Below are 60,948 nucleotides of genomic sequence, written 5' to 3'. Positions count from 1 at the left end.
TCAAAATTTAGTGTCTAGCATGATAGAACACATGACTGTTCCCATCGAACCACCGCGAAGCATGATGGTACTGATAGAAATGATCATATTCTAGTGATTTGTTTTTTATTGCAAAAATGTTTTGCAACTCGTTGCAAAACTCGATTTTTAAAGCGCACATTCGAGAAGGTGAATTCTCCGTTTCTGCAAGGAAATCGTGCAAAAAGCGTGGGTATTATGGTTCTTTGCCTGGTGCTGTTTGAGCAAAACTTTAGAAAACTGTGTTGTTGTTTTGGCTATTTTTTGTCCCTTAATCAGTACAGTTTTCCAAAGTTATGCTCAAACAGCATCAAATTAGGCAGGAATCATAATACCCACGCTTTTTGCACGATTTCCTTCCAAAACGGAGAATTAAACTTCTTACGTTCTTACCATACAACAATTTAGCTCATTACTACAAATCTAGTGCTACACCGATCGTGTCCTATTGCCTTTTTCGAAGATATTCGATGACATTGAATCTAGATAGGTCGAAATTACATTTTAGTAATTACGTTTCGAAAATGCTTACTTTTCAATCGGTGAAAAGGCAGCGAATTGGCCTACTTTTCCAACCAAACTTTAACAAATGTGCCGAAAAGTAATACTTTTTGGCACTCTTAAGTGTGCCGAAAAGTAGTACTTTTCGGCACTGTTGTTTGATTGGACAATTTGCTCCTAGTTGTCGGGGCCCGTGGCGTAGTGGTCCACACGTTCGCTTCATAAGCGGATGGTCATGGGTTCGAACCCAGCCCCGGCACTTGCAATTTTTCGTCAGTTGCTCTTCCCCCCGAGAGCAGCTGACACCTGACCCTCTTCGGAGCATATGCTCTAACGGACCCGGAAACTTGGATATCGGCGAACCGCAACTCATAATGGACGACCCTCAATTGGACTGGAAAAGGAACAGCAGCCACACACCAGCATCATTGTGCTCATCATTCTACTGTGGACAGGGTAGAAAAGTGAAAGCAGCACAAGGCACCAGTTCGATATAGTTGAATTATAATAGTATACATTTAGGCGCTGTACAATGTGTAAGTGCAGCGTCCAATTGGAATCGCTCACGTAGTGCCCTAGTGGACAAAAGAGCTGTAAATTAGGTTAAGTGATTAAGAATTAAAAAAAAAAATTGCTCCTAGTATGGCTTAATTTATCATAGTTAACAAAGTTAATATTCCGGAAATCTATAAATTTTATGACCGCGCACGTCCTTTTGGTCACTTCATGTATTATTTCTTTCAAAAACTTCTCCTCTTAGAAGAAAAAGTGCCAGACTGAACTGGACGGAAGCTTGAAAATTTGTGACAGCCATCTCGGTCTGTCCTGGTCTGTAGGCCTAGTGAAACTCCTACTTGATCGGATAATAGGCAAGACGGCTAATACACGTGGAAGGCCGCCTGCATGTTTTCTCAGAATGCGCAGTTGGTTGTAATTGATGGGTGTTTTCCGTAATTACAAAAAACTTTGTATGCAACACGTTGCAAAACTCGATTTTTTCAGCACTCGTTGTATTTATCCAACTCGGCAAGCCTGGTTGGATAAATGTACAACTCGTGCTGAAGAAATCATCATTTTTGCAACTTGTGGCATAAATAACTATTTCAGCACTGCAAAAAACGTTCCGTTTCATATTTTAGTACAAGGCAGCGTGCATCGTATTAACGCATTTTTATATTAAAATCCTAATTTTTTTGCATGGTATTAACCATTATGTGGCCGGCAAACTTTTTGCTTTTTTCTACACCGTGTATTTTAAATGGGTGCTGGGTACCCGGGTACCCTGCCGGCCACATAAGGGTTAAAAACACCAACGAATGGAATAAAAGTAGAATAAACTGTTTCTATTAAGGGATTTCAGTTTCTAGTGTAACTTGAACTTGGCTGTGGCTTTCATGTACACACACAGACAAACAGACGTGTCACTTGGAAGAGAATGCGATAAAAATAATCGTCACGCAAACATAATCGCCCAATGCTAATTATGCTGTGGTACGCAAATCTACTGAGTAGATGGCGGTAGTGAGCAAACGTCAAATAGGAGCAAAAACGATGCGAGCGCCATGAGCGAGCGATTTGCGAACTACGGAATATTTGAATAATACGTTAAAAAGTGAAACAATGGGAAGTGAGTAGAGTGAGACGTCTGTTTGTCTGTGGTACACAGTTCATAATTTTAAACATATTCGAAAAATGGTCTGAACTCTGGAGCATCTAACGACAAACACATTTTCAAAAACTCACTATCGAAATGCAACTTTCTTCGAAGGCGATTATGGATATCAAAACATGAAATCAACATTGCAACGCCTTTTCTGCAATGTAACACTCCAACTTTGTGCAATGAGAGGCAAATTCGAACACCAAATGTTGTGAAACAATCATATGCAATAGGTACAAAATCGTAGATCTTCGATACTAGCGTTGGGTAAAACATCAACAGTCTAGGTAGATCATTATTGTTAATTTCCTTCTGTATCCGAAAAAAACCAAGCGATTCCGCTTTTCCTGCTAAAATTTCAGCGGGTGTTTTGTTGTTGTTACTCCATACTGCATATAACGGGCATTTCAAAATATCGGAGGCTTAAAATGACGTTTCCATTGGAAAGTCACTGGAATGATATGGGAAATTTCGTTAAGCTTGGCTTAGCGTAAGCCGTCGCCTTTATTTGCTAAACCGGTGTGAAGAAATGCAAATATTTAAACCTGGCTTAAGAATTTGGCTTAACTTTAAGTGTGGTTTAAGATAAACCAGGCTTACGTCGTTAAGCCGGGTAGGTGAAGAAATCGGCCCTTAGGGCCGATTTCTTCACCCGGGCTTAAAATTTAAACCAGGCTTAGCGAAATTTTAAGCCGGGTTTAACTTTTTTTCGATTTCTTCACCTCGGCTTAACCACTAAACCCGGTTTAATAAAGCTACGGTTTACGTTAAGTGTGGCTTATTTTAAGCGGTGCTCTGAGGTGGCTTAGCAGCGCTAAGCCAGGCTTAAGCCGCAAATTGCAGAGTTTGGGTTTCTTCACCTGCTTCATGGATAAATTTTTGAAACAGCAAAACATATTTTTAATAAAGCATGTACACTTAGGAACGAAACAATTGTAGAAAGTTTGTATACGGAACGGATGGAGGCGATGATAAAGAAAATGATAATCTACAGCCGGAGCGGCGTCAATATAAAATATTTAACATCGGATTTTGGGACAATCAAGTTTTTAAATTAGATTGAAAGTCTTCAAAAAGGCATCGTTTGATAGTTTTGGAGATTTGTCAAAACTTAGTTCAAAGTACGTTTAGCCCAACGAATATTCAACATTTTGACTCATAATTCTAAATATAAAAAGTATTATTCGTGGTGTACTTCTAAACATGACTTATTTTGAATATGTACCTAATACGGTGACGTTGGATATTATCGGCAGGTTTGTTGTCTTCGTCGGGGGGGGGGGTGTTTTGTCGGTCAAAATGCCTGAAACATGGCCATATCATTCAGCTTACCTTGGAAGGATTTGAGGCCAACTTTGAGTTCAATAGGTTTCAAAAAACCTCCCGTGACGAAGAAAACAAACCTGCCGATAATACGGCAGTTCCCCTATCTAAAAAGGACGCAAGTGGATTTTAAATATCTTTTTGCAACTCAGCACCATGAAATTTGATTTATACTTGCCGTATCACAACGGACTAGTTTTTCATACTATACCAAACTATTGCAATATGATTCATAATGCAACTGATTTTGGTTGCATTATGAATCATAATAAAATTGTTTGATCCACAATCAGAGTTGTCACGGCAAGAACTTGCCAAATTGTCACGGTTATAGTACAGCTTGCTTGATCAAAATTTAGTATCCCAACATGACCGTTCCCACCGAACCACAGCGAAGCAGGGTGGTACTGATGGAAATAATCATATTCTAGTGATGATGATTAACCTGGGCTTGTTAGGCTCGACTCGAGTCAAGTACAAGACACTGAAGACGACCTTACAGTTGAGGTCGAAATACGTATCTGTCAAAGGATGCAAATTCTTAGTGGAATTCAAAGGAACCGTACTTAACCCGATTTTCTTTTTATTTATATTCTAGTGATTTATTTTTCATTGCAAAAATGTTTTGCAACTCGTTGGAAATTCGATTTTTACAATGAGCATGTAGGGTAAGTGTACCAATTATGGCTATAGTACCAAATATTTGCCATAGTTGATTTTTACCTTTTTACGATGTAAATCACCAAGAAAAATTGTGTGAACAACAGATCACGTTCACAAAATATGGTTGCACTCATTTAAACTTCACATTTTGCTTAAATCATGATAGAAATAAATTATTTTCCCTAAAATTGCGGCTTCCTTGCACCCTTTTTCGCCATACTTTACAGGAAAAATATAGAAACGCAGCCAAAACTACTTTTAGTATTTATTACAGCGTGCTAATGATAGAAACCCTGTACCAGTTATGGCTAATTTCATAAGGAAGTTAAAAATTTTAACCATAACTGGTACAGGGTTTCTATCATTAGCACGCTGTAATAAATACTAAAAGTAGTTTTGGCTGCGTTTCTATATTTTTCCTGTAAAGTATGGAAACAAACTCTCTTTTAACATATTGATGACATTCGTTAGTCTTTTCGTTATTTTTGTACAAATAGTTTTCCTTAGATAGTGCCATAATTGGTACAGGCACCCTAATCCCATTTTTTCATGATGAATATTAATTGCCTTTTTCGAAGATATTCGATGACATTGAATCTAGATAGGTCGAAATTATATTTATGCAATTCAGTATTATAATTTCTATTTTATACTACTCATTTAAGTATCATAATGACCTACTTTTCCATACTGGATCATTATGCATCTAAAATAAGTTGTATTATGAAAATAAATTGCATAATGTTCATAATGCATCTCATAATGCATCATTGCATAAAATGTTGTATGGAACTCGTTGCAGCTGGAAAATCAAATTTTTGCAACTCGTTACATAAATAACTATTTCAGCACTGCAAACAACGTTCCGTTTTATATGTTAGTAAAAGGTAGCGTGCATCGCATTTTTCTATTAAAATTCTAAATCTTTTGTGTGGGCCGTAACGCACGATCATGATTTCCTTTCCTTTAGAGCGTTACGTAATTTTTGAACGGCACCTAAACATGTTTTAAATACAGTATTAAAAACACCAACGAATGGAATAAAAGTGAAATAGGCTGTTTCTATAAAGGGATTTCAGTTTCTAGTTGAACTTGAACTTTTAAACATATTCGAAAAATGGTCTGAACTCTGGAGCATTTCACGACCTACACATTTTCAAAAATTCACTATCGAAATGCAACTCTAACAGGGCGATAATGGAGATTATTTATTCGAAGGCGATTCTGGATATCAAAACATAAAATCAACATTGCAACGCCTTTTCTGCAATGTGGCACTCCAATTTTGTACAATGAAAGACAAATTCGAACACCAAATGTTGTGGTATTAATCGAACATCTTCGATACTAGCGTTGGGTAAAATATCAACAGTCTAGGTAGTTTATCATTATTAATTTCCTTCTGCATCCGAAAAATTTACCGAGCGATTCCACTTTTCCTGCAAAAATTTCAGCGGATGTTTTGTTGTTGTTACTCCATACTGCATATAACGGGCATTTCAAAATATCGGCGGCTTAAAATGACGTTTTCATTGGAAAGTCACTGGAATGATATGGGAAATTTCGTTAAGCTTGGCTTAGCGTAAGCCATCGCCTTCATTTGCTAAGCTGGTGTGAAGAAATGCAAATATTTAGACCTGGCTTAATAATTTGGCTTCACTTTAAGTGTGGTTTAATATAAACCACGCTTACGTCGTTAGGCCGGGTAGGTGAAGAAATCGGCCCTTAGGTCGAATTCACTTAAACACTACACAAATAAATTTGCGAAGACTTATCTATGGAGCTGTAGGTAGGTATGCTATAGGTACACGGAGAAAAAAAAATACCCAAAAAATAAGTATAAAAAACTCAAAATTAAGTATATTGATTATAGTGCCATTTTGGGTAAAAATAAAAATGTCAATTATGTCAATTTTACTTAATTTTTGAGTATATCGACCTTTACCCAAAATTAGGTTAAAATGGACTTTGGTCATATTGAACATGTTTGTAAGACATAATATATCTAAAAAGAAAAGTCAAATAAACATTTATGCATACATAATAGGAAGAACGATTTATTGTTAAAGCATATAAACAGCTCGTAGTTTTTCGATTTATTTTTGTTTAAAAAACTACTTAAATTGAACTAGGGTAAGTGTACCAATTATGGCTATAGTACCAATTATTCGCCATAGTTGATTTTCACTCTTTAACGATGTAAATCAACAAGAAAAATGTTGTGAACAACAGATCACGTTCATAAAAGATGGTCGCACTCATTCAAACTCCACATTTTGCTCAAATCATGGAAAAGATAAATCATTTTCCCTAAAAATTCGGCTTCCTTGCACCCTTTTTCGCCATAGTGTACCAGTTATGGTTAACCCCATAAGGAATGCATGCAAATAGTGCGAAAAGGAACCGATGTTAAAAAATGCAACCATAACTGGTACAGGGTTCCTATCATTGGCACACGCTGTAATAAATATTTAAAGTAGTTTTGGCTCCGTTTCTATATTTTTCCTGTAAAGTATGGAAACGATGCTGTCTTTTAACATATTGATGACATTCGTTGATCTTAACGTTATTTTTGTTCAAATAGCTTTCCTTAGGTAGTGCCATAATTGGTACACGCACCCTATATCGATTATTCTTCAAATTAGGTGAAAAATACTTAATTTTGGTTGAAAATTCTCAGTGTTTTCAGCTTGGTCACGACGCTGCCATTATAGTTTTTGTTTTCAAACCAAGTGGATCGCGAGTGTTTGCGCGGCGTTTTTCGGCAATAAATATAAAAAAAAACAACTTGGGAACCGGTTCGTATTTGATCGGTCCGGCGTTTCGGTTATAATTCTTCGGGAGTCGATTCCGATCTGGGACTAGCTAGGAGAACAGGACAGGAATCGCCAAGTCGCCGGTGTTTTCGGAGCTTCCATGAGCTACCGACGAGCAACCTCAGCCTGTCTCCGCTGAATTCGATTCTCCGTCAGCAACAACAATCCGCTGAAGTACGGATCCTTCGTCACCGTCACCGCCACGAAGCAAACAGGCCCAGCTTTGTTGTCTCCGGTGTTATCGGGGTGTATGTAACCTTGACAAAAGCCAATATCATCACGTCCAATAGCGCTGGTCATTCAGATTCGTCACGGCTTCCATCTACACCAAGCAACCCCAGGCTGGTCTCGGCGTGACTCATCAAACATATCTTATTTAGCAGGTAAGTCAAATCCCTCTAAGGCTAATTCAGGTCACAACTGATTTTTTATCCGTTAATCTGCCAGCAGCAACAACCAACGGCCAAATCTGCCTCGGCTCTTCCGTCCTCGTCACTACTGATTGAGCAGACGACACATTGTACTCTCCGGCGTGTCCTTGGCATCCAGCTGCTGTTGCTTCCGAATAAAAAGTCGTCCGCTCAGCCCTTTCCGGCATTGAGGGCCTCCATCAGCTGCCGGCGAGTAGCCTCATCCTGTATCCACCGAATTATACGAACCTCCATCAGGAACCATCAACGCTGATCAAGCGAAGCGAGCAGGTCCGGCTTTGAGGGGCCCGGTACCATCGGGGTCAGCCACTGCAGACAACCTCAACAGTAGTCAATATCAGCCGGCAAAAGAATCATCTCCACCATCGTGCTTCCGAAAAAAAGTCATCCGCTTAGCCCGGTTATTATCGGTCACTACAAGCAGCCGTAGAGTGGTACCAGCCTGACTCTGCAGGGTCTTCCCCTGTTTTACATTACCAGGTTAGTCATGTCATCATTGTGTTAATATTTACCTGTAATGCCATTTCTATGATCAAATACTGTTTTTTGTTTTCTTTTTTAGCTTCAGCTACACTGCGTGTCGATATTTGCGACCGGTGCACATCTGCTAGTGATTTTCCAATACCGGACTGAAAGTATCACCATACAAAATGGATCGACTTAAAAAAAAATTGGATGGTGGAACCTACGCAAAACTCACAGGTAACTGTTATTAATTACCTTATAATTTCTACTGTTACATGTGCCAGAAACCATTACTTTCTGTTATTCTATTTGTTGGGGTATTTTTCAAGATTGTTCTATTTTGATTTTTTTACCTATTTAAAACTTTTGAAAATTTTTCGCACGATTTACATGTACACGTACGGTATCTAGTTAGTGTACCAAAATTCATGTTAAACGGATATGGGAAGTTCTCAAAATAGGCCCCTCTGCCCACGTGGTCCCAAACTCTGTTTTATGTTCCATAGAATCATATACATATAGGGTATTGGTTCCCTTATGGCATTCATACCCTATTATGAATTCTTTTTTTCAAATTGATATTGTTATTGTTTATTATTTTTTTATTGAAGGTAAGAAGGATACAGATTTTCATGCTTTTTCTTTATGTTGTTTAAGTTTGTTTTGCGAATCTAACGAGTCGACAATGATTTTTCATTAGGGCTCAACCGACATTTTCGATTTGTCTTCGTCGATCCTCTTTTTATGTTATTACAGAATGTGTATTGAGTTTTCCAATGTTTTTTTTAGTTTAAATACGAAGGAAACTACTACTTCTAGCTACAGAAACAAGAAGAATGATGATTTAGGGGTAGGCGGGGCATAATGAACAGCCTAAGCATTTTGCCACCAAATCCAGTAAATTAAATGCAACCAATGTGTAATTTTAACGTTCAATCCCCATTTGAACCTTAACTGACAAAAGCTAATCGTTGAAATTCCGAATAAAGTTATAAATGTTGTAGAATATTATGTTTTTAAAAACGTATAAAATCGCGAGTTGCGTTTTAGGGGCGGGGCATAATGAGCACCCTAGGTGAGGCAGGATAATCAATATCAGTTTTGTACACAATCAAATGCTAATTGACTATTCTTGTCAATGATAAAGCATACCGGCAACAATCAATGAGAATTTGAAGGGATTACGGGGTTTAATTTGTAGGGAACTATGGGGTTTCAATGAGTCTTCTATTGAAGAATTTTTAAACGGTGATAATTTACAGATACTGAAATTTTCAAGTTATCAAATTGAAAGTTACAAACAAAACCTTACTATATGCATCAAAACAGAGAAAACTAAAATTAAAATTTGTTTGTTGAAGATGTTTACCATTTCCATTATTTTATCACTAGTTGCTCATTCTGCCCCACCCTACTACCAACTCTTTGAAGCATATTTTTTCAACAAAATAATTATACAAATAGTTGAAAAGTGTTACAAATACATTTCATTGGCCTAGGGAATATCAAGAAAATCGATAGATGCCCACTAAGTTGTGATTTCGATACCCAAAACCTTATTTTAGGTCACCTGATTCTTATAATATTTTCCCAGTACATGACCACTTTACGCATTTTTATATTTTTTTCAAGGTAAACGGATTTTTTTACTAATGTTTTGTCATCAACTCATTGGATTTTAGATAATAAGGCTAAAATCAAGCAGTTTGTTTTGTTAATTTGAAGATTTACAGTGAAAATACAAGGTACTCATTATGCCCCACCTGCTCATTATGCCCCGCCTACCCCTAGCTTGTTTTGACCAAGTTATTAGTGAAAGAGATTATCGATGAAACGAAATCGATTCAGTTTGGCCCAATGAAAAATCATCGCGAAGTTTATTATTTTACTTCGGCAATTCTTGTGAGGATTCCATGTGTTGAGAAATGCCATTGCCAGTTCCTGGGAGAATTTGTATTGCATTATAAATTTCATTTTGAATTTATTCATGTGCACTAGCGTGCGCAGGGTTCTTGCTTAAAGGGGGGGGGGGCACTACAATCATGGTGCAATATATGATTATGGTGCAAAATAGAATCATAGTGTTACATGCAATATGAATTGGCTTCTTTAATTGAAGCCTGGGAACCTATTTAAAACCCATTTTGAAGTTTGTATGGGAACGATTTGATGAATCACCCCTTGACGGATTTTGTACTGGGAGGTGCTGTCAAATATTTGCCCGTCTATCAAATGTTTGACAGCAAAATTTCTTCAAAATTGATTTTAGGTATCAAAATGAAGTTCTAAAAATCTGAAAAAAATCATAGTGGCTCGGAAAACGGTGCTCTTTCGTATAAAATTAAAAAATCAATAAGTTTTTCAAAATTTAAAAACTTAATTCAGAAGAACAAGGTTTCAACATGCTATGGTGCTAACACCGCCTAGTACTTCATATTGGGATTCTGGAGAAGGCTTCGGATGGTGACATTTCAAGGCAATGCGAAACTTTAATATCATTATCTCGACTCTTATTGATTGATTGATTTATCTTTATTTGAGAGACTTTCGACCCTTGGCTGGTTCATCTCTTTTCTCTCGACTCTTATAAAATTTTATAAACGTATCAAATACAATGGAAAAAAATCGAGAAAATTATCAATTATATATTATCTATTATACGTTGTGAAAGAACTTCAATCTTGGACAATTAGTGATGCTAGAGTTAGAGAAGACTGCTTAGATTGGGCAGAATTCCTAGATAGAAGATTTCGATCGGAATCCTTGTTGCAATCTACAGAGATTCCTTCAAGGATTTGTGCATGAATTCCTCCAAGACGCCAAAAATTCTTCGAAGAATTCCTCCAGAAATTTATCCAAGATGCCTCCAGGGGCTTCCAAAAACTCCTCTACGTATTCCTTCAGAAAATCCTAAAGAAATTTCTCCCGGAAACCTTCCTAGAATTCGTCGAAGAATTCCGCGAGGAATTCCTCTAGGGAATCCTCCAGGAATTTCTCCAGATTTTTTTCCAGGAATTTCTTCACGATTTCCTCCATGGATTCATTAACGCAGCGGTTTTCAGATCGTGCACCGCGGTGCACTTGGTGCACCGCGAAGCTTTGCTAAGTGCACCGCGTGTCTCCCAAATATGTTGCCTTCACAATAATGATTAGTGTGTGTTTTGTAATGAAACCACTCAAAATATATCTTTCACTTACACAGAATGTAGGAAGCCTGATTTAACCATCATAAAACCAAAATAAAATGATTTGGATTCTATCGTAGTATTCAGTATATCACAAAACCTTTTTTTTAACTGGAAATTTTTGCTTGTTCACTTCAATGTAAGATACTAAATATTTTTTTATAGAATTTAGAAAACTTCAAATAAATTCAGAACAAAGCGATCTTAGAAAAGTTTCTGATAAGACTATAGAAAAAATCACCGTTCTAGAGATCCTTGGATATCTCAAAAAACAACGAGGAAAATCTACAATAGGTCGCGTCGGAAATCAACCATAGTTTTTAAGTTGAAGTAAGGAATCTATCTTCAAAAACGCGAGATGGGATCTCTGTATCAATTCACATGGAATTTACCAAGTTAATCTCAGAGAACATGCTCATTATTTCCAAAGGAAATTTTATCAGATATTCTAATAAGTTTGGCTTGAATACTGAGGGAGATCTTCCAAAAATCTTACCAGTTCTTAAAAATATCTCCAGGATTTATGAATAATAGTCTTAGGAGCTATGTAACAAATCTGTTATGTGTAGAAGCAGAACTTTACCGAGTCTTTCATCAGGAGTCCTCCGAAGAATGTTATTGTTTTTTTTTTTTGAAAGAATGTCACTAGGGATCTGCAGTGGATTTCGCTAAGAATTCTCAAAGATTTAGACTGGAATTTCGAAAAAAAAACCCTCAGCAGAAAAGTAAAGGTCGGCAAGTAATAAAGAAATACAATCAAGTCATAGTCACGATCGGTGAAAGAAAAACTTTTCAACGACATCTAGTCTAGTGTATGTACCAGGAAGAGGCATCGAAAAAAACACTAGAATTTTGTAACAAACAAATAAAATCTAAATTTTGAAAGAGTGCACCGCGCGACGATTTATTTCTAAAAAGTGCACCACGAAGGAAAAGGTCTGAAAACCCCTGCATTAACGAATTTCATCAGAAATTCCTTTAAAAAATCCTCCAGAAATTCCTCAAGGAATACCTTCGAAGAGTTCCTTCAGATATTTATCCAGAAATTTCTCCAATAACTCCCCGAGGAATTTCTCCAGTAAATACTCCAGGAACTTCTCCAGAATTACCTCCAGAGATTCCTCCTCAAATTTCTTCTAAGAAAAAACCTCTAGGAATGTCTTCCAGAAGTTCCCCAAAATTTCATCCAGGGATTCCTCCAGGAATTGCTCCACGGGTTCCTCCAGAAAATACTAAAGGAATTTCTCCCGGAACTCTTCCAAGAATTCCTTATGAAAATCCTCTAAGAATTTCTGCCAGAATTGCTCTAGAGAATCCTGAAGGAATTTCTTCCGAAACTCTTCCAAGAAATCCTCCAAGGATACCTCCATGGATTCCTCCAGGATTTTTTCCAGGAATCTCTCAAGGAATTTCTCCAGGGATTCCTGCAGGAATTACTACACGGATTCCTCCAGAAAACCATAACTTTTCCTGGAATTCCTCGATGAATTCTTCCAGGGATTTCTCCATGGATTCGTCCAGGAATTTCTTCGAGAATTCCTCCAGGGGTTCATCCATGAGTTTCTTCAGAAATTCCTTTAAAAAAATACCTCAGAAATACCCCGAGGAGTTTTTCCAGACATTCCTCCAGGAAGCTTCAAATATTTGCCCAGAATTTCCTTAAAGAATTCCTCCAGGAATTCCTCTAGTTATTCCTCCAAGAATTCACCATTAAATTTCTCTATGAGTTCCTCCAAACATTTCTTCAGTATTTTTTCCAGAAATTCCTTCCGGAATGCAAACAGGGATTTCTCCAAGAATTTTTCTAAGGATTTCTTAAGGAATTCTTAAAGTATTCCTCCGCGGATTTCACCAGGAATTCCTTCTGGAAGCCTAAAATATTTCTCCAAAAATACTTCAAAGAATTCCTTCGGGAATACATCCAGGAATTCCTCCAAAAATCCTTCAAAATTTCTTTTTGAAATACCTTCTGGAATTTCTACAGGGATTCCTAAAGGAATTCCAAAGAAATTTCTAGGAATTCTAAAGAAATTTCTAGCGGCACTCTTCCAGGAATTACTCCAGGTACTCATCGAGAAATTCCTCCAGGAATTCCTCCATGGAATTCCACAGGTATTTTTTCAGGATGTTTTTTTTTTAATTTCACCAGCAATTTCTCCTGGGATAACTCCAGGAATTTCTATAGGTATTCCTCCAGAAAATCTTACCTTAATAATTTTTCTTAGCACTTCTGCCATTACTTAACAAAATATACGAACTTGTGTTTTGTTTCAATTTTATATCTTTTTAGACAACCTCGTCAATGATATCTCGTTGTGGGATTTAAGCGCAGAAGACCTCACGATGATGGATATAACAGAAGTTGGCCCACGCCGGGTCATCCTTAATTTTATTGATCGTAACCGTGAGTTTGCTGAAAGCCAGGACGAGAATGTTGCGAATAACGATCAAAACGAGTCTCTGCACGAGTTAAGAGCGGAATCAGTTCGATCTGTTCTTGAAAAAAATGGAAAATTCCTGAAGACTCTGACGAAAGAGCTGGGCTGTGGATCGGTTCCTAACTCTAAGAAGCTGCTTCAGATGAACCGCATACTAACCGATCATTTCTTTGGTGATATGATATTTCACAGAAAGAGGTAGGTTTGTGCGAGGGGCGATTCACTGATGTATTTTCGATGCAGGCCTGTGTATTGAAAATCGAATAGGTGTATTTTTTGTGCATTGGCATGTATTTTTTGTATTAGTGCATTGATTTACACTTTTGTGAATAAATTAGAATTGACATGTATTGATGAAATAATTGAGTATTTTTCAAATAAATGTATATTTTCGCATTGATTTTCACATTTTGCATTTGAGAATTGTATGTTTGTAAACAAACCGAAATTCACCCAGGTTTTTGAATACTGCAAACAGAAATTACAATATTAGAATTGTTTTGTGTTCCTGAACCACCATTTCCATCCAACCAAAATAGCTCCGAACAGCATAGCATGCGGCGCAGACATCCTGCAGGTTTTGAAAGAACAACGTCGGAATTAATAAAGGTTCCATCGCAGCCTAGTTTGTGAAGTTTGTTTTTCCAAGGAAACAAAAAACGAGGCAAAAAAGGTGGAATAGACGATTTTGTGATTCCTCCGGGACTTCTAAGATTAGTCGTGGCTTGCCACAGAAACTTGCACTGAAGTTCTTTCTAGGATTCCTCCAGAAATTTCTTCTACAATCTCGGATACCTTCTATAACTTTTACTAGGATCCCTCCAGCAATTAGTGGTGGTATTCTTCCGTCCGCTCCTTCTGGAATGTCTCCAGAAGTTCCTCCAATTGTTGATTTTGTGATTCGCACACGCAGTTCTATTTGAGATTCCTATACAAGAGTCTGTAGCTCCAGAGGGAACTCTTTGATGAATCCCACCAGGGATCTCTGCAACAACTTTTGGAAAAATTCCCAGAAGAAACCCCTACAGGAATCTGAAAATGAAGAACCTCGAAGAAGGAATTACTGGAGGAAACGACGAAGGAATTCATGGTGGAATTGAAAACGAAGTTTATGAAAAAATCTCGGGGACATATATGACAGAATTTTGATGGCACTGCCGGGAGGATTCTTGTTACGAATTCTTGAAGAAATGCTGATGTTGATCGTGACGAAAAGGTACTGGAAAGAATGCAAAGAATATTTTATAGTGGCGGAATTCCATTGGATGCACATGAATCCCGATGTAAATATCTCGATGAATTCCTGGAGCAATCTTCCAAGAAGATCCTCGTAGCGGAAAAGAAGAAGGAATTGCAGTCTTCGTAGAAATTGGCAAACTTCTTTCCGCATCATTATCAGCAACCTTTGAATAAGATCCACTCGATAATGTTTTGTTTTCAATTTTAAAACCGCTATAATTTTGCCATGAAATTGTACTGATCTGAAGAAGCCCCAATGGAGTTTGTTGACGGCTCGGATGACGGATTGTGCTCTGGGTAAGTTCCGGAAGCTTGGATCCTATCCAGCTTCAGGTGTCGCCAGGTGTCCAGTCACGATGTTTGTAAACATCAATGTTTTGGAAATTTTCTACGTAATTTCGCATAAGCGTCGCATTATTCTCAAATTCGTTTACTGCTGACTGAATTTTATCGTATTTATGCATTTAAATCGAATTTGAACTGTTTTTGTATTTCTCGTGCATTGGAACATTTTTGCATTTTTATTTTGAATTTATGTATTTTTTCGAATGTGGCGTATTTTTAATCGAATTTTGAATTTAGTGTGTATTTTTGTATTTCTGTGTATTTTTTTCGTATGTGTATTTTCAATTCAGTAACGTAGTACAGTGAATCGCCCCTCGGGTTTGTGATAAAAAATTAGAATTACCAAAGCACGGCACTTCAATGGTCATATGATTGCAAATTTGTGTCGAAATCTTTGAAAAACTAAGTAAAATCATGCGGAAACAGTTGTATTGTTTTCTAAGAATTAACTAAAAATATGAATTTAGGCTGGGGGTCGTTCCCCCCTTTCCAACCTGAAATATCCCTTAGCTATTGTGGGTTTTATCATGTTTTTTAGTCTTTTTGCGTTTTTTTTGATATTTTGGCTTGGTAAAACTAGTATCGCCACTCCTGAATTCAGTTTTTTTTTAATTTCATGTGGCCAAATTTTGAGATAAAAGTTGCCATTAAGCTTCAATAGCATTGTTTCGTAAACAAATAAATGGTTTGATTTAAGGTATCCCTCGCGCCAGGAAAAGCAGCAGCTGGCTGTACGAATCCTGGAAGAATTTCCCCATTTGAAAAGCACTCGTGTTTCGGAAAATGCACCGGCTGAGGTATTTTTTTTGTTTGTATATAATAATATAATGAACATATATAAATATATTATTATTTCAGTCATACTTCTTTTGGATTCACGGCGGATTGGTCACCGGCTGTCACACAGGACTGATCGAAACAAGGGTAGCAAATATGCGTAAAGACGTACCACCCGAGGACCGCAAGTTTCGACGCGGGAAGAAAAAGCACATAGTCGTTACTGATGACCACATCAATATTGCCGCCCATATTTCTGCTCTGAGTCCAACTCCTACAAATGCTAAGGCAATCGCTGATGGCATGGCTCAAGTCCACGATTTGCATGAGTCAATGCTGCAAAAAAAGGCTGAAAGCAAATTCCATAACATCATCAAGACGTTGCCACACTTTCTCTCTTATGAGGGTGAAATGGTAAGTATAATTTTCGCATATTATAGGCATCCCAATTAAATAATTCGTTTCTATAGATCCTTCAGGCCTACAATCGGCTCAACGAGGAACCAGCGGATGGACCTTCTTTAAACACGGTGCTTCGCATGGGGTTATTGTGCGACAAGACTAGCTGTTCCGAGGTCGAAGATGGTAAGCAATGTAAAAGCAATGAAGTATGTAGTATTATTGTTTACTTTTAATATTTCTCCTATGTAGATGTTATCAGAGGAGCATTGAGGCTTCTGAAGGTGTTGTCGAACAAGGGCGTGAAACGATCTTCGTCTTTACAAAATGCTACCCTCGGAGAACTGGCTGCAGAACCCCTAATTAGGTGGATCACCTTTACTGAGACGCAACCAGGATTCGACGAGCTGCTGGCGGTTAAGCAATCGCAAACAGTATCTGAAGAACCGCATATGATCTGCGTTGCCGAACGCTTCAAGAAGGGAAATTACTATTTCGTTATTGACAGAACTGTTGTGCCCTGCGGAAACTCGTCCGTTAGAGCAGTTGAAATCTTTTTCAAATCATTTCATGTCTTCGGAGTGAAAGTACCAGTTTTGTTGCGAAAACTTGATTCAATCATCGCAACAAATGTATGGCGAACCGCAAACAGCAGCAAATACAAAGCTGTTACAGATTTGACCCAGCGGTTTGAGGAATTTCTCAATAATCCAGAAACTTGAATTTAAACATGAGGGACATTTTCATTGTTATAATGAATTTTTTGTTTTGTTACTATTTTCAACTGACTGATCAAAACTTATGTTGTTAATGCATTTGTACTCAATGGTATTGAAACTGTAAAATAAACATAAAAACAAAAACATTAATCCGTCTACCTAGTATGAGCCTCTGTACGAATTTGCCCTGGCCTGCTCACTCCCACAGAAAATATTAAAACACCGCACACAGTAAAAGTCACATTTGACTTTTACTGTGCGAACTGTTTTCAAATTTTCTGTGGGAGTGAGCAGTACGCCAGATTTGTGCAGTGGCTCATGTAAGATATTTCAAATTACAGTAAAACGGTAAAACCTCCATAAGTCGATATTGAAGGGACCATCGACTCAAGGAAGTGGAGTAGTGGAGCAAAAATCCTTTGGGAAGCTTTTTGGGGGGACCATCATAGTAACCCAGATTTTTTTTTTTCAGTATGGAAAAATTTACCTCCATGAGTCGATATCGAGTCAAGGAACATCGACTCATGGAGGTTCGACTGTATGCCTTTTATTTTCAATAAGGAAACCTGTATGAAACTGTGATGGCTATAGCTAATAATGCTGTTGATTGATTTACGAAGTCGTTTGCCTTAGAAATGGATGTACACAAAATTAGGTCAATTTGTAGAAAATTATATGAGTTATAGTGAAAAAGTGCCACCAAAAATAAATGCTGCCCAACTGGTCGTATACCAGTTGAGCCATTTTTTTTTCATTAAAGATTCAATGCCAACTCAAAATTCCCGAGAAGAGGGGCTACACAACTTTCTAATCTACAATAAACACCGTATCCCACTTCCAAAACCTGCTCGAGTTTTATAAAGCTCTTCCGAATTCACTCTTTGTGAAGCTTGTTAAACTACACGCAACACTTTACTAAACGATAAATCATTTATTTCATTAGATTTTGACATCGGAGACTATTGGCAATTTACTCAAAATTAGGTAAACCCACTTATACCCAAAATTGGCTTATTGGGCCGTAGTGCGGTGCTGGGTAAAAACAACCCAAAATTGAGTAAAATCGGTTTTCCGTGTAGGCACCGAGGAAACATGGCTAGCGCTCTAATCGCTGCAATAATAATAACTCATGAGTGAGATTTAAGCTTGCATTTAACAAAACTCGTCATACCTAGGGTCTCAAGTTAGCCTAGTGGTTAAGGCTATGGATCGCCAATTCGGAGACGGCGGGTTCGATTCCCGTTCCTGTCGAGAAAATTTTCTCGACTTCCTGGGCATAGTGTATCACTGTACTTGCCACAAAATGTACAAATTAATGCAATGACAGGCAAGGAAAGCCCTTCATTTAATAACTGTGGAAATGCTCAGAGAACACTAAGTTGAAGAGAGGCAGGCCAAGTTCCAATGTGAACAACGAGCCATAAAGGAGAAGAAGAAGAATGTTATACCTACCTAAATTTGCAATTTGCAAGGTCGGCCTTCTCTAGTAATTATAATGAATTCGGATGATTGACATTGATGCATACCAAGACTATATTACTTTGTAGCACAACGTATATTTAGGTCCTTGCTGTTCGTCCGTATCTAACTCACTGATAGCATTTGGTATGGCATGTTCCAAAAGTTGGTTAACATATTGGTCCGCCGATTTGTCAATGTATTGTGCCTTGGCAATTGATAAACGAGATAAAGTATCTGCTAAATACGTAATGCCAGACTCATACTTAAGTAATTGTTGTATGATTGGATTCGGAGTACCCATCTTTCGATTCTGGGGCAAGGTCGAGATCGTGGTGTGAAGAATTCAGAGCTTTGCTGTCGGTGATAAATTGTTCCAAAGAAGATACAGCTTAAACTTTTCTTCTGCCCAGACTATCGCCAAGGCGTCACGCTTCGTTTGAAAGTGCTTCTTCTCTAGGTCTGTAAGAGACTTATTCGCAAAAGAAATAACACTGTTCTAGGCCTCCTTCTCTTCAACTAACACTCACTGATAGACTGCCTACCAAAATCAAACCCATGACATACTATCTCATTCAGATACTATAGTAGGTACTAACAAGTAACATTCATTGAGTCTCCCAATTTATTCCAGCTGTGATGAATCGTCATCTAATTGAACGGATTCTTCGTGGAACTCATGTGAGAAACATCTGGCCAGATGGCGTTTCATGTTTCCGCTTTTCTTAGTGGAATAGCCACAGCTGTTGCAGACGCGAGGCGATGACCTTCGGTACGAAATGGCCAACTCCTGTTTCACTATCTCGCCGAAGTAGGCCGACTGATGGGCGGGGACCCGCTCGATGCACGCTTTCAAGTGTCGTTTCAGATTGCCTCGTTTTCGGGTCGTGTAGCCACAAATCACGCAGATGGCGGATAATTTGCTTTGATCTCGATTCACGGGCTCCGGTTGAGCGCTTGAAGATGCCGAAATGCTTTGCGTTTCGGATTCGTGACTGTCTATGGCTGGGTTCATAGCATCACCCGGATCAATTTCTTCAATTTTGATATCGGTTATGAATGATTCCATTTGTCCGTCGTTGCACGTATTCAACAAATCGCATTTAAGTTCTACGCTGGCAGTTTCAGTTGTGTGCTTTGAAGCTTCTGGGATTATTTGAGTCGTATTCTGCTTAGTAGTAAGCAGGCATTTGCTTCGATGACGCTTCCGGATGGTCGTTGACTTCAGCACTTTGCCACAAAGTTCGCAAGGGAAAGTCCTTTCGATCACTTGGTGAACTTTGACCGCTCGTCTTATTCCATGATGATTGTGAATCTCTTGATGTCGTCGTAACTTTATGCCGTAAATAGCTTGATATCCACATGTTACGCATTCAAGGCATTGTATTTTACGTGAAATCACGGGACAAAAACCAAGAGCATAATAGTATCCTTGCGCACATGATCCGCTGTTTAAGTGCGATCGCATTATCTTAGCACTCGCCGCTCGAAAGATGCAAGTGTTGCAGACCAAGTACAATTTTACTTGCTTCCTAGAATGCTTCAATTCATTCCGATGCAATCTAATGAAGAAATATTTGTCTTTTACAATGACACACTCTTCCGGGCTAATTCGCACTAGTTCCTCGGTCCTCTTCACTGCCAGTATTCTTCGAATCAAACTTTGCCGCAATGATGAATCTTTCGGAACGTTTCCTTTATTTGAGGGAACTTTCTTTTTTATATGGTATTCTGCTGCCATATGATTGGACAATTCCTCATCGGAACTAAACGATTGGTCGCATTTTGTACAACTATACAAACCTCGAATCCCTTGTATAAAGTCTTGATGTAGCGTCCATTGCGTTGCATTGCTGAACCCCCTTTTGCAGATTGGGCAAATAAACTGGTCAGAATGCCTCGAAAGTTCATTGTCATTTCTGTGACTTTCATGATGTCTGATTGCGTGTTCTTTCAGTTCGCCGAAATCCTTTGTCCTTTCATTGCACTGTTTGAAGCAACAGTGGAAGGCAAGCGCTTGACTATCTACTGGCTCCAGTATGGGCTCGCTAAAATGCTTGGAGCTTGATTCAGTAGGAACAGCACACACAATGGACTGATTAACGCATTCCTTGTTCCAATCATTATCAAACTGTTGACTACAAATCGGATTCGTTTCGACTAGATGTTTTGCAACTTTCCGATTTCGCAGCTCCTCTCTGAATAATGCATCCGTGTGACGGCACAGTTTCCGGAAGTTGTAAGCCATCATCAAACTGCTGAGACAATCTCGGCAAATTTGTTGAGGCAATAAGTCGCTGTAGGAAACCTAGAAAAAAAAGGGCTAGACCGAGGTTCTTTACGTTTTCCTTGGATTATCTACCTACCTCTAGTTGAGTGCAGTATGTGAACATATCGGAAATTATTTCTGTCCGGTTTTCGGACCAAGCGCTCAGCCAAACTGGTTCAAATGGCGCTGTTTTACAGCAGATTCGACAGCTGTGTTCCATGGTCGTCATGCCGTGCTAAAGTTGTTATAGTTTTTTAGAAACAATAGTTATCAATCTAAGAGCACCGCCACGGGAGTCCTCATCGCTATCCCTATTATACCACTCCTTTTCGGGTGCTATTTTAGGATAGCACCCCACCTTCCCACCAGTGGTTTCTATTTTGGGATTAGGGACTTCAAAAACATATTGATTTTCCACCGTGCGTTGCTAAAAGCGGTCCTTACTTTTTATTGGACGTAGTACAAATTAAAGCAAATTAAATATGTCCAAACTTTTGATGAATCCTGCATAAAGTGACAAAAGGGTCACAGACAAGCACACGTAACACTTCTAACATTTCGTCACAAACAAGCAGACGTCTCCGGTCTCCCTCTAGTCATCTCTTATCGTTTTATTTTTTAAAGAATATTTAAACCAAATATTCTGTAGTTTGCAAATTGTTCGCAGACGGCGCTCACATAATTTTTGCTGCCGCTTGACGTTCGCTCACTACCGGCACCTACTGAGCGTTTTGTGAAATAGCGTGTTTGGCATTGGGGATTATGTTCACATGACGATGATTTTAATAGCAATTTCTTTCAAGTGTTACGTTTGCTATTCAAAATCATAGTCGCCGAAACATATTCACCCAATCTAGAAGGATTGAGTTTGGCCAATAGAGTGGCCAATCATAAACTAGGTGACAATTGTGAGCGCATGTAAAATTTGAACAAAAACGCTGCGAACGCCACAGATGGGCAATTGGCCAACTATTAAATTTTTAAATAAACGTGAATCGGTGTACGTGGGAATTATTAGTGCTGCGTCTGTTTGTTTGTGATAGGGTTCTGGAAAACATCTAGTCACGTAAGACAAAGTACATCAATATTCACCTCTTGCTCTATTTATCCACTGCTGTTCATTTTCCACACCACTACTCAGCTCACTTCACCGCAAAATGTAAATAAAGAAAGTGACGTCACACAAACCATCGGAATAGCAACTCAGTGCAAGATTTGAGTGGGTCCCCAAATGTGGAAACCCATCGCTAATCCCATGTCGCGTCCTTATTTTTCATTCCCGTTTAGATACCACCGGTGTGAACATGGGTCCCTATTCAGGGCCCGGAAATAGGGATAGGGACCCAGATAGGGACGCCCGTGGCGATGCTCTAAGTAGTTATTCTTATACTTTTTACGTGTGAACTTAAGCCAAAACAATCGAACGATTTTACGAGTCTGAACGTACTAGTTTGTTTATTACCTAGTACCTCACATTGCGCACAATTTCCTTTCGATGGGGATTGGAATATTTGACATAAATAGCATTACACCGTCAACAATATTTTGTGAAAAAAACATTAGTCACAGAGAAACAGACGTCACACTCTGCTGGCCGATTACCTTTTTAACGGCTGATTTAAATATTCGGCAGTTGGGTTGTTGGTCGATTGGCCACTTACGGCTAGGAAACGTCCATAAATTACGTCACGCAAAAATTTATCATTTTCAACCCCCCCTCCTCCCTATGTCACACTTTTTGTATTGCTGACTGCGCCCCAAATTGGACTGACACAATAGTGTGCACACACCTTCAAAGTGTGATTGCAGCGCAGGGCCACGTCGGATCGAGTTGAGGTCTTCGGTGCACTTATTCCTTGTAAATGGAGGAATAAGTGCACCGAAGACGTTGAGACGATCCGAGGCAAATGTGCACTTTTATCACACTTTTTAGGCGTACCAAAAAAAGTGTGATAGTCCAATTTGTGATGTAGTCTGCAATATGAGACCTCTACAATTTTTGTATGGCACGAAATCTAATGTCGTTTTCGTTTTTGCGGCGGTGCTACACCGCTTCGTGCTACACTTTTTGCTGAATAAACGAACAATTTCGGTGCAGTTGCATTGGTGTGCGTGGTGCGTGTATAAACACCAAAATATTGACAATTTTGCAAACGCTGATTGGTGGACACGGTGTGCACCAGCTACCGATTTTTTGAGTGCTACCATAGCAAGGGGTTGGTCACTCGGCACATTGTGCCCGGCACACATGCCGGCACATCTCGGCACACATGCCGGCACAATCCGGCACACATGGGCACAACATAGAAATCCAACTTTGCGGTATGGAATCAAACTGTCATTATACTTACGATTGCAAAAAATCCCTTCATACAGATTCTAGACAAGTGTTCTGGGTGGAATTTTGTCGGTAAACACAAACTAGACCAATAACATTCGCCAAAAATAGACAGGATTATAATTAGCGCAAAAACATTCTAAGAAAATATTCCACTGGGCACATTCGGCACACCTCCGGCACGTTCGGCACACTTCGGCACACACTGAAAAACAACCGGCACAGTTTAGGCACATATTGGCACACGCTCAAAAATCACGGCACAAATGAAGTGTGCTGAATGACCAACCCCTTGTACCATAGACTAATTTCAAGACCTCGATGTATCAAAGAAAACCATTAAATTTTCTGTGTCCAGCCCGGTACCCAAGAAATATTCATTACCGTGTATTTTTTTCCGTGTAAATAGCCTTTTGTGTAAATTATATTTAGCGTGTTACACCAATGGGCCTTTTCATTTGACGTCTTAAATCAGCTGATTGTTCGGGCGTTTGACAGTTCTTCTATGAAGATGACACGTTCTTGTTAGCAGCTGTTGTTCAAGCTTTGTAAACAAATGCATGCACGGATCTGTCACATGAAAAGGCCTATCTGACAGCTCTGACAGTAAGGGGCTAAACATAAATTACGTGAAGTGGATACCGAGGATTGCTCACAATCTGCGAACTTGACTGCGAAAAAAATCGCGACCATGACGCCGCTGGTGCTACCCGCATAGAAAAATACAGTTTGCCATAAACTCCAAACAATAGATTGCATCTAAGTGTTACTGTAAGTTTATCACAAACAGTTATTTTTGTGTTGTACAATATGTAACTCAAAACTGAGCACAATAAATAACAGTGTGTGCAAATTACATCATATATTGACAATATATTATAGTATGAAAGCATTGTTGAACAACATGGAGATGAGCATTTGTTTGAAATTGTGGCAATATATGATGACCTTCTGCCAAATGGTCGATTTCTATATTTGCACAACACAAGAATACTTGTACATTTTACAATACATTACATCTGTTTAACAATTTGACAAACTGTTGCATCACGTAATGGTAGTTGTGAGCAAAATAAGTTTTGTGTGTTTTAATTTCTCATCACTACTCCGCAGTCATGTTTTGTTTATTCAGTTCCGGCGTTCCGGCTCCAAAAGTAGAACTGAAAAGTGCCGGTATTTCCTGCTGCATCTTGGATAGCACCCGAATCCCCAGCGATCTGGATAGGTGAGGCAACGAAAGACGATGGATGATGCAACCGTATTATGAAAAAGCATCAAATTCCACAACGCCACCACGGAAGCAACACAAGGGAAATCTGATAACGATCCGGCGGTTCAAAATGATTTCCTACGTGGACGGACGTGTAGACTGATCAATAACAGACCAGAACCTTGACCAGAACAAATGGAACCTTGGAGCAGATCGTGAAGGTAAATAGATTTTTTTTCTTGTTTTAACGGTATCAAATCTTTGAACTTTGTTTCGTTTTGTTTTAGGTGTCGAAGGAAATCGAACCAGGAGGCCGGGGAGTGGCACATGAGGCTCGTTTGAGCGGGATGTTGCAAATCCAGTACTACAAAGAACCTGTGAATGAGCGAAGATCAGATGGACACGTACAATCCCGCTGAATATCGAACGTGAACCAAGGTCATGCTGCTTCTGCGATAGTTTGAGGATAGTTTCTTCGATATGCGTGGGAAATGCCGTCGGTCATTGAGTTTGACAGCACCGCTGCCTGATAACTTACTCCAGGTCGTCATCAACATTCTATGCCATCTATTGTGGTCCCACGCCACCTGTTGAATATCAAATTTTGTGCTTTTTCAAGTGAAAACGTGTCTTCCAAATGTACCCAATATTGCTCTGATGTTTTAGTCAATATATGCAAAACTCATTAATATTATTTGTTACTTTTTTTTGATGCAATTTGCTTTTTTCTAGTAGCTGCTTCCGCAAAAAAAGTATTTTTTATGTAGTGTCAAATTCTACGATTGAAATTGTTTGCGGAAGTAGCTACTAGAAAATAGTAAATTGCCTGAATTGAAAATTTATGTCATAATACTAGATTCAAACAATAAGGTATACTGTTTATTGAACTTTATTTCACAATTAATGAACTGTCTGCCTCAGCGTCGAAAATTTTCCCCAAATAAACGGTTTGACAATTTCAAAACAGTTTGACATGCAGTTAACCTTGCTGAAAATGGATAGTATGTCAACACTAAGGCTTACAGTATTGCAAAAATTTTGTTCGAGAAAATGAGCATTTTCTTATTGTAACATAACTTAACCGCCTATTCCCCATATTGTAATTTTCTCAAAAACCATCTATCAAACTGTTGAAACCGTTTACGGTACTGTTGGTTTACTGTTCCTTTGGATGTTATACGAAGCTGTTGAGATACTGTAGTAAATGGTTCTGAACAGTATGGTAAGCAGTACCAGTACAGTTCGTGATTATGCGGGATCATGCGCGGTGCAGAAAAAGTGCTGCACCGGTGTAGCACGAAAATCAAAAACGAACATTTTCGGTGCAAAAGTGCTACACCGGTGTAGCTCCACCGCAAAAACGAAAACGACATAAGCCTATCCATTAGCCTGGTACACGGTTTATATGGGAAAATACAAAAAATGGAAAAACTCAAGTTCCTGTATACTTTTTGAGTTCCACTTTGGTCCCATATCAACTGTGCAAAATTTCAGATCGATCAGAAAAACTATATTTTAGCGCCCGCCATTCTTAGTTTTTCATACGATTTACTATGGGGAAATTTTACTCCTGCAAAGAAAAATCGCTAGGAGTCACCCCTAGATCCCTAAAAATAAGTCGACGAATGATTTCTGTACACGAAAAGAATTTTAATGATATTCTTCATAAAGATTAATTTATGTTAATCATTAGATACGCTGTAATTAATTTCATAACATAAACTTATTGTGTTCATAAAAAAACTTATTATTAACTATAACATTGACTTATACCATGTATAAGTTTTGTGTTATGGCTGAAAAGTATAACATTCTCCTAATATATTTTCTAAGGTTTGGTTTTGAAAACTTCATCCACCACAAACAAACGGTGTCGTCGTCGTCGTCAACTGAAGAAGCCATTGTGGCATTTGTCCTTTGTGAACCTGTAAAATCAGTTGTGAATCACGGTAGGTGTAATAATTAATTGATTAATAATCTTTTTTTTTGTATGCTTTAGCTCATTGAACTTTTATTATCGACAGAGTATCCCGGGAAATCGCTACACTATCCGGAACAACGAAATATCGGTGCCAGCAGTTACATCATGGCCAATGGAAGCTGCCCGTCCAACAGAACCGAAAATCGGAACTCTATCAGACGAATCCAAATGAAGGGGAGTAGCATCATGATGGACACCAGATCGTTTTTCAATTGCAATAACAACACTGCAAGCAATCTCACCCTGCAGGACATGTCCATTTTACCATCGCAATTCAACGGAGGCATCTCTTCATTTGACACAAACACCGTCTCCAAATCCTTCGACAGCGCTAACAGTCAGGAATCTTTCGTCGACGAGGTGCAGCCACTTCAACGGTGCTTCAACCGCTCGATCCGTACGAAAAGGGAAGCAACGGTGTTAACGACATCTCCAGCAACATCGTCGAAGCGGATCCTAGAAGGCCTCGATACACCAACGCAAACGAGATCGCAATGTTTTGCCGTAGCTTTCTTGCAAGCGCGCTAATTGGTACCAAGATTAAATAAAACATCAATGTGCGAATTGAATTCAAAACTTATTATTACTATTACAAATTATTACTGTTACAAAAAACAAAAAAGAAATAAAATATTCAGGATCTAAATCAAAATATACGCTTATTAGCTTTATTAGATTTAACCAATAAACGCCATAACACGTCTAATAGAAGTTATTACAAAAAATGAATGATATTCATAAGTTAAACTTATACTTTTTATTCATTGTGTGTTATGATTTATATAACACTTTCAAATTAGTTTTAAAAGGAAAACGAAATGGCAAAAATATATAACATATTCTTATACATTCAATATGGAAATTTTTCTTCGTGTAGAAAACTTCACTAGGAATCAGACCTCTGAAGACAGCAAATCGATGCGACGTTCGTGGAAAAAGTTATTAGGCCTCACCCGATCGATGAAATAACGAGATTTTATTATTTATTGTTATTCCTTACATGTTAAACAGCGTTTGCATGTCATTCGGTTTTCAGTCAATAACTTTTTTCACATGCCTCAGATCGCTTTGCGGTCTTTGGAGGGTTGGTTCCTCGTAAAATTTCAAACAGAAATCATTTATCGATTTATTTTTAGGAGTTAAGGGGCAACCTGTGGCGATTTTTCTTTGAAAAAGTGATTTTCCCCATACTAAATCGTGTGAAAAATTAAAATGGCTGGCGCTAAAATATAGTTTCTCCGATCGATCTGAAATTTTGCACAGTTGATATGGGACCAAAATGGAACTCAAAAAGTGTACAGGAGTAAAATGTCTTTTTGTGTCCCACGCTACTATCCATATAAGTGAGAACAAAATGATGTTTACAAAGTTCTTACAGATAGATTAACACGGGAAATCTGAACACAAACCACTACCACACAAGAATTTGGATTGGTCAATTGGCTTCTTTAGCGGTGTTGAGATAATTCCATATTCTGAATCTGCATGCAAAACTGAGCCGAAATCCAAATTTTCATGAATTTTGGTCCCTGGAACCTATTTAAAAATCAATTTGAAGTTTGTATGGGAGCGATTTGTCGAATCACCCCTCGTCGTATTTTGTACTGGGCGGAGCTGTCAAGCGCAGTTGCCCAGCTGTCAAAAGGTGATTTCGGAAAATCTCTTCGAAATCGATTTTAGGTACCAAAATAAAGTACTAAAAATCTGAAAAAAATCATAGTGGTTCAGAAAAAGGGGCTTTTTAAATATTGACCATCTTGCGCCAAATACGACGCACAGGCAAACAGAATTGTCCCACCACAAAATATGCACACCGGTTTCAGCATACATTGGTTGATGTCGTCGCTACAGTTTTCCAGTAACGGAGCGTTTTTTTTGGGGTGGTGTTTCGACTAATCGGTTTGTTTATGCACTGTTTCCTTTGTTGTTGGATGTGTGAACATTGTGCTGTCAAAGATTGAACATTTGCACGATCGTCGCGAAAGCCTTGCAAAGCTCAATAAAGCTATCCACTTATCCGCGACCAGTAATGGCGGCGGCGGGCACTACTAACCGGTTCGGATTTTGACGTTTCTTGGGGGAAAGTCAAAACAGTTTCATTCTCCTCCTCACTCCTTCACCCACCGTTCGGAGGCGCCAACCGATTGCCATCCCCAAGAAACGTCAAAATGCGAATCGGTTTGTAGTGCCCGCCGCCGCCATTACCGCTCGCGGATAAGTGGATACATTTCTGGAGCTCGATTTGAATAGGTCGTATGTGCTTTCGTCGATATAAAATTCGATCAGTTCAAGCATAATTTTTCAAATCGACGTATCTAACTTTTTCACTGATCTGAGTAAATTCATGGTCAATGTTGACGACCATTTCACTAAAATAGTTTTTTATAAAAATACTTTGCATAAGTTTTTTCGTGCTTAACATCACCAGGGATATAGCACGCACTAGGTAAGAAACAAAACCTACTCATTCCATATCATTTTCACAATGAATTTTGACAAAAATACACATAGGGTATCGCGCCACTTGGGCGGTGGCTTCTATATTCGTCTGTTTTCCACTATAACTTAGTCAATTTTGAACCAATTGGCTTGAAATGTTGCACACGGGTAGATACTATACCTATCTTATGGCATTCCAAAAGTTGTGTCAATTGGTTCAAATTTGACTGAGTTATAGTGGAAAACAGACGAATATAGAAGCCACCGCCGAAGTGGCGCGATTCCCTACACCGGGTTGGTTAGAGATACGTCATGACAGATACGTCGCTTTTGTATGGTGCCAGTTTGGTGTATCTGTTACTTTTGATTTTGGCTAGATACGTCGTTTGGTTTTCTCATATATCAAAACGGTGTATCTATCAGTAAAGTTGTAAACATCAAAATAGTTAGATACGTCGTTTCGAAAAATATGCTTAGTTAAACAAATTAAGCAATAAATCATCAAACAGTGATGTGGATTCCTTGGTGGATTCTTTAATTTGCTTTATGAATCATGCATGCAGTAGTAAACCCGGATTTGTTTACATTCTCGAGTTACGTCGGATTGAAAAGTTATGCTTGAGTTTATTTTAGAAATAGTAGCAATATGGCTTTTAATGATAAAACCGAAAGTCGGTTTTGTAAGGAATCGTCTATATGTATTAATTTTGTTGAATTTCAACAGTTTCCGCTATAAGAAGTGAATCCAAATGATCGAATTTTATATTGACGAAAGCATATACGACCTATTTAAATCGAGCTCCAGATTTTTCTAATTTAAAACTCCAATTGAGTTCAGCCATTGAAGCTCCCCCCGTCAATTACACCGTCTCGGCCGGCGCTCCGCTCGATCTGTCAAATCATTTTTGCGAAAACCGCATTCGTTCGCCGCCACGTTTAGAACGCGAAGACACACACTCATCGCCTTTCCAACAAAACAGTTCGGGGTTCGGTCTTGTGCATCCGTGTTATCCGCGAAAGGATTCGATTTCATCATCCACTCGGTAGTGAATCAGTGTGCATTGTGCAGTTTCCCTAACCCGTCAATATGGTTCTGGATTTGGATTTGTTCCGCAGCGACAAGGGCCACGATCCGGCCAAAGTCCGAGCGAACCAGGAGCTGCGCTTCAAGGATGTGGGCCTGGTGGACACGGTCATCGAACAGGATGGCGAGTGGCGCAAGTGTCGCTTCAATGCGGACAATTTCAACAAGCTGAAAAACCTGTGCAGCAAGGAGATTGGCGAGAAAATGAAGAAGAAAGAACCGCAGGGGGCGGAGGACGAGCCGGTGCCTGAGGACGTTGCGAACGATTTGCTCGGGTTGAAGGGCGAAGATCTGAAGAAGCTGACGGTGAATCAGATCAAGAAGGTACGCGGATTGATCGACTCGGCGGTGGTTGAGAACGAAAAGAAGCTGAATGAGGCCGAAGCGAAGCGGAATTCGGCGCTGCGTGAGGTTGGAAATCATCTTCATGAAAGTGTGCCGGTCAGCAATGATGAGGACGAAAACAAGGTAGAACGTACGTTCGGAGATTGTGAGAAGAAGCTGAAGTACTCGCACGTCGATTTGATTGTGATGATTGACGGAATGAATGGCGAGAAGGGTGCCGTGGTGTCCGGTGGCCGAGGATATTTCCTAACCGGTCCGGCTGTGTTCTTGGAGCAGGCTCTGATTCAGCACTCTTTGCATATCCTGTACGGCAAAGGGTACACTCCCCTTTACACGCCGTTCTTCATGCGGAAGGAAGTCATGCAGGAGGTGGCCCAGTTGTCACAGTTCGACGAAGAACTCTACAAAGTGGTTGGAAAGGGAAGCGAAAAGTCGGAGGAAGGTAAGTTTTATCTAGCAAGGCAAGTGAATTATTTTAACCAATAGTAAACTCATTTCTAATGTAGAGATTTCTCTAAACTAGAATCTGTTCTGCTGGCTCAACAGTTTTATGAACAGATTAGGGTTGCAACTGCATGTATGCAAAGAAGCCAACTGTCTCCGATTTACCATGGTATAGTCCACTTGGAGTATAGGACGGTGCTTAGTCTGAATCTGCATATGTAATTACTTTATTACGAAAAAAATGAAGCACTTCAAATTAAAATATACCATATTCTAGTGGAACCTTACAAATGCGTAATGAAAATGGAACATCACATGGATATGAGCCTCTGCACGAATCTGGCGTACTGCTCACTCTCACAGAAAACTTGAAAACAGTTCGCACAGTAAAAGTCAAATGTGACTTTTACTGTGCGCGCTGTTTTCAAATTTTCTGTGGGAGTGAGCAGGACAGGGCAAATTCGTGCAGAGGCTCATACACAACACAGAACATATAGTTTGCTCTGTTATCCTAGTGGATAACAAATTCCGATGAGGATCGCGAGGTTTCGTTGGTCCATCAGTCAATCCTGTAATCGTATTTTTATGGGACGTTGCCTGTTTGAACGTTAGTTGCTTTTATAAATTGAGTTTTGTCTAGGAATTTTTACTCCCAACGGGGCATTCTAATTCGAGACGTTTAAATTTTGATGTCCCTGTGAGGGAAAGATTCACATATCTTCTAGTCAATCATTGCCCAAAATGATCTGAGGGTCGGCCATCAAAATAAGACTGATGAGATCTTATGATGCCCTATTACTCCAGAGCCCTACAAATGTGGATTCCACTTGAGAAAATATTAACAAATTAAAGTAGAACACGTTATTCTGTTATAATCAACGCACCCCCAAGCCGTGGCCAATCTGCGTTGAATCGCTGGGCGATACGTCTACCAGTAGACTTGTATCTGCCCTATGCTAAACCGATTAGCATAGCAAGTCTTTTCCACTGATGAGTAGGCTCGAATGTCCCGCCCCTCCCTATAACCCATAGGGGGAAATAAGGAGTTTTCAGTTTCAAGTTTTGCATGGATCATGACACCAACTCTTTCTACCATAATGCTTTGAAAATTCTGAAATAAAAGAAAACTAACATGATGAAAATAATTGAGATACAAGTTTTTATACAAAACTAGCTGTCCCCGGCAAACTTTGTCTTGCCCACTGCGTTTTTTGACGTTTCAAGTCCCCTAGCCAAGCCAAAGTTCCCGTTCAAAATGTATGAAAACCCGATTTTAAAAACTCTCAATTTTCCCATGTTTTTTTGCCTCATAAACCTTCCTTGGATGAAAACTAACAGAACAAAACTTAGACGACCCAAATCGGACCCTCCGTTCGCAAGTTATGCGCGATCCCACGTATGCCACTGCATTTTTATATATATAGATTTAAAGATCAGTTATTTAAAGGTGAATTGAAGAAATGTTAAGTACGGTGCCTATTATAAAATGTTCCGCACCGCCACGAATGTCATGAATAAGCAAACACATAAATATTCTATTTGCCTAGTAGTAGAAAGAGTTGCGTGCCTGTTTATAAAAGTTTGTACTTATCTTGATTGCTCCGGACAATTTCCGTTTGTGTTGGGGAGCTTCGTGAGTGTACCAGGATAGGTTTTCTTCAAAAATATGGCGTTTTCTGGAATTAAAAAATAAAATGAAATACTGGGCCGCACAGCTCCGCGGCCCACTTATATTAGTATAATGTTTATAACAAGTGATACATTTTAGAGAATACAATTCTTAATCAGTATAAATAATAATTACTAGGTTCTACTTTATATGCTACAAGATAGATCCATCCACCATTTTTACTATTAAAGTGTACAAACTTATTGACATGTTAAGTCACCAGTGAATCAGTGATTCAAATACAATGTAGTGAAAATCTTGAGTCGATAGCATTCAACATCCGAGTTTTTACGCATATAATAACGTTACAGTGATTAATTTAAATATTACTCAACAAAAAAAAAACATTTATTTTTAAGCAGATACGCCTACCAAATTACTGTGTAATAAATAATTATCCTTAGCCATGCAAAATAAAAACGTGATACAAGAGTTCTCATGTTTATATCAATATTGTCATGCTATCCGCTCCTGAGTTCAATTTCAGTTGAATTAGAAAACGTTTACGAAGAAGAATACCTAAATTACATTAATCTGCTTGTTTACACTACTCTTGCTACTTACTATTACGTCTACAAATGAATAATGTTAGTAGAGACTGGTACTAAGCCATGTCGGTTTCTCCAGCACTACTTATAGTCAACTGTTGTTAGGTCATGCGACAGTGCCTAAGTTCATGCTGGAAGAATGGCAAAATCAAGCGTGTGAATAGACAACAGTGTGGTTATTTGGAGTCAGATAGGGTCACATTGGTTAGGATGGAGTCGAATAAAAAAGGAATATTCGAGACGAATATTTATTCAATTATTAGTTTACTACAACGCTTGACAAAAAACGATAAACCAAATCCAAGCTTACCAGTTTGGCACCTTGCCAGGGGAACTTGGCCGTGTATCCACAGCTCAGGGATTAACTTCATACCGTCAATAATGTAAATTATCAACTATACTCTTTTGTGATACTTTGACGGAATATTATTTGGAGTAATCTTCTGAGACACACAATCCGGGCAAATTGGATTGTCAGATAATCAGTGCCCTTTCAGCACCAGGTGTCACATCACGATCATTAATATACAGGAGTATAAAAATTACAAGATGTGATGGCCGGAAGAATACAGTGTCGAACAAAACTACTGCTTTGTCCGACACTGCAGGTAAGCTAATTCCCCCAACAAATTAAAGTAGAACACGTAACACAAAATTAAAACTTGTAACTTCCAATTACCTAATAAAACACACGTTTAGTCAATTTGAATTACCGGATTATACGAAAACCGAGTATGGTCTGTTCGACGATCAGAAACATTTTTAGAGAAAACTGTGTAGGAGTTTCTGCAAATTTTGTACATGATATATACCTAATATCATGTGGGATTCTCGGAACGGTTTACGAATAAAGCGGACGAAATATACTGAACCCAAGAATGTTTTATTTTCGATACGTATAGCGCGATTGAAAGCATCAGACTGACTGTCCTGTGTACCGCCAGTCGGGGTGACATTGGGCCTGGGGGGTAACTTTGGGCCAAAAATCAAGAAAGATGTTTCGCTCAAAATACTAAAATTTATCAAAGTGATTATCAAAAAGTGGATGGTATACGGTAAATATAACTTGCGTTGACCATCCGATGTAGAAAAAAGTCACATTCAGTCAATTTTCTATTAAGAAAACTTGATGTGAATTTTATGGTTAGGCGTACTGTACATATGGGCCCATATAGCCGAGGCGGTAAACGAACGGGTATTCAGCATGACCATGCTGAGGGTGACGGGTTCGATTCCCGGTCGGTCCAGGATCTTTTCGTAAAGGAAATTTCCTTGACTTCCTTGGGCATAGAGTATCTCCGTGCCTGCCACACGATATACGCATGCAAAATGGTCATTGGCAGAGGAAGCTCTCAGTTAATAACTGTGGAAGTGCACATAGAACACTAAGCTGAGAAGCAGGCTTTGTCCCAATGTGGACGTTACGCCAAAAAGAGAGAGAGAGAGCGTACTGTACAATATCGTTGTTTTAAAATGTCCAGCAGAAAACAGCTGAAAACCGAACATGTAATGCATTACTGTTTTCTCGGTGTGTTAGGTAGTTGTTTTGAAAAGTATTTATAATAAGTTTTCTTGGTTTTGTATGCTATTTTGCATGGAAAACTTATTTACTCAAGCTGTAGTACAAATACTTCGTTTTGGGAGTGACTTTGGGCCATATAAAAGCAATGAAATCAGTACGAGAACCTTACAAATGTGAATTAAAACGACTGAGAGCATTCACATTATTTTATGCATAATACGGTGTAAAATTTTGAAAATAAATGTTAGATTCATGCAAAATTAAATTTCACGCATATCAGTTGCTAGGCAGATGATAAAGAAATATTACTTTCGTCTTTTAAGAATGTTAGTTGGAGTTATATTTATGCACGGCGTGTGTATGGGAAAGGTTTATAACAAAAAAATAGGCATCGTCAAATTTTTCGCTATTCAAAAATAGAGGCTTTCAGCTTTCATTTGCACGGTCCCTCAAAAAAATCCACCGAGGGATCTCGAACAACTTTTTCAGAATACTGTTTTTCCCCATACAAAATGAACGGTTCCAAATTAATCCCTTTTCTACTTAACAAACATACCCAATTTTTGTATGAAAAAGTTCCCCCGATGGAATATTTCGATGTTGGGCTTGAATGAAAGCTAGAAGCGTCAACTTTCACGTAACGTAAAAATTAGCGATGCTTATTTTTTTGTAATAAATTTCTTCTACCAGACACACCGTGTATGGGATAGTGGATATATTATGTAGGAACGTTGATCGTTTACAATGAATGTGGTAAAATTGCCACGTTTGTTTGTCTGTGATGTTATTTTGAAGTGACTAGACACTGATAGGTTGTGGGCAAGTATCTATATATTTGATAGTTTCGATTTTCAAGCGATATTATCTCACATTGAACTGTTTTGTTTGAATTTTGGTGTTTGGCCCAATGTCACCCCCTAGAAGGGGTGGAATTGGGCCAATTTCATTAAAGCTATATCATTGTCAAAATTAAAGTTAAAGCATTTTCACTTTAAACAATCCTAAACAGTATAAAAATGAACGTGTCTACCGAATACAACATTGATTTAGAGCTAAAATATTGTTGTAACGACCTACAAAGAGATGTACTATGCAATTTTGGCCCAATGACACCCCCACTAACGGTACCTTCGCTGTCAAAGCGATAGTAGTGAGAGGTGTGCACAAGACAATGCGAAGAGTGTGTTGGGCACCACCACAGTCATTTTGGGACGGATATTGTTGGATAAATGTACAACTCGTGCTGTAAAAATCTCCATCTTCCAACTCGTTGCATAAATAACTATTAGTTTTTGATCGACACGAATGCACCCTTCTGGTGTGAAGTGTCGTTAATAAATAATGATAATAATAGTTTTTGATGATTTTAGGTGTAACCGATGAAAAATACCTGATCGCAACTTCGGAACAACCAATTGCCGCCTACCATCGAGACGAGTGGATTCCGGAGGCGTCCCTACCGATCAAGTATGCCGGATTGTCCACCTGCTTCCGCCAGGAGGTAGGATCGCACGGACGCGACACCCGCGGCATCTTCCGAGTGCACCAGTTCGAAAAGGTGGAACAATTTGTACTGACTTCACCGCACGATAACAAATCGTGGGAAATGATGGACGAAATGATCGGCAATGCGGAACACTTCTGCCAAACGTTGGGCATTCCGTACCGGGTGGTCAACATTGTGTCCGGTGCGCTGAATCACGCTGCTTCGAAAAAGCTCGACTTGGAGGCTTGGTTTGCCGGTTCCGGTGCCTTCCGGGAGCTGGTGTCGTGCAGTAACTGTTTGGATTATCAGGCTAGGCGACTGCTGGTGCGTTACGGGCAAACCAAGAAGATGAACGCTGCCGTGGAATTCGTGCACATGTTAAATGCTACCATGTGCGCCACGACACGAGTCATTTGCGCCATCCTGGAGACGCACCAAACGGAAACCGGTGTCAAGGTGAGTGGGAGTTCGAGTGACATAATCGTATACCAGGGAAATCTAAATTCATTCGATTTTTTTTAATCCCCAGGTTCCGGAACCACTGAAGAAGTACATGCCTGAGCAGTACCGTGACGAAATCCCATTTGTGAAACCGGCCCCAATCGATCTGGAAGTTGCCGCCGCCGCTGCCAAGAAAGATAAAAAGGGAGGCAAAAAGGAAGGTGCTGCTGCATAATTATACCTACATCCAAACGCATTATCGAATACATAGTAAGGCATAATGATTGGAAAAGCATTTACGGATGACAACAACACGTTTTGCAAAATTGCATTGAATTTGCCCAGGTGCACCAGATCGAAGCGAACATGCATTAATGTATCTCAATTTCTATTCACTGCAGAATAAGATGTACTTTTACGATCCGTTAATAAAGTCTAACTTGCATGCTTAAGGCTGCTTACGAAGTCGAAAGTTGTTATTTGTTGTTCGAAACTAGGTATTTTACCGATTTTTTTTTGTTCTACAAAAAGCAGAAAACACCGTTCGATTTGTTCATTAGTATAGGGATTTCTTTGCGAAAATAATTAGTACCACGTGATAGCGCTAACTTTTGATTCATTGTGTAGATATATGAAACTTATTTGCATACATACTTACTGATACTTTGAGCTGTAGCAATGAGCGTCGATCGAAATGTCTCCCTGTTATGTTTTGACTATATTAATTTTACCGTGCACCCTTGCACTAATACACACAGTGGTAAGTCAGTTGAGAATGGACTCGGAAAATAAAGAACATGAAGTTCGCGGTTGAGGATTAAATTCGGTTTTATTCATTAAGTTAAACTCCGGAATAAGCCATAACATTTGGCGACGAGGCGGAAACAAACCACGGAATCGATTAAGAGTGAAAGTCGTTCGGGTTCTAACGCGTTGTTTTGGACTACGGTTGAGGGAAAATTTCCACCTGTAGCAGCTGAATCGGCGTTCAAGTCAGCCAGCGTCGGGCCCAACAGCAGTGAGAAGTGATTAAATTCGAAGGTGAACAGTGAGAGAAATGATGGATCCGATGAACCAATCACATCTCCCGGCATTTGACCCGGGTGAGACGTCGACTGTGTCCGCGAGATGGAAGAAATGGAAGAGGTCATTTCAAATCTTTCTGGATGTAAACAATGTCAACATACCAGCACGAAAGAAATCGTATCTGCTACACTTTGTGGGACAGCAGGTGCAAGATGTGTATTTTGGTTTACAAGGCGATGAGGAACCTGTTGCGCCGCAGGGTTCCGATGTGTACGAAGAGGCGGTGAAATTATTAGATAACTATTTCCTACCGATGAAGTGCCTGCCACTCGAACGTCACAAGTTCAGAAACTTAGAACAAGCTAGTGACGAACCAATAGAAAAGTTTGTCCTTAGATTGAGAGAGCAGGGCAATCTTTGTGAATATGGTGACCACCTGGAAGAAGAAATAAAGGAGCAGCTGTTTGAGCGGGGGAATTCCGATGACCTACGAGCCAAAATTCTTTCCAAGTCACAGATGACCCTGGCGGAAACTGTAGAAGTTGGCCGTTCGTTGGAAACCATCGGAAAACACAGGCAGAGCTTAAAACTGAATGCGATGCCGGTGGAAGTGAATAAACTGAACAAGATTTCGAGTAAAGTGAAAGCAAATGTGAAGAATGAGTGTTATCGATGCGGTCGAGTTGGGCACTTTGCAAATGACGAGTCATGTCCAGCAAAGGATCGAAAGTGCGAGCGATGTGGACTGGTGGGACATTTCAAAAAGCGTTGCAACACGAATCCGCAGAAACAAAAAGGTCGTGGTGATAAGCGGCTGCGACAGGTCATGACGGATATGCGGGTTGCTGATTCGGATGACTCTGATGACACGGGAAACAATAGTGAAGATTCGGATGAAGAAGTGCAATATCTGTTTGCAACAGACCCAGACAAAGGAGAAAAAGTGGTGTGTGAAGTGGGAGGAGTGAAAATTGAGTGGGTGGTCGATTCGGGCGCAGGCGTTAACGTCATCACTCGACAAGCTTGGGACTTTCTGAAGAAACAAAAAGTGCGCGTAACATATCAATCGACCAGTGTGAAGAAACCGTTGAAAGCGTATGGCGGTCACCCTATCGAAGTTGCGGGCATGTTTTCAACTACGGTGGCCACGAAGAACAACATAACCGAAGCGGAGATATTTGTGGTTGAAAAAGGAAGTTGCTGCTTACTTGGTCGCAAGACAGCAAAAGCGCTCGGCATTCTGAGTATCAATACGTCAGTTTGGTCGGTGAAAAGGGATGAAGGCGAGCGAATTGGGAAGATTATTGGAGCAGTTGCAGAGATTCAAATAAATCCTACGGTGCGGCCGGTGCAGCAGACTCAATGTCATATTCCGATTCCACTACGAGAGAAAACGGAACGAGAGATACGAAGATTACTGGACCAGGATTGTTGCGGATAGCAACGAGGTTATGATGTAACGATAAAAAAAACGTAGATGGCGATGCGAAAACCGTCATAACTTCAAAAACTTTCACAAGAAACAGAAGCTAGAGAAACTATCCCAAACCTGAATAAGAATAAACCTTACCCGAACATTTGTCCCCGAAAACGAAACCATCAAACCCTTAACCTGCAAGATTACGGACCGTCTTCCCCGGCAAGAACGAAACCGATCCCGTGGCGACATCCCTGGTTGCTGACGGCCCGTCTCCCCCGGCAGGTACGACTTCCGATCCCGTGGCGACATCCCTGGTTGCTGACGGCCCGTCTCCCTGGCAGGTACGACTCCCGATCCCGTGGCGACATCCCTGGTTGCTGACGGCCCGTCTCCCCCGGCAGGTACGACTCCCGATCCCGTGGCGACATCCCTGGTTGCTGACGGCCCGTCTCCCCCGGCAGGTACGACTTCCGATCCCGTGGCGACATCCCTGGTTGCTGACGGCCCGTCTCCCCGGCAGGTACGACTTCCGATCCCGTGGCGACATCCCTGGTTGCTGACGGCCAATATTCCCGGCAAGTACGATCATCTGATCAATATCGTTGTTGTAAACATTTTGGTCCTTCGAACCGGATTTTTAAAATGCGATGTCGTTGTTTCAAGTTGTTGATGATTGTTTCTAAACCTTGGTGAGCGTTTGCGTTGTGAAATGTCCTTATCAGCAAATTTGTGAAAGCGTGGTTGTCTGGTAATATAACAGGATTATTGACTGCAAAAGGCTTACTATCGTCTTGTATCCGTCCTTTCATCCTGATGATTCCATCGAACAAAACGGGAGAGTATGTGTATAAACGGCTTGATTTCTTTACAAATCCACTTGTTCTCAAACTGTTGATTTCATCCCCAAAAACTTCCATTTGAACTGTTTTGTACCACAGATTTCGTGCTTCTTCCATATCTAGTACGTTAATCATAAACTTCTTTGGTTTTTGTTGTTTAGGAAGTGATAGGATTTTTCGCATCTTCAAGTAGTACGCCGTCGTTCTGATTAGACGATTGTAGTCAGAGAATCTTCGAATGTCAGGCATATCTATGGCAATTTTCTGTTCATTCACATGGTGTAAAACAGTTCCCTCGACATCTTCAAACTCCATATTGAAATTCACGAATTCATCTGATGACATCGTTATACATTCTTGATTTGGCCATTCACTATGATGGTGTCTTAAGAAATCTGGACCACGCAACCACTCATCCATGTTTGCGAATTTGGAGGATTTGGTTGCAAGGTCTGCAACATTTAAACCTGTAGGGATCCATTTCCACATTCCAGTATTATGGCCGTTCTCCTTGATCTTGGAAATTCGTGATCCTACGAAGGCAGTAAGTTTCTCCTTCGTGCAGAGCCATGCTAAGCATATCTTAGAGTCTGTCCAGAAGTAGGTAGAAGATACCTCTATTTCCAATTCTGTTTGTATCACCTTCATCATTTGGCTGGAAAGCACACATCCTTGTAGCTCAAGTCTTGGAACAGTTTGAGACTTAAGAGGGGCTACACGTGACTTGCCTAGAACCAACGCAACGTGTGATTTGTCTGGGCACCGATGAACCATGTAGATTACACTTGCAAATGCTTTATCGCTTGCATCTGAAAAAGCATGTAGTTCCACGCGGTGAAACCAGGGAAGTTCCGGGAAATAGTATCTTGGAATTCGAATTTCTTTCAACTGTGCAGTTTGTTGAAGCCATTCCATCCATTTTGAAACCAATCCATCTGGAATTTTGTCATCCCACGCGATTTGTAGGCGCCACAGGTCTTGAAACAGTATCTTCAAATGTATTGTGATGGGAGATAGTACATTCAACGGGTCAAAAATACCCATCATAAACTGCAACAGCTGCCTCTTAGTGGGAATATCAGTGCCAGAACGCAGAGCTTCATCAAGCTTCGGGAAATTCAACGGAAAAACAAATTCATCGGTATTGAGGTTCCATTTTATACCAAGAACGTGGACATCGGTACTCGGTTCAGCTCTCAACGAGGGATCGAGGGATTGCAAAACAGCATCGGAGTTTGAGACGAATTTGACCAACTTGAATCCACCGTGTTCATGTGCCATGATAACATTCTTCACTAAATCGATCGCTTCTTCCTCCGTATCAGTGGAATCGAAATAGTCATCGACGTAATGCTGTTTGACTATTGGGCGTAGTACTCCAGGGAGACGATCTTCGAGTTCCTTAGCGTTGAAATTTTTAATGAATTGGGCAATCGATGGAGACGATACTGCACCGAAAATCATTGCCATCATCACGTAGACTTCGGGAGGATCTGTGCGGTTCATTCCGCGCCAAAAGAATCGCTGGGAATTCTGATCTTGCTCTCTGATACGCACCTGATGAAACATTTCCTTGATGTCCCCCATGAAAGCCACCTTCTTTTGTCTTCCTCTCATCAGAACTGCTATCAGTGGTGGAACAAAATCTGGTCCTTTCAGCAAAAGATCGTTTAACGAAAATCCATGTGACTTCGCTTTTGCATCCATTACTAATCGAAATTTATTTGCACTCACGACACTAAAATGTGGCAAATACCATGTATTGGACGTTTCATCAAGTTCATCCGATCTAAGTTTTCTTGCGTAACCTTTTTGAATGTAAGCGTCAATTTTTTCACAATACTGCTCAGCAAACTGCGGATCTGCATCCATCTTCTTTTCCATAATATTTAGTCGTCGGAGTGCTTGCGGCTTGCTATCAGGAAACACAAAATTGTTATACCGGTATAGCTGTCCAACTTCGAAACGATCATCGCAACGTTTCAGTGTACGGTTCATAATGTCCAGCGCTCTTTCATCTTCTTCAGACATTTTTGGACCTTGATCTCGGATGCCGAAGTTTTCAACTTTATACACTTCTTTGATCATTTCGTTCAGTTCTTGATCTTGATCATTGGAACAAAGAAAAACGTGAAATTGGTCGGCAATATCCGTTGTACTAGGTTCAATTGCTCCATGTATTGTCCAACCGAGATGGCAACGCGTTAATTGTAGACCTCTTTCCGAATACTGTACTGTTTTCAGAGGAACAATAAGGCCAGCATTGTTGGATCCAATCAAAATTTTGGGAGTGGCATTCTGGATCATCAGCAACTTTTCCTCGTCAAGAAGCGGATACAGGCGCTTGATCCTGTCGATGTCGAGGTTTACACGAGGAAGATTCATGTTCTTGATGGTTCGCATGTTGTTCAGCTCATACCACTTAGCCTGCTCGCTAGGTCCAGCAATTTGGAAAGACAGGATCTTTGACTCGGAATCATTGTGCAAAATTCCGTTTGTCCAGCGGTAGGTTACAGGTGAAACTGGACCGCTCAGCTCCATTTGATCAGCAAGTTCCGAATCGATCATTGAGAGGGAAGATCCTTCATCGAATAGAGCGAAAACGTCCTGAACTTTACCATGACTACGGATCCGAACTTTACCGACACGCAGCAGAGTAGTCACATTCCTGCCATTGACGTGGTAGACATCTTCAGCATCCTTGTTTCCGTACTTGCGAAATGGTTGTCTACTTTCTTTATCCGAGTGCACTAATTCATGGTGGTTTTTGTTGCATACTGTACACGTTCTATCAGATCGACAGTTGCGGCGCGAATGGTCCTGCTTCAAACATATGTAACACACCTTACACGATCTTGCTACAGAACGGCGTTGCTCAACGGAAAGTTTGGCAAACTTTTCACACTTGACGAGGCTCAGATGATCATTGGCATTGCACAGTGGACACGTTTTTTGTGGGTCTGTTGGACGAGCGTTGACATTCAGAACAGATGGCTTGGATCTGATAAACGTCTCATCTCTAATGTTGCGGATAGCAACGAGGTTATGATGTAACGATAAAAAAAACGTAGATGGCGATGCGAAAACCGTCATAACTTCAAAAACTTTCACAAGAAACAGAAGCTAGAGAAACTATCCCAAACCTGAATAAGAATAAACCTTACCCGAACATTTGTCCCCGAAAACGAAACCATCAAACCCTTAACCTGCAAGATTACGGACCGTCTTCCCCGGCAAGAACGAAACCGATCCCGTGGCGACATCCCTGGTTGCTGACGGCCCGTCTCCCCCGGCAGGTACGACTTCCGATCCCGTGGCGACATCCCTGGTTGCTGACGGCCCGTCTCCCTGGCAGGTACGACTCCCGATCCCGTGGCGACATCCCTGGTTGCTGACGGCCCGTCTCCCCCGGCAGGTACGACTCCCGATCCCGTGGCGACATCCCTGGTTGCTGACGGCCCGTCTCCCCCGGCAGGTACGACTTCCGATCCCGTGGCGACATCCCTGGTTGCTGACGGCCCGTCTCCCCGGCAGGTACGACTTCCGATCCCGTGGCGACATCCCTGGTTGCTGACGGCCCGTCTCCCCGGCAGGTACGACTCCCGATCCCGTGGCGACATCCCTGGTTGCTGACGGCCCGTCTCCCCGGCAGGTACGACTTCCGATCCCGTGGCGACATCCCTGGTTGCTGACGGCCAATATTCCCGGCAAGTACGATCATCTGATCAATATCGTTGTTGTAAACAAGGATGTAATCGAGGAAGCACCACGAGACTCTCCATGGATTTCGAGGTTGGTAGTACGCCCAAAACCAGGTGACACGTCCGAGGTACGACTATGCGTCGACATGCGTGATGCTAATAAGGCAATCATCCCTCAACACTACCCCTTACCCACGTTTGACAGCATCATCCCGCATTTGAACAACTGTAAGTGGTTCTCCAAAATCGACCTTAATAAGGCCTTCCATCAAGTGGAATTGGCAGAAGGCTCTCGGGCGATCACAACGTTCGCAGCGCACAACGGGTACTACCGCTATAAGCGACTGATGTTCGGGATGAATTGTGCATCTGAAGTTTTTCAGTGCATAATGGAGCGCATTCTAACCGGACTGCCGGGTGTAAAACCCTTTATTGATGACGTTCTAGTGTTTGCAGCAACGAAAAAAGAACACGACATCATCTTGAAAGCGGTGTTGGACAGGCTTGAGTCTTGTGGAGCAACGATCAACCGACAGAAATACGACAAAGTGGAAACAATCAAAAGATTTCGTGACCCGCAAACCGTGGAAGAGTTACGCAGCTTCCTGGGCCTAGTGAATTACCTCGGGAAATTCATACCTGACTTGGCCACGTTAACTACACCTCTACGACGTCTGCTCAAGAAAAACATCCCATTTTCTTGGGGCAAGGAGCAACAACATGCTTTCTCTAAAATCAAAGACATTCTTTCCAATCCGAAAAATCTGGGGTACTATTCCCCGCTCGATAAGACCATCGTCATAGCAGACGCCAGCCCGACAGGGCTGGGAGCGGTGCTCATTCAAGAAAGCGATGGAAGAAAACGTGTCATCTGTTACATCAGCAAGGGACTCTCAGAAACCGAGCAAGCTTACGCGCAGAATGAAAAGGAGGCACTTGCGCTTGTGTGGTCCGTCGAACGGCTGGAAATGTATCTCCGAGGATTAGAATTTCTTTTGGTCACCGATCATCAGCCATTGAAGGTTTTGTTCGGACCCAAACAACGACCGTGCAGGCGCATAGAACGCTGGGCATTACGACTGCAGTCGTTTCGGTTCAAGATCATCCATATCCCGGGCAAGGCAAATATTGCTGATCCACTGTCTCGGCTGCCGAAGTTTCTCGATTGTGCGACGTACGACGAACATGGCGAATCTATGCTGTTGGCGATTGTAGAAGTAACTAAGCCCGCAGCAATGACATTGGAGGAAGTGACAAAGGCAACATTGAAGGACAGCGAATTAGCCACGGTGAAAGCCGCAATAGTATCTGGACAATGGACGGAAGCAGTGAAAAAGTACATTCCTTTCAAAGATGAGTTGTTGGTGGTGAATGACGTGCTGTTGCGGGGAGACAGATTGGTCATACCGCAGACCATTCGTAAGCGTATACTGGAGCTGTCTCACATTGGGCACCCCGGAATCGAGCGCACCAAACAACGTCTGCGTGCTAAAGTGTGGTGGCCGACCATAGATAGGGAGGCGGAGAATCTCGTTCGTTCGTGCATGGATTGCCAGATAGTTAGCCAGCCAGGGTCACCAGAACCGCTTAAAGTTCGCGAACTGCCTGCAGTCCCATGGAGCTACCTGAGCATGGACATTCTAGGACCGCTACCGTCCGGGGAGTCTTTGCTGGTCGTAATCGACTTGTACAGTCGATACCGTATAGTGGAAGTGTTACGTCAGACAGCAACAGCGGATATTCTGAAAAAGCTGAGGCCGATCTTTCTTCGGCTAGGATTCCCGGATGTACTCCTGGCCGACAATGCAGCAAATTTTTCCAGTGACGAAATGAAGGAGTTTTGCGTACAATACGGGATTCAGCTTCGACATACGACCCCATATTGGCCTCAGGCCAATGGTGAGGTTGAGAGGCAGAACAGGAGTATCCTAAAAATCTTGCGCATAGCGGCCCACAACAAATCCGACTGGAAGAAAGACCTCGACGTGTTCAACTATGTCTATTCGTTAACACCACACCCTGCTACTGGACGATCGCCAGCTGAACTTGCATTCGGCAGGCAGTTCAAGGACTGGATTCCTCAAATTTCAGCCAAGCATTCCGTCCAGGACGAAACAGTGCGTGATCGAGACCATGCGTATCGTGCTGCAGCTAAAGAACGATATGACAAGGCGCATAACACGCGAGAATCAACTTTGGCAGAAGGAGACGTCGTCTTGATGAAAAATCTAGTGAAGCAGAATAAGCTTTCTCCAACGTTCCTGCCAGCACCGGCCAGAGTGATTAAAAAGGAAGGAAACAGCATCTTGGTCGAAACACCGGAAGGAGTTCAATATCGGCGCAATACATCACATGTCAAAAAGGTTCCAAACAACTCCATTGTGGCCACCAACGGACGGGACATGGAAAACGAGGAAGACCTCGATGAAGAGACGGAAGCAGACTGGGCTACACCGAGAAATATTCAAACATCGCCGTTGCAAGCCTCAAACGGACAATCGACAATGGGACGACCAACACGGCATGTCAGGCGTCCTCTGAGGTATGACGACTACGTAATGGATCTTGGGGCCTAACCGGGTCAGGAAACTTTGACAGATGGGAAGTATAGAAGCAACCTAGAAGAAGAAGAGATTGTTATGTTTTGACTATATTAATTTTACCGTGCACCCTTGCACTAATACACACAGTGGTAAGTCAGTTGAGAATGGACTCGGAAAATAAAGAACATGAAGTTCGCGGTTGAGGATTAAATTCGGTTTTATTCATTAAGTTAAACTCCGGAATAAGCCATAACACTCCCCAGTAGTATTTAAGCGATGAGTACGCTAAACTCGTGAATATTTGATTGGTTAGTCGTTTAGATCAACATTCATGGAATCTTCTTGACCTTCTTCATGATGTTCTAGTTTTGTCGAGACTTCTTGGCTGATTGATTCCTCAAGATTAACAGTTTCCTCACCGACTACTGCTGCAGTCGATCCTGTTGGTATGTCTGCAGAATTCGATGCGATAGCCGACTCTTCGATCTGTTTCGAACTCGTAGATTCGGTGCTGTCTAGGTTGATAAAATCTGTAGAATTTCATTGTTATATTGAATAAAGTTTCGTAGATATATGCGATAATGGTTTTTGGTAAAATATAGAAACATAAAGCATTGTCCAGTTAGAATCCGGACGCAAAGGATAATTTATTGTGACGCTCTCAATGATCATAATCATATTTTTTTTTACAGCAGTCTGATAATAAACAAGTCCTCTATTGATGGTGAAAATTTCATCGATTTTCTTGCTACGAATGAAAAGTTATTTCAGATTGAAGACAAGTGAAGGAAAAAAATCTTGCACAAACACGCTGAAAATTAAGCGTGGTCAGGTACGACAGTCGCGAAAAATGTTAATGTCTCCATAACCATTATGTGTGATGTGCACAGATGTTTTAACCATGCCATGAGAAAGTGCCCAAGGAAGATTGAAGTTTATGTTCATGGATAAATCTGCTTGGAATTCCAAGATTTGCCAGGAAGTTCGAGCTCTGGACATCGTTTTCTCACATCACGATTTTGACACCAAATGTGTACAAAGATGATAACCTCAAGAATCGCGTGCTGCTTTTCAAAAATGCACACAAGGGATCTGGAGAGGTTTGAGCTAATTTGGTGAGCTATCACGACAGCCTGAGATGTGTAGTGGTGTCATCACTGTTGGATAGTGTTTATTAACGAAAAAACACTTAAATTTCGCTTCTTTGGAATTCACTGAATAGCTCTTAATTTCGCAAGAAGAGAAATATTTGGCAAAGTTTCTTTGGAATCCTAATCAGATTGGTAGAGGGTCTCAGGACACTACAGAGATGACCTGATTGTGAAACAAATCCGCCGAAGGGCTTGATGTTAAAATTTACTACCATTGTGCAGATTTTTAAGGAAGTAATCACGGAAAAAATAAAAAAAGGTATCAAAAATTAAACAAAATAATTTTAATGATATTTTTCCATAAAACTACAGTAAACTATCTAAGTTTTGAGGGCTTCACCTTTTCTATTTGTTATTCCACCTCTGAGATATAAGTGATTATCTGCGTCCGGATTCTAACTGGACAATGCTTTACTATGTAAGAGAAAGCACACACATTTCGGAAGAATATGGCCAATTAGGCAGCTGAACATACCTTTCGCCCTGCGTTTCCTAGACGGTATCTGCTCAAAATCAAATCTTTTTCCATAAATCTCCTCGCAACGCTTCTTGCGCAGATGCCTCTGGAGGCTGAATTTTCTGTCGGTCGAAAAGCCGCAAAAACAATGATAATTCATGGGATGTGTTCTGTAATGGGACCGATGCTTTTGACGATTGGTTGTTGTGTATGAACAGAGAGTACACTTGAAGATTTTATTTTGCGGTGCTGCTTGAGGTTGCTCTGGGGCAATGGCAATCTCATGGTTTTCCACGTTGATCCAAGAAATATCAAACGGCGCTGTATCAATAGAATGTAACGTTTAAGTAAATTCACATTGGATTAGAACAGGGTGCATTTCACTTACTTCGATTTCTGAGCCATCCGCGTGCTCCTCGCTGGTAAGCCTCCCAGTCCACCTTTTTACCGTAGGTCGTTTCGCATTTTACTACTCCCAGATGCCGTACCAAGGAAAATTTACGGTCGGTTGTGAACCCACAAAGGCAACGAAGAACCTTAGGATGGCATTTCCAATGCATCACGTAGTCTGCCCGACTGGTCGAACTGTACGAACAGTACCGGCACTTAAAGAGTTTCCAATGTCGAGAGGATCTTGGACGGCCAAGCTCATCGTTTACAGTCCTGTTACAGCCCGAAATGGCTACGTGTCGCTGTAAAGTGAACTGTTTGTCGGTCATGAACCCACAAACACAGCGTAGAACTCTCGGATGGCCTCTGTAGTGCAACATGTAATCCGTTTGAACTACCGTAGTGAAGGGACAGTACGTGCATGTGAAGATCTTTTGTGTCTTCTGAGTATTGTCTTCACTTATGAGTTCCGTATGAATCTCTGGAGTTGAATATTCCTCGCTGAGCTTTGAAATATCTTCGAAAATCGAAGCGTCCTCAGGTTCAATTTTAACAGCTTCAATAATAATGTCTGAATCACTTAACGGTAAATCTTCCCCTTCAGTGTCAGCAGCATAATGAACTGCAGGCTCCGTTGTATTACCTTCTGGTAACAAACATTCTTCCTCAAGCTTTATATCTCCTTCGAAAGGCGTTGCTCCTGATTCTGAACTCACTGCTTCAAGTGCCGAGTCCAATTGTGCTTTGGTGTGTACTGCTGTGGAAAGATGAAAAATCCTAAATAGCTAACGCATATTATCTACAATATTCTGCTTGTCTGTGACCAGTCTGCCTATGCTGCATGTTTTAAACGTTTAGTTGAACATTTTTCGCTACCGATAATAACAGCGACTTGAGACGAGATTATTATCATTGGTGACTTCAACCCATTTGGTATCGCAGGCAATCATCTCAAAATGATTTTTTTTTTTTCATGCTGATCCTGATCGCTATACAGTTCAGCTACATTTCGTCAAAATCAACTGTGTGACTGTGTTAATAGTATAACGAGAACAATCCTTTTCAGATTCTTCAAGGAATTTGTTCTGGGATCCCTGAAGATGTTCCATCTTGAGTTTCTGCTGGAAATCATCCGAGATTCTCAGAAGAAACTTCTAGATAACATCTAGAAAAACTTCTGGATAAAGGAATACTGTTAGGAATTCAATTCCCTATCTTTAGGAAAATATCAAGAATTCCAGGAATTCCTGAAAAAAAGGCCAGAAGGATCTCCAAAAGGAATGCTAGAATAAAATCCAGGCGAAACCTAAAAAACTTGTTGAAAATTCTCAGACGAATCTTTTGGAGAAATACCTACCAATAGAAATTTCTAGAAAATTGGTTTGATCAAAACTTAAGTACTGCTCGATTGTAATGCATCCAATTACCAAAATGGATTTGAGAGGATCGGCTTCCTACGTTACGCCTTCCATCGACTGCCTTCGCAGTTGCCGCGATCCGCATAGACTATCTATTTTTTTAATGTTATATCAGTTGATTCATCTGGACACACTTCAAGTACGCAAGAGCGTCTCAACACGTCTTAGACGTCACTATTCACATCGAATATTGTTGAATCGCATAACATTAGCTTGTGGACGAAGATGTGAACCGTCCAAAAAACTTACCTTTCTTCCTGGCTTTCCGAGAAACTCTCGGTCCTAAATCCATCCTCTTTCCATAAGCCTTCTCACAGCCCCATTTGAGCAGATGCCGCTGGAAGGTGAACCTTCTGTCTGTCTCAAATCCACAAAGGCACTGGAAGTTTTTCGGATGCGTTCTACTATGGGACAAGTACTCCCGACGGTCCTTCGAGATGTGCGCGCAGTAGGAACATTTGTACCCATTTGTTGTGTTGTTATCGCTGGGTTCTTCTTCTGCAAGCTCAGGGTTACCCTCGCCAAGCCACACTAATTGAAACGGTTCTATATATTTAAAAAATGTAATCAAAAAATAGTAACATATTTCAAAATGATCGGTTAAATATGATTTAGATACTTACTATTATTTTTGACATACGCGGGTGTTCGACGCTTATTAAAATCATCCCAGTCCACCTTTTTACCGTAGATCTCCTCACATTTTGCAGTTTTCAAATGCCGCCTCAGGGAAAATTTACGGTCAGTTGTGAACCCACAAAGGCAACGGAGGTTCTTCGGATGGGTTCTCCAGTGCCGCACATAGTGGCTCTTACTGGTCGATATGTATGAACAGTACTGACACTTATAAATCTTACCACTGTGGGAGTATTTAGAATGGTCACAACCTGTTTTTTCTACATGCCGCCGCAGAGTATACGCTCTGTCGGTCAAGAACCCGCAAACACATCGTAGAACTCGCGGATGGTCCTCGAAGTGGAGCAAGTAATCATTTCGGAGAAGCGTAGCAAAAGGACAGTATTGACATATATAGATCTTTCCGTCTAGCTCTGTACTGTCGTACATATGGGGCTCCATACTATCTTCGTCATGTTCAAGCGTTGGTAATTGCTGGTTGAGCTTAGGAATGCTCTGGGTAATCGAAGCGTCCTCAGGTTCTATTTTAACAGACTCAATAACCAGTTCGGATGCAACCAAAGACAATTTTTCTGGTTCTATGTTGGGCCTCTCTAGATTAGAAAGTTCTTGGGTATGCTCTTCAGGTTGTAAACATTCTCGCACTTGCTCAAGGGCTTCATCGACAAATGTGTTGTTTGATTCTAAACCCACTGCTTCATGCGTCCAATCCGGTTGTGTTTCGGTGTGTTCATTAAATAATTGGCGAAATAAATCAATGATCACAAGAAAATAAATAAAAACTTACCACGATCGGTACGTGTTCGTTTGAAACGAACCCGGGGACTCAAAAAACGATCAGACTCATTGCATCGAAAATTCGCCAGGTGCCGCCGAAGCGAAAACTTCCTGTTGGTGACAAACCCGCACTCGCAGCATATAGCTTCCGGGTGTACGCTGTAATGGGCAATGTATTCCAATTTATCGAACGTGTCAAAATCGCAGTATTTGCACTCATAAGCTCTTTGTGCCTTTTTCGCCCGTCGTGCGATTTCAGCTGCAATTCCAGATATAAGGGCTTCCTGAACTTCATTATCCGTAAATACGACATCCTTTGGGATTGAACAGTCGACCATGGGACTTTCAACTTCCGGTCTCGGTGGGACATCAACCGGCGGAGCAGATTCTTCGGCCTGGACAATCTTCTCTTTTCTCATTTCTGTTTCATCCGGAGGCAAGTTTTCGGCAACACCGACCAACGTTTCCGATGGAAACCACTGCAGAAAGCATGTCTGAGATTCTATGCTCGTCTGCTTCAGCTCGTAGGTCGCCACGATCTGTCCGTAACAGAGCCGACAAATTTGCGGCGGGAATACCCCATCGTCGATAAGCTAGGGCGGGGAATCCAATGTGTTAGTTTGCAAGAAATAAAGTAAAAGGTCAATAAAGTACCTTCAGTCCCACTCCATACTCTAGCATGTGCAGCACAGTTTGGCCTGTTACTTCCGATTGATGGACCAATGGAACGCTGTAGACCAAACCACCCCGGCCACAGGTGCGGCAAAAGGTGGTTCTATTCATTTCGAAGTCCAATGCTTGATTCCACTGAAAATATTGATATTGATTGCAGTCATCTCTAATTGAATATAAATAGTTTCAAAAAGCATCGAAAAATTACCGAAATTAAATTTTGTGAAAAATTACGACTGAAGAAAATTCGGATGTAAACAGCAAAATTTTTATTTATTTTGTTTTGATCTGGAAAATCGTTGCCGAGATCGTTGCAGCGCTTTCACCATCGCAAGGGAATAGGTTTGTTTGATATAAAAGGCAATACACCGCGCTCACGGTGTACAGAAGTTGATATTTCCGAAATCTGACAGCTTTTTGATGGCGTACACTCAGGAAAATTGCCTCATACTTAATGGCAAATATCCATGTGCCAAACCACATCCAAAGTATATGCAACCAATACCCGATTACGCAGGTATTAGCACATAAATAGTATGTGCTCTAAATTGTATGAGTCGCTGCTGTATGGTGCCTCATCAAAAGTATGAGTCGCACTAATGGTGTAGACGAGGATATGATAAACATGTCTGTTAGGAAAACCCCGGTTCTTTAACCAAAATTTATCCAATAATAACAAAAGCTGAAATTCCCTAAAAAAAAAACAAAACGAAATTAACCGGCAATAAAACTGATCCTTCAAATTAGACGTAACAAGGATCCGCCCGTACCGGCTCTCTTTTGTAACAGTCTTCAATCCTTCCGATCACGTGACGCCAGCCCGGGTAAATTGCAGGACAAAAATGAAATACGGGATAACCCAGACCGGCCGCGGCGCCGGCGGCGCGGTGGCAAACAAAGCAGAATACAACTGATTACCTGAAGCAAGCGTCAAAGCAGGCGGACGCGAAAAACATGCGCGAGACACGTGAACAAAAAAGGGTTTCGCAGGTATTCTGTAGGTAAATTTAGAATTAAGCAATCCCTGTATATAAACGTTATTCTGAATATAGAGAGTTAGTTGCAAATTGAAACTTGTGTGGATCAGTCTTTTTCTTACACCAAAGCAAGACGGTCCAATTATTCAGCTCACATCCGAAAGCTTGTTATTTTCTTCAAGCTTCACTTTAGAATAGCTTCCCGAATGAGAGGAAGAACTGACTAAAGATCGAACTTGAAAAAATATCACTGCCATTTGAGCATACATTATTACAAGTACAGAATATTTTGGTGTCCTCCAGAGAGGAACTCACGAACAACCGTCTTGCGTTTGGAAAAGTTTTGACTCGGGAAAGATCGCAGTGCATCTTAATAGGCCTACTAAGTGGATAGTAGCTGCCAGAGTGTCTTTGCTGAAAGAACTCTAACTAATTGCTAACAATTTTCAAGTTGTGGAAATTGAATATACATTCCAAGCAGCAGAATGTCGAAACTTATCAACAACCCTAACGGTCATTGCCGCCTTTGCACTAATAAAGACAGCAAAGATAACATGGTTGCATGTGACGAGTGTGATCGTTGGTTTCACCTCGTATGTGCAAAGCTAACGCGCTCACCAACTGCCGAGGAAAGATGGGTCTGTATCAAGTGTACGACAGACCAGGCTGGAATTTCGAATCAACTAATACAGGAGATAACGAGAATCATGGCCAACGCCTTCAAAAATATCAAAATTGAACCCAGCACTGTTCCGGAGAACAATAACGACCAGAAGGAGCTGACTAATTACCTGAAGCGGCAAACATTGGTAAAATTGCCAATGTTCTATGGATCGCCAAAGGACTGGCCCAAATTTAAAAAAATATTTGAGGATACAACGTTGGAAGGCCGATTCAGCAACATGGACAACCTCAATAGACTGCAGCAATCTTTGGGAGGAAACGCTGCCAAAAGCGTTAATCATTTAATGATGCATGCTGACAACATCGATATCATCATGAGGAGATTAGAACTCAACTTTGGCCGACCGGAAATAAACATGCAGTGGAAATAATAACGTGTGGTGTGTGCAGTGTCTGAAGGACAAAGGAATGAATTTATTTTTCACATCTATTGATTAGCTAATAACAAACTCGGTTGCTAAGACCTAATAACTAAATCGTAGGTTACTACAATCGCACGCTACGCCTCAACACTCCTCCTTAACCTACGATACCTATCATCTTCCGGAACTCCACATGCTTCAGTCTCGTCAACGGCTTTGTGAATCCATCCGCTGGTTGTTCTCTTGTAGAGATGTAGCCAAGTTTGATGTCGCCATTTTCAATAGAGTCCTTGACGAAATGGTAACGGATGGATACATGCTTGGTCCGGGGTTTGAATCCATTATTTCCGGCGATACAGATTGCGGATTGGTTGTCACACAAAACTGGTACCACCTGCTTGCCATCGATTTGTTCCAGTAGCTGTTGCCACCAGAGAGCCTCTTGAACCGTTGCCGATAGTGCCATCAACTCCGCCTCACAGGACGATAACGCCACGGTTGCTTGTCGTTTTACGCTCCAGGAAACAGCTCCTCCCATCTTCATAAAAATGTAGCCCGTAGTTGATTTCCGCGTATCCACGTCTCCTCCCCAATCCGCATCGGTATAGCCGGTCAGTTGCGAGGTGCCATTCGCCGAATACTCCAATCGTGCTTCAGTGGTTCCACGAAGATACCGCAGAATTCGCTTCACGGCCTCCCAGTGCCGCTGTCCTGGATCGCTGCAAAATTGACTCACCATGTTTACCGCATACGCAATATCCGGTCGGGTTGCTTGGGCCGCGTATAAAAGGGAACCAACTGCCTCCTTGAACGGAACAGCTTTCATCGCTTCTACTTCTTCGGGAGTACTGGGGCTCATCGTTTTGTCTAGCTTCAAACTTGCATCCGCAGGAGTCGACACAGCATTACTATTTGCCATATTGAATCGCTTCAAAATTTCCTCAATGTAGTTCTGCTGATCGATGAAAATCTTGCCCTTCTCGCGATCTCTTGTTATTCGCAATCCCAGACAAAATTTTGCTTCGCCTAAATCCTTCATTTTGAATCTGCTATTCAGGAAGCGTTTCAGCTTCAGCTTCATTTCCGCATCGTTTGAAAAAATCAAAAAAATCATCCACATATACGGTAATAAACGTCATTCGTTCTCCTTCAATGATAAAATACAGGCACGAGTCTTGATGAGATCTTATAAGGCCGAATTCTTGTAGTGCCTCGTCCAGCTGGTTATTCCAAACCCTGCTCGATTGTTTGAGCCCGTATAACGCACGCTTCAGCTTACACACCTTCTTTGGGTCGCCAGTAAAGCCTTCAGGTTGCTCCATGTAAATATCCTCATCCTTCAACTTGCCTTGCAAAAATGCTGTTACTGCGTCCATTTGCTCGATATCCAAATTGAACTGCACCGCTAAGGCCAACAGGTAGCGAATCGTGGAATACCGTACAACTGGTGAATATACTTCGGTGTAATCAATTCCGGGCCGCTGCGAACATCCCTTCACTACCAGCCGCGCTTTGTGTCGTTCCACCTGTCCATCAGCTCCACGTTTGGTTTTAAAAATCCATTTCGATCGAATCGCCTTTCTGCCTGGGGGAAGGTCGGTCAGCTCCCAAGTTTCATTCTCCTCCAGAGCTCTGATTTCCTCCTCCATTGCTTGCTCCCACAGCCTGTGATCATCTCGCTGTAACGCCTCGGTAACTGTTTGCGGGTCATCATGGTCGATCATTGCCACATCCAACTGCTGGGGAAAATCTGGGACAGTATTTTGACTATAACACACAAAATCGGTATACTTGCCTGGGAATAAGCGCTCCCGACCGCTGCGCCTCAACCCTTGCTCCTGTTCAGCTGGTCTTGTAAGTTGCGGTGGGAGCGCACGATCAGGCATGGCATCTCTGGAACCAACGGGATCACTACAGTTCGCCTGATCTTCATGTTGAACCACGGTTGTAGTTCCAATTGCCTCAACTTCAATCTGCTCTTCTGGCTCAATCCAGGTATAGAGTTCCATGAAATCAACTGGTTGCTGTTCGCACGCCAATGAGGAAAACGATCCAAACTCGCCTTCGCTCACTATCACCACGTCTCGACTGATGATGACATCCTTCAGATCCGGGTCGTAGATTCTGTACCCCTTCGAGTTCTCTGCATATCCGATAAAGATTCCTTCCATAGCCTTCGAATCGAACTTCCTTCGCTTCTGTTTGGGAATGTGATACATTGCTCTTGAACCGAAAACTTTTAGATGTTGAAGGTTCGGCTTCCTTTGGGTCCACGCTTCTTCTGGAGTAATTGCTTCTAACGATCTGGTCGGACATCGGTTTACTAAGTAAGCTGCTGTCGATATTGCCTCCGCCCAAAATTTCTTCGGTAACCGCGCATCCGTCAACATGGATCTTGCTTTTTCAACGAGAGTCCGGTTCAAACGTTCCGCGGTTCCATTTTGTTCCGGCGTATACGGACACGATGTCTGGTGAACAACTCCATCACGCTTCATGCTGCCTTTCATTCTTGAATTTACGAATTCTGTTCCATTATCGGTTCGCAGGATCCTCAGTTTCCGTCCAGATTGACGCTCCGCCATCGCTTTGAAGTCCTCGTACGCTTCGAACACCTGACCCTTCGATGTCAAGAAATACACGAACACTTTCCGACTTGCATCATCCGTAAAAGTTAGGAAATAACGGCTTCCTCCTATCGACGGTACTTCAACGGGTCCACATACGTCCGCATGAACCAAATCCAGCAAACCTTTTGCTCTCGACGAACTTGAACAAAACGAGTCTCTTGCTTGTTTGCCTTTGACACACGATACACATTCCAGCTTAGGTTCCTTCTTCAGTTCGATTCCATCCACCATTGTTGCCAGTTTGTACATACCTTGTTGATTCAAATGTCCAAGTCTCTTGTGCCAAATTCCAGCATCAACCGTCAGGAAGGATTTGTGGGTCTTCTTCTGGTTCAATCGATACAGCCCGTCCACAACGGATCCAGACGCGATCACTTGTCCTCCTTTATCTACGACTTCACACCTTTCTGCGTTGAACACCATCGTCAGGCCTTTCTTGCAAATTTTGTTCACCGATAAAAGATTGGTCGCCAAATCAGGAACTTGTAGAACGTCTTGGATTTCGATTGGACCTTCATCGAGCTCGAGTTCCACCTTGCCTTTAGCAACAGATGCGATCGACTGATTATTTGCTGTGTCAATCGAGTGCACCAGGTCTTCCTGCTTCGAAAAATTCTCCCAGCTTCTGGTCATATGCGAACTTGCTGCAGAATCGAAGAACCAAGAATCCTCCTTTCCGCTCTCCATGGTCAGCATAGCACACAGAGCACTTTTCTTGAACTTGGAAGCACCCTGCTTCTGGGGACAATTTGCAGCAAAATGCCCGAACTTCTTGCATGTAAAACACGCTCCTGTTTTCTTCTCCGTCTTGGGTTGCCGTGGTTTTTGCTTCGTGTACAACGCTCCTTCACTCGACATCTTCAACGGCCATTTAACATCCTGCAATATCTTCGCCTTCACAACGTCCGCCGAAAGTTCGATTCCCGATGCTTGAAGCCCCATGATCATTGGGTTGTAGTATTCCGGGAGTCCTTTCATCAGCAACGACGCCAACCACTGGTCATTAACTTCGAATCCGATCTCGCTCAAGCTGTTCGTCGTGGTGACTAGTTCGTCGACATAATCCTCCACACAGGCACATTCTTCAAGCTTCACGGATGTTAATCTGTCCAGCAGGCCGAATCTTCGCAGCAGACCGTCGTCCTGAAACGCCTTCTGGAGTGCATCCCACGCTTCTTTCGATGTCTTCGCTCGCTGTACTAGGCTGTAGTTGTTCTTCTCTATACTTAGGCAAATCGTCGCTAACGCCCTCTCGTCCAGGTCCGGGTCGATCGCTTGATTTCGTTCCGCTTTAACCGCTCTCCAAGAGCCCTCTCGTATCAATATCATCTTCATCGCGAACGCCCATGATGCATAGTTCTGTCGTCCTCGCAACTTCTCGATGGCCGGTAGACTCACTGGGTTTCCACAGGCACGCCCATTTGCGCCGGATCGGCCGCTGCCTCCTGCAGTTCCTCCAGCATTCGCAGATGTCGTCCTTGTACTTCCGCTTCCGTCACCTCTTCCACTTAAGTTGCGTTCTTCGTCTCGAAACATTTTCTGAAACTAGCTTTCCGTTGTCTTCGGTACTTCAGACTTCCTACTGCAGGCACACTGGGCCCATAACCACATGCAGTGGAAATAATAACGTGTGGTGTGTGCAGTGTCTGAACAAGGAATGAATTTATTTTTCACATCTATTGATTAGCTAATAACAAACTCGGTTGCTAAGACCTAATAACTAAATCGTAGGTTACTACAATCGCACGCTACGCCTCAACAAATAATATATAACGAGCTGATTGCTGATCTGTCGCGGATCAGAAAAGAAAGCAAAACGGCGATAATTGAAATATCAGAGGCACTTGACAGCCTCGTCAACAATCTTGAGGTAATAAATCTGCAAGATTATCTAAGGGATCCACGATTGATTGACGAAACTATCAGGAAACTTCCTTATAATCTTCAAGTCAAATGGATGGAGAATCGACAAGCAAACGGACCAGCTGCTACATTGAAGGAGCTAAACGATTTTATAACACCACATGCTAAAACAGCAAGGATGATGCAGACAACAGCATCAAATACAAATCTTTCTAGACGGGCACCGATTAACGTTCATCATCAAGGCAAGTCCACTAAACGAATGGAAGCGAAATGCGGAAATTGTAAAGGTTCCCACTGGATTACTGATTGTCAATCATTTCGAAACATGACTCCAAACGAACGAAATGAGATTGCAAACGTCAAAAAATTATGTATGAGTTGCCTTGGAGCTAATCATTTTATTAAAGACTGTAGAAGAACCCGGAAATGTACAATCGATGGATGCAGACAAACACATCATTCATGGCTTCATAAAGTCACAACACCAACATCATCTAGCCAGCAACAAGAAATTCAAACCCTAAATGATTCCAACGTTATGAATCACCATGGGATCCAAAGAAGTAAAGCACTGTTTCAAGTTATTCCAGTTGTTTTGAAAAATGGTTCAAAACTTGTTGAAACTTATGCATTCCTAGATGCCGGATCATCTGTGACATTAATAGATGAACATATTGCTAAGATGCTGTCACTGAAAGGCATAAGAGATCCACTCGAATTGAAATGGACTCAAAACGTCAGCAAAGAAGAAGGCAACAGTTTAAATGTGACATTAGGAATTTGCGGACCATCAAAAAAGAACTACACGTTAGAAGGAGTAAGAACAATGAAGAATCTTCAATTACCAACGCAGTCATTAGATTTCGAGGATTTGCAGAAAAAGTTTGCCTATCTGAAGGGCCTACCAATAGATAGTTACCAAAAGGCCAAGCCCACGATTCTGATTGGAGTTGAACACAGTCATTTGTTAATTCCATTTGAAAGACGATCTGGTAAACCAAATGAACCGATAGCCATCAAATCAAAATTAGGATGGTTCATTTTTGGCAACATATCTGCATCAATTCAGAATCACTTCTCAATGATTCATCAAGAAGAGGAAATGACAAATATGATGAAAGCATATTTTTCAACCGAGGACTTTGGCGTCAAAATCAGCAAGAACCCATTAAAATCTGAAGCGGACAAAAGAGTGGAAACAATTATGGATCAAACATTGAAATATACAAATGGCAGGTACGAAGTTGGGCTTCTTTGGAAATCGGACAACACTATCTTTCCTGAAAGTTACTTGACAGCAAAAAAACGTCTCGAGATAATGGAAAACAAGTTAGAAAAGGACAACACACTCAAAGAATGGGCTATACAAACATTCAAGGATTATGAATCCAAAGGATATATACGAAAACTTACACCCACTGAAATAAGCAACACATCACCACGGACCTTTTATTTACCTCATTTTATGGTTGTGAATCAAAACAAGGCAAAACCCCGCCTAGTGTTCGATGCTGCAGCCAAAATTAATGGAGTGTCTTTCAACTCTGAATTATTATCTGGACCAGATATAAATGAGCCAATTCATGGAGTAGCATTGCGCTTTAGAGAGGGAAAAAGTGCAATCAGTGGAGATATACAGGAGATGTTCCATCGGGTGAAAATTATGGAAGCTGACCAAGACTCACAACGGATTCTTTGGAGGGGATGCAACAAGGAAAAGGAAGCTGATGTATACGTTTTACAAGTTATGACATTTGGCGCAACATGTTCCCCATTTTGTGCCCAGTACGTGAAAAACAGAAACGCTGAAAAATTCGGAAAAATATATCCAGAAGCTACGAAGGCTATACAGAAACAACACTATGTTGATGATTACCTTGATAGTTTTTCATCAATAGACGAAGCCAAAAGAATAGTCAATCAAGTGATTGAAATTCATCAGCATACGGGATACTACATTCGAAATTTTATTTCAAATGACACGGAACTATTGGAGTCAATTCCGGTGGAGAGAAGGCACAAATCATCCATAAAACCAATGGAGGATAAAGATTCATCCGCAGAAAAGGTTCTCGGCATATATTGGAACACCAGGGACGACTGTCTAGCGTACCAAATCCAATGGAATAAATACGGAGATAAATTGCTGAAAAACGAAGTAACAACTATGAGAGAAGTTCTAGCCTACATTATGAGTATTTATGATCCATTGGGACTGATATCTAACTTGTCAATTCATGGACGAATGCTGATGCAAGAACTTCACAAAGCCACTACAAAATGGGATGATCCAATTCCAACACATCTACAAGAACAGTGGAGAACGTGGATAAGGACTATTAAAGAAGCGGAAAATTTGTCAATTCCAAGATGCATCACTTATGGCAACGTCGAATATATTGAGCTCCATACATTTGCCGATGCATCAGATAAAGCGTTTGCAGCAGGAGTATATGCCAGAAGCACTAATCAGTACGGATCCTGTGTAAGACTGATAGCAGGAAAAGCCAGAGTTGCACCGATAAAGGGACTGTTAATACCACGTTTGGAATTACAAGCTGCAGTACTTGGTACTCGTTTAGCAAACTTAATCAGCAAGGAACTACGTCTTAAGATATCTAAAACATACTTCTGGTCAGATTCACAGACTGTTCTGTCTTGGATTAAGAAAATTCATGTAAAACTTCATCCATTCGTTGTGCATAGAATTGGAGAAATCTTAGATACAACCACTATGGATCAATGGAGGTGGGTTCCTTCAGATAAAAATCCCGCAGATGCCGCCACAAAACAGACCTCTGACAAAACTATATGGTTAAATGGACCAGAATTCTTGAGATCTGATGAGGATGATTGGCCGAAACAAACAAAAAAGGAAATAGATGAATTTGTGGCGCATCACTCCAAGGACGATGACGAAATATATATCGAAGAACGCGGCTACTCTAACTGGTGGAAACTAATAAAGCATCTTTGTATACTGAAGAAGTTCAGCGAATGGTCCACGGACAAAAACCATTTCGTGAAAGCCATTTCAATAGAAAACCGAAGAGCTGCAGAAAACTACCTTTATAAGAAGGCACAATGGCAAGGATTTCGAGAAGAAATGGAAGATTTATTACTGAATGGCCAAGTGAGCAAAACAAGTAGCATCAACAACTTGAACCCCTTTTTGGACGAGTTTGGAGT

At 41.1% G+C, this 60,948-nt stretch overlaps 4 protein-coding genes across 9 annotated transcripts; 2 read left to right on the top strand and 2 right to left on the bottom strand.

Annotated features, from left to right (window-relative positions):
• Nucleotides 1–6,296: 6,296 nt before the first annotated feature.
• On the top strand, nt 6,297–18,334 carry LOC115262123 (uncharacterized). 3 transcript variants are annotated; one of them, XM_062849361.1, is made up of 7 exons: nt 6,297–7,892; nt 7,981–8,114; nt 13,353–13,698; nt 15,782–15,881; nt 15,943–16,275; nt 16,332–16,446; nt 16,513–18,334. In XM_062849361.1, exons 2-7 carry the CDS (start codon nt 8,063–8,065, stop codon nt 16,980–16,982), a joined length of 1,416 nt encoding a protein of 471 aa, XP_062705345.1. In that variant the 5' UTR covers nt 6,297–7,892; nt 7,981–8,062; the 3' UTR covers nt 16,983–18,334. The 3 variants fall into 3 exon arrangements, with proteins under 3 accessions (XP_062705345.1, XP_062705344.1, XP_062705346.1); XM_062849360.1 differs by having other exon boundaries at nt 7,975–8,114; XM_062849362.1 differs by lacking the exons at nt 6,297–7,892; nt 7,981–8,114 and adding an exon at nt 10,100–10,146.
• A 181-nt stretch (nt 18,335–18,515) lies between these two features.
• LOC109416788 (zinc finger protein 865-like) lies at nt 18,516–22,131 on the bottom strand. 2 transcript variants are annotated; one of them, XM_019690846.3, is made up of 3 exons: nt 22,097–22,131; nt 20,804–20,941; nt 18,516–20,745 (listed from the first exon to the last, which is right to left on the bottom strand). In XM_019690846.3, the coding sequence occupies exons 2-3, from the start codon at nt 20,933–20,935 to the stop codon at nt 19,063–19,065; spliced, it is 1,815 nt and encodes a 604-aa protein (XP_019546391.2). In that variant the 5' UTR covers nt 20,936–20,941; nt 22,097–22,131; the 3' UTR covers nt 18,516–19,062. The 2 variants fall into 2 exon arrangements, with proteins under 2 accessions (XP_019546391.2, XP_029720036.1); XM_029864176.2 differs by lacking the exon at nt 22,097–22,131 and having other exon boundaries at nt 20,800–20,928.
• Nucleotides 22,132–29,609: 7,478 nt separating this feature from the next.
• LOC109402598 (serine--tRNA ligase, cytoplasmic) lies at nt 29,610–36,678 on the top strand. The gene is made up of 3 exons (XM_019675301.3): nt 29,610–30,545; nt 35,657–36,228; nt 36,302–36,678. The coding sequence occupies exons 1-3, from the start codon at nt 29,762–29,764 to the stop codon at nt 36,446–36,448; spliced, it is 1,503 nt and encodes a 500-aa protein (XP_019530846.2). The 5' UTR covers nt 29,610–29,761; the 3' UTR covers nt 36,449–36,678.
• A 9,256-nt stretch (nt 36,679–45,934) lies between these two features.
• On the bottom strand, nt 45,935–51,576 carry LOC109402606 (uncharacterized). 3 transcript variants are annotated; one of them, XM_029864175.2, is made up of 8 exons: nt 51,452–51,576; nt 51,226–51,378; nt 50,582–51,164; nt 49,782–50,489; nt 49,408–49,704; nt 47,739–48,494; nt 47,369–47,671; nt 45,935–46,272 (listed from the first exon to the last, which is right to left on the bottom strand). In XM_029864175.2, exons 2-8 carry the CDS (start codon nt 51,352–51,354, stop codon nt 46,052–46,054), a joined length of 2,997 nt encoding a protein of 998 aa, XP_029720035.1. In that variant the 5' UTR covers nt 51,355–51,378; nt 51,452–51,576; the 3' UTR covers nt 45,935–46,051. The 3 variants fall into 3 exon arrangements, with proteins under 3 accessions (XP_029720035.1, XP_062705343.1, XP_029720034.1); XM_062849359.1 differs by having other exon boundaries at nt 47,739–48,497; nt 51,452–51,575; XM_029864174.2 differs by having other exon boundaries at nt 47,739–48,497; nt 49,782–50,486; nt 51,452–51,574.
• Between the last annotated feature and the right edge of the window lie 9,372 nt (nt 51,577–60,948).

This window comes from Aedes albopictus, chromosome 2 (genome assembly GCF_035046485.1).
Source record: "Aedes albopictus strain Foshan chromosome 2, AalbF5, whole genome shotgun sequence".
NCBI lineage: Eukaryota > Metazoa > Arthropoda > Insecta > Diptera > Culicidae > Aedes > Aedes albopictus.
This window is presented reverse-complemented; position numbering and strand designations above follow the sequence as displayed.

Bases quoted from the DNA above. Each gene is read 5' to 3' on its own strand.
- LOC115262123 (XM_062849361.1), top strand. From the start codon at position 8,063: ATGGATCGACTTAAAAAAAAATTGGATGGTGGAACCTACGCAAAACTC. The intron at 8,115-13,352 runs GTAACTGTTATT...ATATCTTTTTAG, and splicing joins AACCTACGCAAAACTCACAG to ACAACCTCGTCAATGATATC. The intron at 15,882-15,942 runs GTATTTTTTTTG...TTATTATTTCAG, and splicing joins CGGAAAATGCACCGGCTGAG to TCATACTTCTTTTGGATTCA.
- LOC109416788 (XM_019690846.3), bottom strand. From the start codon at position 20,935: ATGACGACCATGGAACACAGCTGTCGAATCTGCTGTAAAACAGCGCCA. The intron at 20,746-20,803 runs GTAGGTAGATAA...TTTTTTTTCTAG, and splicing joins CATACTGCACTCAACTAGAG to GTTTCCTACAGCGACTTATT.
- LOC109402598 (XM_019675301.3), top strand. From the start codon at position 29,762: ATGGTTCTGGATTTGGATTTGTTCCGCAGCGACAAGGGCCACGATCCG. The intron at 30,546-35,656 runs GTAAGTTTTATC...TGATGATTTTAG, and splicing joins AAGCGAAAAGTCGGAGGAAG to GTGTAACCGATGAAAAATAC. The intron at 36,229-36,301 runs GTGAGTGGGAGT...TTTAATCCCCAG, and splicing joins AAACGGAAACCGGTGTCAAG to GTTCCGGAACCACTGAAGAA.
- LOC109402606 (XM_062849359.1), bottom strand. From the start codon at position 51,354: ATGAATAGAACCACCTTTTGCCGCACCTGTGGCCGGGGTGGTTTGGTC. The intron at 51,165-51,225 runs GTACTTTATTGA...TCCCCGCCCTAG, and splicing joins AGTATGGAGTGGGACTGAAG to CTTATCGACGATGGGGTATT. The intron at 50,490-50,581 runs GTAAGTTTTTAT...GGACGCATGAAG, and splicing joins ACGAACACGTACCGATCGTG to CAGTGGGTTTAGAATCAAAC.